General features: G+C 46.6%; 2 protein-coding genes across 2 annotated transcripts; both read right to left on the reverse strand.

Annotated features, from left to right (window-relative positions):
* Nucleotides 1-7,407: 7,407 nt before the first annotated feature.
* Nucleotides 7,408-27,093, reverse strand: LOC134341459 (carcinoembryonic antigen-related cell adhesion molecule 5-like). Its single transcript, XM_063039315.1, has 10 exons — nucleotides 26,967-27,093; nucleotides 19,993-20,268; nucleotides 18,943-19,104; nucleotides 15,775-16,017; nucleotides 11,834-12,082; nucleotides 11,463-11,586; nucleotides 10,987-11,042; nucleotides 10,521-10,585; nucleotides 7,789-7,832; nucleotides 7,408-7,411 (listed from the first exon to the last, which is right to left on the reverse strand). Exons 1-10 carry the CDS (start codon nucleotides 27,091-27,093, stop codon nucleotides 7,408-7,410), a joined length of 1,350 nt encoding a protein of 449 aa, XP_062895385.1.
* An 11,664-nt stretch (nucleotides 27,094-38,757) lies between these two features.
* On the reverse strand, nucleotides 38,758-52,621 carry LOC134341461 (carcinoembryonic antigen-related cell adhesion molecule 1-like). Its single transcript, XM_063039318.1, has 10 exons — nucleotides 52,549-52,621; nucleotides 52,030-52,347; nucleotides 50,929-51,138; nucleotides 46,831-47,106; nucleotides 43,560-43,656; nucleotides 42,451-42,506; nucleotides 41,987-42,051; nucleotides 40,865-40,906; nucleotides 40,168-40,211; nucleotides 38,758-39,794 (listed from the first exon to the last, which is right to left on the reverse strand). Exons 1-10 carry the CDS (start codon nucleotides 52,598-52,600, stop codon nucleotides 39,791-39,793), a joined length of 1,164 nt encoding a protein of 387 aa, XP_062895388.1. The 5' UTR covers nucleotides 52,601-52,621; the 3' UTR covers nucleotides 38,758-39,790.
* Between the last annotated feature and the right edge of the window lie 19,468 nt (nucleotides 52,622-72,089).

The raw sequence follows: 72,089 nt of genomic DNA on the forward strand, positions 1-72,089 counted from the left end.
TCGGCGGTTCACAGAACAGCAACCTGCGCGTCCTAATCATGAGAAGATTTGCTGATGCTGAAACTTAAACAAACACACACAAAACTTTGAATGAACTCAGCAGGCCAGGCAACAGATATGGGAAAGAGCAAATCCTCGGCGTTTCGACTGAGACCCTTCATCAGGAACTCACTCTATCCCTAACCCACAACTCCTAAATCAGACAAATATTGCACTGCTCACTGGTTGGACTGAAGGTAGGAGACAACAAATTGGAAATACATCCACATAGAAACATAATATTGTTATTTTTTTTCCGATCTTTATTCGCAACCAGACCGTTGTCTGCAGTTGGAGCAGTGATCAAGAATTCAGAAGCTGAGGTTTAAGTTTCTTCTCGGCGTGATGGCGTTTGTATCCCTGCTGTCCTGTTTAGACGTTGTGATTTTTCACACCTTGTTAAGAACTATTCTGGAATCTGTGATATTGATTTTTTGCGGGTTCTGTATAGCATAAGCCCGCTCAGTTTTCAAAATATGTTACTTCATGTGTATACATCGATACATATAGAACCACAGAACATTACAGCACAGAAACAGGCCTTTTGGCCCCTTTTGGCTGTGCCGAGCCATTTTTCTGCCTCGTCTTACTGACCTGCACCTGGACCATATCCCTCCTACACCTCTCATCCATGTACCTGTCCAAGTTTTTCTTCGATGTTAAACGTGAGCCCGCATTTACCACTTCATCTGGCAGCTCATTCCACACTCCCACCATTCTCTGTGTGAAGGAGCCCCCCACTAATATAACCATAGAACAATTACAGCACGGAAACAGGCGATCTCGGCCCTTCTAATCCGTGCCGAACTCTTACTCTCACCCAGTCCCACCGACCTGCACTCAGCCCATAACCCTCCATTCCTTTCCTGCCCATATAGCTGTCCAATTCAACTTGAAACGATAACATCCAACCTGCCCCAACCACTTCTGCTGGAAGCTCGTTCCACACAGCCACCGCTCTCTGAGTAAAGAAGTTCCCCCTCGTGTTACCCCTAAACTTTTGCCCCTTAACTCTCAACTCATGTCCTCTTGTTTGAATCTCCTCCACTCTCAATGGAAAAAAACCTATCCACGTCAACTCTATCTATTCTCCTCATAATTTTAAACACCTCTCTCAAGTGCCCCCTCAACCTTCTACGCTCCAAAGAGTAAAGACACAACTTGTTCAACCTTTCTCTGTAACTTAGGAGATGAAACCCAGGTAACATTTTAGTAAATCTTCTCTGTACTCTCTCAATTTTGTTGACATTTTTCCTATAATTCGGTGAACAGAACTGTACACACTAATGTTCCCTTTAAACTTTTTCCCCTCACCCTTAACCCATGTCCTCTGCTTTTTCCCTCCCCTAGCCTCTGTGGAAAAGCCTGCTTACATTCACTCTATCTTTACCCATCATAATTCTATATACCTCTATCAAATTTCCCCTCGTTCTTCTAAGCTCCAGGGAATAAAGTCCTAACCTATTCAACCTTTCTCTGTAACTGAGTTTCTCAAGTCCCGGCAACATCCTTCTAAACCTTCTCTGCACTCTTTCAACCTTATTTAGATCCTTCCTGTAATTTGGTGACCAAAACTGAACACAATACTCCAGATTCGGCCTCACCAGTGCCTTATACAACCTCACCATAACAATCCAGCTCTTATACTCAATACTTCAATTAATAAAGGCCAATGTACCAAAAGCTCACTTTATGACCCTATCTACCTGTGACGCCACTTTTAGGGAATTTTGTATCCGTATCCCCAGATCCCTCTGTTCTACTGCACTCCTCAGTGCCTTACCATTAACCCTGTATGTTCTACCTTGGTTTGTCCTTCCAACGTGCAATACCTCACACTTGTCTGTATTAAACTCCATCTGCCATTTTCCAGCCCATTTTTCCAGCTGGTCCAAGTCCCTCTGCAAGCTTTGAGAACCTTCCTCACTGTCCACTACACCTCCAATCTTTGAATCAGCAGCAAATTTGCTGATCCAATTTACCACATTATCATCCAGATCATTGATATAGATGACAAATAACAATGGACCCAGCACTGATCCCTGTGGCACACCACTAGTCACAGGCCTCCACACAGAGAAGCAATTCTCTACCACCACTCTCTGGCTTCTTCCATTGAAACAATGTCTAATCCAATTTACCACCTCTCCATGTATACCTAGCGACATAACTTTCCTAACTAACCTCCCATGCGGGCCTCGTCAAAGGCCTTACTGAAGTCCATGTAGACTACATGCGCTGCCTTCCCTTCATCCACTTTGCTGGTAGCCTCCTCGAAAAACTCTAATAGATTGACTAAACATGACCCACTACGCACAATGCCATATATTTTGCCTGGGCAGGTTGTGACTCTTTTGAACTCCTCTCAATGGCCACTGGAAGTAGATACTCTCTGGATTTTTTTCAAAGCCTATTCTGTGGCAGGGTGCCCTGGTCCTAGAATCCCCCATCATTGGAAGCACCCTCTCCGCATTCACTCTATCAAGGCCCTTCGCTATTCGATAGGTTTCAATTAGGCCATCGCTCATTTTTTTTTTACCCTGAATTCCATAGAAACAAAGAAACATAGAATACAGGCCCTTTGGCCCATAAAGCCTGAGCCGAACATATTCCTTAACTGAGAACATGCTCAGAGGATGTACGGTGACTCGGATAGGTTAGGTGAGTGGGCAAATTCATGGCAGATGCAATTTAATGTGGATAAATGTGAGGTTATCCACTTTGGTGGCAAAAACAGGAAAACAGATTATTACCTGAATGGTGTCCGATTAGGAAAAGGGGAGGTGCAACGAGACCTGGGTGTCATTATACACCAGTCATTGAAAGTGGGCATGCAGGTACAGCAGGCGGTGAAAAAGGCGAATGGTATGCTGGCATTTATAGCCCGAATGTTTCAACCACCTGCCCCCTAATTTCTGCAAATGCGGTCATGCAGCATAAAGCGAATGGTTAGATGATCGTATATAATACCAGGTCCAGGAAGGTTGTGGAACTCGGCCTGAAAATTGGGATTCACGAGACGAGAAAGTTAGGACCAGCATGGACAATATGAGCCGAATGCACGACCTCCATGTTGTGTGACCCTGTAGTTTAATGGATGATCTGATGCGGTTCTGTGTTTGTTCTCGCACGGGACATTAACCTACGTGTTTTATTGGCTGTAAATCCACTTGTATGGAGAAATATTTACTTATGGGAGAAAACAAATAACCAGACACGGTGTATCGCAGGAATGGTTATGGCCAGAATTCTTCACAGTCAGTTTGCCTGCAATAAAATTTCTTGCCTGGGGAGATGGCGATGCAGAGAATTAAGAGATCAGGTTTAGAGATGAGAAACTTCTGTGCCATCAAAATATGGGAATGTTCACCACACATGTGAGACCGTGAAGGGTGTTGATATCCGAGAGGATGAAAACAGCGGAGACAGACGGTTCGATATATTGATTAAAGTAGAGAGAGCGAGAATGAGAGAGACAGAGGCAGAGAAGAGAGAGAGAGAGAGAGAGACAGAGAGAGAGAGAGAGAGAGAGAGAGAGAGAGAGAGAGACAGAGAGACAGAGGCAGAGAAGAGAGAGAGAGAGAGAGAGAGAGAGAGAGAGAGAGAGAGAGAGAGAGAGAGAGAGAGAGAGAGAGAGAGAGAGAGAAGAGGAAGAGAGAAATACAGGCATTAGGGTAGTTCAAGCCGCTGAATTAGGCTTCGTATTCAGACTCTGCTCCGGGGGTGCTGATCCGGCACTGCATCAGGGCTTGTGTCAGGGTGCAATCGGGGTAGACAGCAGGCATAATAAAGGCCAAAACAGATCACTGGTGGGAGTTGTCTATCGGCCACCGAATACCAAGTTCGCAGTGGCACAAGCAATAAAAAGATAAATATGTGAGCATTGTAAGAATGGAACAGCGGTTATCATTGGGGATTTTCAGTGGGTAAATCAAGTTGGTCGAGGCAGTCTTGAGGAGTACTTCCGAGAATGCATCTGTGAAAGCCTTCTTGAACAGCATTTCTCTGAACCTACAAGGGAATTTACTATCTTACGTGTGGTTCATTACAATGAGACATGACAAATTAGTGATCGTATCGGTAGTGATCCTCTTGGAAAGAGTGATCACAGTATGACTGGGTTTCTCACAGAAATGAAGGGTGCAATAGTTCGATTGAAAACCAGTGAATTATGTCTGAACAATGGAGACGACAATGTGTCATTTTCCCGGTGGAGAAACACGTCAAACCTGCCAAGGAGAGATGTTATGGATCCGATGGGAGGTGAGGACCTCGATACAAAAGCTATCACTAAAGAGGCTGTGCTGAGCAAACTTGCAGACCTGAGGATAGTAAGCCCCTGGTCTTCGGCCAGAGGGTGGTGAGCGTGCGGAATTTGTTGTCACTTGCAGCTGCAGAGGCCGGGACGTTGGGTTTATTTAAGGCAGACATTGATTGGGTTTGGATTGGACATGGCATCAAAGGTTACGGGGAGAAGGTCGGGAAATGGGGCTGCGGAGCAGAGAAAAACAAGGATCAGCCATGACTGAATGGCGGAGCAGACTCGATTGGCCCGATGGACTATTCTGCTCCGATGTCTTATGGACTTACGATCTAATGGTCCTGATTGAATGCATCGCAGGGTACGAAAGAAATGGCAGAGGGTATTTTAGAGATGCCCTGTATTAACACACGCTTTGCACGAAGAAGATCTACAGGCATGTTACAGACGGCTCCGGAATTGATCTCCGTACTCCGGACCGACACGAGCTGTTATAGAATTGAATTGAATTGACTTTATTAATTACATCCTTCGTATACATGAGGAGTAAAAAAAGTTGCGTTGTATCTCCATCTAAATGTACAGAGTGCAATGACAGTAATTTATAATAAATAGTATGTGCGACAGGCTCGGCAATATAAGATAGAAATGCAATAATATCAGCATGAATTAAGCGATCTGGTGGCCTGGTGGAAGAAGCTGTTCTGGAACCTGTTGGTCCTGGCTTTTATGCTGCGGTACCGTTTCCCGGATGGTAGCAGCTGGAACAGTTTGTGGTTGGAGGACTCGGGTCCCCAATGATCCTTCAGGCCCGTTTTACACACCTGTCTCTGTAAATGTTCTGAATAATGGGAAGTTCACATCTACAGATGCGCTGGGCTGTCTGCACCACTCTTCACAGTGTCCTGCGATTGAGGAAGGTACAGTTCCCATACCACGCATTGATGCAGCCAGTCAGGATACTCTCAACTGTGCTCCTGTAGAAAGGCCGTAGGATCTGGGGGGCCCAAACCAAACTTATTCAACTATCTGAGGTGAAAAAGGCGCTGTTGTGAGAGTAAAGAGAGGGGGTTTAGGACACAGCCCTGAGGGGCACCAGTGCCCAGCGTCAGAGGAGCAAAGGTAAGGGAGCCCACTCTTCCCACCTGCCTGCGATCTGACAGGAAGCCCAAGATCGAGCTACACAGGGCAGGGTGAAGGCCGAGGTCTCTGAGCTCCTTATGGAGCCTGGAGTTAATTCTGGTGTTAAATGCTGAACTGTAATCAAAGGTCAGCATTCTCACATAAGCATTCTTCTTTTCCAGCTGCGTTAGGGCGGTGTGTGGAGCGGTGGCTACTGCATCACCTGTCGATCGGTTGTGTCGGAAGGGGAATAGTAGGGCGTCCAGTATGGGTGCCAGCAAGCTGCAGACGTAGTCTTTGACCAGGCTCTCAAAGCATTTGCTTATTACTGATGTGAGGGCGCCAGGGTGCCAGTCGTTCACCCATGTTACCTTGGTCTTTTTCGGTTCCGGAACAATGGCTGATGTTTCGAAGCAGGTGGGCGGTCTTCACTGGTAGAGGAAAGGATTAGAAATATCTGTAAAGCCACCTGCCAGTTGTACTCGCCCGGGGATGCCGTGCGGTCCCGCGGCCTTGCGACTGTCTACTGGTTGGAAACGCCAGCGTACTTTGGCCTCAGAGTTGACCAAACTGCCGGACGTATTATCTGCAGGAACTGTTGATCCCGGGTTCCTGGCTTGGATAGACCCGGGCGGATTTCTGGGGGGCAACATCCTCGATGCACTTCCGGACGAAGCTCGTGACCCCATCTGCGAACTCAACCTCACCAGGAGTCCAACCTCTCTCCCTCGCTTCCGCCCCGCTTCCGAGGTAGCGGCAGTGTAAGAGGTAAGGGTCCCATTGATCGCACAAGCAGAGGTTCCCAGTGTAGAAAAGTCGGAACGTTGTGGGTAACGGCCGTCTTCCCGATGATCACAAGAGTCAGTCTATCATATCTGATGTGACTATCAGTTACGTGAAGAGGAAATGCGAGGTAAATCGCATAATTTAAAATTTAATGTAAATCACACTAATCACTACGCTAACCACACCCCAGATGAATAGATTTGAAAATGTTTTGTCATTTGAAACACAAAATGCAGCACATAGTCAATTGATCAGGTTGCATGAATAGAGAGCGGATGGAGAAGCAATCCGAACAGGGTGATTTTATCAAAGCCCACGGTAAACGTCGATGCACCTCTCGCTTATAATACATCAGAATAACTGAATTGAAGAGGAGCGTGCTCCACGTCAAAAGATTCGCCTTCTGCAATCCCACAAGACATCCTCGGTTTGTCTTCTTCAGTCCCCTCTCGATTGTTGCATTTTGTCAATATTTTAGACGCCTGAAGATACAGTGAAACAGTTGTTTTTTTTTTACATAGTAAGGGGATTAAGGGTTATGGGGAAAAGGTAGGTAGATGGAGCTGAGTTTACTGATAGATCAGCCTTGATCTTATTGAATGGCAGGACAGACTCGATGGGCCAAATGGCCTACTCCTGCTCCTATTTCTTATGTTCTTATGTCATCGCGATATCAATGTTCAATTCACGTTCATGGTCCAGGCCAGGATTTGATAATTCTTTGTTCACCACGATGTGTTATTATTCTTTATAATACTCCTTGATCAGAAATGAAGAATAAATGAACGATGTTGATCTGCTAGTTATTTGCCTGTCGCTAACGCTGAGCATGCATCTCCAAATCCCTGGAACATCACTTGTCCTGCCCGTGCTCATGTTGCCAGCACTCAGCCCGAATGAGCTTCTGCCTGCGCGACAATTAGTGAAGGTGGGACGGGACTACTGTGTGAGGGTGCCAAGTATGCGATGTAGGAGCCTGGGTTGAAGTGAGAGAACTAGGCTTCTATGATACGAATCAGTCAAAATCTTCAGTAATGTCTCCGTCGTCAAGCTGTGAGCGCGCAGGAGAAACCTAACGGAGATATGAATTAAGAATGGCAAAGAAATAGTCAGAGAGGTTTTCAGTAAACATCCTCGATGGTTGTCTTTCTGATGTGTCCGTCCACGTCCCGACCATCCTCTTCCATTCACCAGTGACGTCACCTGCGGAAACAATACACAACTCATGTTGACTCCGCAGGCAACCCGAAGGAGTTGCTGTTGGTGAGGAGAAAGACGAGCGGAGTTTTCTCAATCCGCGTCAAACATCGTGACAAAGCAACCTTGCATACAATTTACATATTTCATATGACCACGGCCCCATGGAAATTGTTATTTTGCATATCAATATAGCGCTTCACATCGCCGCCTGATTCCAGTCCTACACTGTTACATGTATATATATATACATTGCTAATCACAATCTGGCATGTACACGGAAACAATCATAACCCTGGATGTCTCATTGTCTTGAACATTATGGATACGTTTCATTTGCAGGTAACATATTACATCGACAGCCGAATTTTCTGTTCACTTACCTCCTCAGATCGCTGTAAACAGATCGATCGCCCAGATTAAGTTCCTGTTAACGTGAAGAAATCGTCATGATTAGCAAAAAAAAAAAAAAAAAATGTCAAAATCAGGACGTGGTCGAGGAGAACTGGAAGAATATTGGAAAGGACCTGCCCGTATTTAACAAACTGTTCCTCACAGAACCGCGGGACAGCCAAACCATGTTAGAAAGAGGATTTTCAGAGACTTGTAGTTCTTTAATATTGCACGAGGCACGAGACTTTATCAGTCTATAAGACACCAGAGAAGATTTAGGCAATTCCTGACATGGAACACGCTCCTCCATTTTATCCTGCCTGATTTACTGTCACTCCCAACCCCACTCACCCGCCTTCACTCTGTAACATTTGGCCCTATCAACGCTTCATAACAGAGTACACTGGCCTCCACACCCATAAGCGACAATAAATAGCTCAGATAAACCACGCTCTGAGATCACCTGAGATCATTCTGGTTAATTACCTCTGGACCGTCTCCAAAGCCCATCCGTCCTTTCTTAGAAAAGGGCTCCTAAACTGTTTAAAACACTCGGAATGTGGTCTGACAAAGGTCTTTAAAATCCTGAGAATCGCATCGTTTCATTTTCGTGTTCTGTACCTGTCAAAATGAGTGCTAACTCTGCATTTGCCTTCCTTCCTTATCACTGACTCAACCTGAAAGTTAGAATTTCAGCATTCATACACGACAACTGGAAAGTTCTTTTTCACCTCCTAATAATAAATTAAATCACCGACACCTGCAGAACAACATTGGTCATCGGCATGTCCCATTCAATCCAACTCTTTCCCTCCATCCAGTTGTCATAAACTGTGTGTATGCTATTTTTTGCCGTGTAATACCATAGTCTCTGATGCGCAGTGGCCTGCTGTGCATTAGCTTGTCAAAGGCCGTCTAAAAATCCAAGTTCACGACACCGTCTTTGTCGATCGCGCATGCGATTTCCTCCTAGAAACCCGACAGCATTGTCAGGCAATATTTTCGCAGGGGCAAGTATGCCTGCCTTGGACCCGTTTTATCTCGTGCCTCCAACTATTCCGAAACCCCTTCTTTCATCGTGCAATCTAAGGCCATCTTGTCGTTTGAACCCCAGTCTTCATGAAGAGCAGACTGATATTTCCAGTTTTTGAAAACAATTAAGCAATAATTTAAAGCTTGGAATATCAGTGCTATTTCCTCTACTACCTCTTTAGCAGCCCATTTCGTGAACCTGGCGTGGAGATCATCTCCTCCATTTCGTCCAGGTGACCATTCTACATTCTTCCCTTTCAGCTTCCCATGAATCTTCCCCTTGTTATAGTGACTACAATCACCTGCGTGTGCGGACGCTGACATATTAATGGTGTGCTCAAAAGAGCACACTAACACAAAATACTTCATGAGTTTATCCGCCATATCTGTGGCTCCCAATGCTGACTCTTCGACTTATTTTTCGCTGTCGAATGTCTCACTGCAGGGGTCTGTTTCTGACTGTGCGAAGTGAAAGCAATTACTTCAGAAAGGATGGCGCAAATATTCCCCTTACCATGTAAGTGGCGCTTTCATCTTGTGCATTGCTACTTGTGCCCTGCAACACAGAAGGTGGACATTTCTATTGTGACGTTTACCCAAGTGCACAGCAATTGTATTCTGACTCTCTACATATAAACCCTGAGGGTATCAATTTTCACATTCATTGGTGCTCGGAGAGAAACTGCATCGTTCGCTGTTCGACGCACTGCGTGTTTCTGATTCAGCGTGAGAGCAATATGTTCTCCCTGTGACATCAGGAATGCTTCTGAAAGTCATTAAACCATCCGTCAATACTCAGTCACACAGGAGAATGACGGATATGACTTGAGGAGCAATTCGCCTTCAAAACCCATTCCTCTTGAGAGATTTCTCTTGAACGCTCACAGAGATCACTGTTGATCAGAGACAGAAATGTGCAAACCTGACCACGGCTTCACTCTGTGTGTGATCGTGGAGTCTCCGTCTTTACTCACATCGATCGGACATTATAAAGGACTCTTTCATGAACTATATTACACGAAGGGGAAGATTTTTTTTTTTTGTATTGTACATGAATTATAGATTCTGTGGAATTCTGTGGAAATTCTGCAGATGCTGGAAACTCAGAGAAACAAACCCAGAATGCCGAAGGAACTCAGAGTGTCAGGCAGCATTAATCGCATTGAATAATCGCTTTACGTTTTGTGCCGAGACCGCTTCCACGGGGCTGGGAAGGGGGCAGAAAGTCGCCGGAGCAAAATGGAGACGAGGGGAAGGAGAACCAGCTGGGAGCTCAGAGGTGAGGCCCTGATGATTGGGAAAGGGAAAGGCTGCAGAAAAAGTAATCCGATTGCAGAGGCCATCGGAGAAGGGGAAGAAGGAGGGGCACCGGGGGAGTTGATGGACAGGTGAGGAGTAGAGATAAGAGGCCAGGGTGGAAAATTGAAGAAGAGGGAAGTGAACAGAGATACCACTGGTAGAAGGTCGATTTTCATGCAATCTGGATTGGGTCTATTTTGTGTAATATGATGTCTTGTTTTTCCATTAACTGAACATGAGATCCGGGATCGATCATTCAGGAACTTATTAAATGCCCAATCAGTTCCGAAGGGTCTGATGGACGCCACCGATCGCATTATTGATGTTCTTAGCTTCCCTTTGCAAAAAAAAAACAATGACTGAGATCATGGACATAATACAAGCATCCAACCTGTTCATTGCTTGGGAAATTTTCGTAGGTTCGCGGTGCGTTCACGGTCTTTGTATCCGAGGTGCCTGTGGGAACAAAACAGATATGTCACAGCGGTGAAGAGCATCAGGAGCTGTTGTTCAGCAACAACAGACTTCAAAGCAACCACTAAACAGACCGCCATTAATAGCATGAGTTTTCTTCACACCAATCGCCAGAAACATGAAGTGAGGGCCGATATTGATCAATATGAAGAGATATTAAGTTGTATAAACGACCATTCCATCCTCCTGCTGGTATTGTAATCTTGAACAGAAAATTCTAACTTATTTATTTGGAAAACTCAACCGCAAATGTCGGATTATTCATGACCATTCGCTGAGATGAAAACCTCCAGCCTCCGAGCACTATGAGCTCCCGTATTTAAATCAAATGTTCAGATTTCCATGGGCTCAGTAACAGAACAGTTGAAATGGAGTTCACTCACTCTTTCTTCCGGAATTGATGGTCGTCTCATATTGGGATTGTGGTGCATTTTTGATCCTGAACAAACAGAAACAAAGGGCAAAACATGAATTCGGCAGGAAGTTACTTCCCTGCACTGATACACCAAAAGAGCGGCTTCTATAATTCCATTTTGTTCTCTTTAGTTATTCCTTCATACTGTTCCGATTACCGGATGCTCGATTCCAGTGCTACTCGATCTCAGCGACATTGACCATAATGGGTTAAGCAGAGAAAATTGCTTTGGCCTTTTTGACAGATATTCCTTTTCACATAACTATTGCTGAACGCAAACCTGTTTCAGACAAATGTTCAAATATCAGGCAAACAACTTTGCCGTGAAGGCGGAATGCTGATTCTGTCCACAAATGACCCTTCAATCGAGCAAAAAGTCGTTTTTGCATAAATCCTCAAGCAATTATTGAATTAGAAACGAGATATGGAGAGAAATGCGTTTACCCGCCCGTTTTCCTTGCGATGAACCATCCACTGGCTCCTCCGATCAGCCCCACGCCAAGTAAACCAAGTACAATGCCCACGATTGCGCCAGGGGTGAGGGGGATATTGTCACATGCCTTTGGTGCTAGCAAAGAAAACAAATTTTGCATTGCAAAAACACATCTTCTTCAGAAATGAATATTGATCCACGCTGCGGGATATTCTGGCCGCTGGTCTCGAAATTGATTCAGTTTAAATTACGTATAATTTTATTCTGATAAGCCATTTAGAAGGAAGAGTGAAGGTACAGAATGAGGAGATCGTGAGAGGGAAATGGTTTGGATCTTTGATCATCGGGTTTACATGGACGAATGAGAGACACATTCACTCACCTCGTGTTGTAACATGGACAGTGAGGTTACTGTTCCTGTTGGTTACGCCGTTAGTAACCCGACATGTATAACTCCCAACATTAACCGAGCTCATTGACACAAGTGTGAGTTCCTGCCCTGTGTGCAGGAGATCGTTCCTGTTGTACCATGCATATGCACCCCAGGGGACTGACAGAGCAAAGCAAGTTAATGTCAGGTTTGACACAATATTGGATACAACTGGATGCTCCGGTAGGATTCTGACCTTCTCTGGTCCATGTATAAAGTGAAAAAAAATGTTGATCAGAGTAATAACCTTGGTGGATCTGGTATATAGAACATAGAAAATAGAATAGTACAGCACAGTACAGGCCCTTCGGCCCACAATGTTGTGCCGACCCTCAAACCCTGCCTCCCATATAAGCCCCCACCTTAGATTCCTCCATTTACCTGTCTCGTAGTCTCTTAAACTTCACTAGTGTATCTGCCTCCACCACTGACTCAGGCAGTGCATTCCACGCACAACCACTCTCCAAGTAAAACACCTTCCTCTAATATCCCCCTTGAACTTCCTATCCCTTACCTTAAAGCCATGTCCTCTTGTATTGAGCAGTGGTGCCCTAGGGAAGGGGCGCTGGCTATCCGCTCTATCTATTCCTATTATTATCTTGTACACCTCTATCATGTCTCCTCTCATCCTCCTTCTCTCCAAAGAGTAAAGCCCTAGCTCCCTTAATCTCTGATCATAATGCATACTTTCTAAACCAGGCAGAATCCTGGTAAATCTCCTCTGTACCCTTTCCAATGCTCCCAAATCCTTCCTATAGTGAGGTGACCAATTTTGGACACAATACTCCAAGTATGGCCTAACCAGAGTTTTACAGAGCTGCATCATTACATCGCGTCTTTGAAACTCTATCCTTCGACTTATGAAAACTAATACCCCATAAGCTTTCTTAACTACCCTATCCACCTGTGAGGCAACTTGTAGGGATCTGTGGACATGTACCCCGAGATCCCTCTGCTCCTCCACACTACCAAGTATCCTGCCATTTACTTTGTACTCTGCCTTGGAGTTTGTCCTTCCATAGTGTACCACCTCACACTTCTCCGGGTTGAACTCCATCTGCCACTAGTCAGCCCACTTCTGCATCCTATCAATGTCTCTCTGCAATCTTTGACAATCCTCTACACTATCTACAACACCACCAATCTTTCTGTCGTCTGCAAACTTGCCAACCCACCCTTCTACCCCCACTTCCAGGTCGATAATAAAAATCACGAGAAGTACAGGTCCCAGAACAGATCCTTGTGGGACACCACTAGTCACAATCCTCCAATCTGAATGTACTCACTCCACCACCATCCTCTGCCTTCTGCAGGCAAGCCAATTCTGAATCCACCTGGCCAAACTTCCCTGGATCCCATGCCTTTCTGAATAAGCCTACCGTGTAGAACCTTGTCAAATGCCTGACTAAAATCCATGTAGATCAGATCCACTGCACTACCCTCATCTATATGCCTGGTCACCTCTTCAAAGAACTCTATCAGGCTTGTTAGACATGATCTGCCCTTCACAAAGCCATACTGAATGTCCCTGATCAGACCATGATTCTCTAAATGCCCATAGATCCTATCTCTAAGAAACTTTTCCACAGCTTTCCCACCACAGACGTATGACTCACTGGTCTATAATTACCCGGACTACCCCTACTACCTTTTTCGAACAAGGGAACAACATTCGCCTCCCTCCAATCCTCCGGTACCATTCCCGTGGACAACGAGGACATAAAGATCCTCGACAGAGGCTCAGCAATCTCTTCTCTCGCCTCGTGGAGCAGCCTGGGGAATATTCCGTCCGGCTCCGGGGACTTATCTGTCCTAATGTATTTTAACAACTCCAACACCTGTTCTCCCTTAATATCAACGTGCTCCAGAACATCAACCTCACTCGTATTGTCCTCAGTATCATCAAGTTCCCTCTCATTGGTGAATACCGAAGAGAAGTATTCATTGAGAACCTCGCTCACTTCCACAGCCTCCAGGCACATCTTCCCACCTTTATCTCTAATCGGTCCTACCTTCACTCCAGTCATCCTTTTGTTCTTCACATAATTGAAGAATACCTTGGGGTTTTCCTTTATTCTACTCGCCAAGGCCTTCTCATGCCTCCTTCTTGCTCTTCTCAGCCCCTTCTAAAGCTCCTTTCTTGCTTCCCTATATTCCTCAATAGACCCATCTGATCCTTGCTTCCTAAACCTCAAGTATGCTGCCTTCTTCCTCCTGAATAGATTTTCCACCTCACTTGTCACCCATGGTTCCTTCACCCTACCATTCTTTATCTTCCTTACCGGGACAAATTTATCCCTTACATCCCGCAAGAGATCTCTAAACATCAGCCACATGTCCATATACATTTCCCTGCAAAAACATCATTCCAATTCACACCCGCAAGTTCTAGCCTTATAGCCTCATAATTTGCCTTTCCCCAATTAAAAATGTTCTGCCTCTTTGATACTATCCTCTTCCATGATAATTATAGGAAGTTCCAGGGAGCGGTGGTCACTGTCCCCCAGATGCTCACCCACTGAGAGATCTGTGATCTGACCCGGTTTATTACCTCTTACTAGATCTAGTATGGCATTCCCCCAGGTCGGCCTGTCCACATACTGTGACAGGAATCCATCCTGGACACACTGAACAAGTTCTGCCCCATCTATACACTTGGAACTAATCAGGTGCCAATCAATATTAGGGAAGTTAAAGTCACCCATGATAACAACCCTGTTATTTTTGCACCTTTTCCAAAATCTGCCTCCCAATCTGCTCCTCTGTATCTCTGCTGCTACCAGGGGGCCTATAGAATATACCCAGTAGAGTAACTGCTCCCTTCCTGTTCCTAACCTCCACCCATATTGACTCAATGAGGATCCTGCTACATTACCCACCCTTTCTGTAGCTGTAATAGTATCCCTGTCCACTAATGCCACCCCTCCTCCCCTTTTCCCGCCCTCTCTATCCCTTTCAAAGCACTGAAATCCAGGAATATTCAGAATCCATTACCGCCCTGGTGCCAGCCAAGTCTCTGTAATGGCCACTACATCATAATTCCATGTATGTATCCAAGCTCTCAGTTCATCACCTTTGTTCCTGATGCTTCTTGCATTGAGGTACACACATTTCAACCCTTCTACCTTACTGTCTTTACACCGTTTATTCTGCTTCTCTTTCCTCAAAGCCTCTCTGTATGTTAGATCTGGCTTTACTCCATGCACTTCTTTCACTGCTCTATCGCTCTGGGTCCCATCCCCCTCGCAAATTAGTTTAAACCCTCCCGAACCATGCTAGCAAACCCCCCTGCAAGGATATTGCTCCCCGTCGAGTTCAGGTACAACTCATCCAATCTGTACAGGTCCCACCTTCCCCAGAAGAGATCCCAATGATCCAGAAATCTAAAACCCTGCTCCCTGCACCAACTCCTCAGCCGCGCATTCAACTGACATCTCCTCCAATTCTTACCATCTATGTCACGTAGCATTGGCAGCAATCCTGAGAACGTCACCCCTGAGGTCCTTTTCTTCTGCCTAATTCCCGAAACTCACACTTCAGGACCTCATCCCTCTTCCTGCCTATGTCGTTGGTCCCAACATGTATCAGGACTTCCGGTTGCTTTCCCTCTCGTATCAGGATGTCGTGCACCCGGTCAGAGATATCGCGGACCCTGGCACCCGGGAGGCAACAAACCATGCGGGTGTCCTTCTCACGTCCACAAAATCTCCTTTCTGCTCCCCTGACTACAGAGTCTCCAATGACGACAGCTCTCCTCTTCTCCTATTCTGACTTTCTCTGGTCATCTCTACACTGAGAACATGTGTTAATAAATGTAATATCCGATACAAATGAACGCGGTTGATTAACTGTATACTTACAGTAAACTTGAACGTAGGTCTCTCCAGAGCCACTGCTGAAAGAGTTGCTGGCGATGCACTTGTACGTCCCTGCGTCGTTTCTGTTAACACTGATTATAATCAGTTTCGCCTTGTTGGTAGATATAAACATTCTTTCGTTTTCCTGGATGGGTTGGTTATCCTTGAACCATGTCCGCGTCTCAACAGTGCCCGAGGCATCACAACTCAGTGCGATGGTATCAAGGTTTTCCAGGGGAGTGGAATCATAGGCCACCACAGTAACCCCGGTCACCGGCTCTGTAAATACAATTAAATGCAAATAGTTTTACACTTGCTTTTATCGACGACATATACATACTATGTGGATCCAGAACTGGCTTGCCTGCATAAGGCAAAGAGGGTTTGTAGACAGCTCATATTCTGCATGGAGGTCGGTGACCTGTTGTGTGCCTCAGCGATCTGTTACAGGACCCTTACCCTTCATGATGTTTATAAATGACCTGGATGAGGAAGTGGAGGGATGGCTTAGTCAGTTAGCAGATGACACAAAGGTTGGGGGTGTTGTGGATAGTGTAGAGAGCTGTCAGGGGTTACAGAGGGACATTGATAGGATGCAAAACTGGCTTGAAAAGTGGCAGATGTAGTTGAACACAGATAAGTGTGAAATGCTTCCTTTTGGGAGGTCACATATGCTAGCAGAATATAGTATTAATGGTAAGACTCTATGCAGAGTGGAAGATCAGAGGGATCTTGGGGTCATTGTCCATAGGATGATCAAAGCAGTTGCACAGGTTGACTCTGTGGATTGGCCTTCATTAATCGTGGAATTGAATTTAGGAGCCGAGAAGTAATGTTGCAGCTATATTGGATCCTGGTCAGACCCCACTTGGAGTACTGTGCTCAGTTCTGGTCACCTCACTACAGGAAGGATGTGGAAACCATGGAAAGGGTGCAAAGGAGATTTGCAAGGATGTTGCCTGGATTGGGGAGCATGCCTTATGAGAATAGGTTGAGTAAACTCAGCCTTTTCTCCCTGGGGCGACGGGGGATGAGAGCTGACCTGATAGAGTTGTCTAAGATGATGAGAGGCATTGATCGAGTGGATAGTCAGAGGTTGCTTCCAAGGGCTGAAATGGTTGCCGCAAGAGGACACAGATTTGAGGTGCTGGGGAGAACGTGCAGGGGATATGTCAGGGGTAAGTTTTATATTACGCAGAGAGTGGTGTGTGCGTGGAATGGGCTGCTGGCAACGGCGGTGGAGTCTGACACGATTGGGTCTTTTAAGAGACTTTTGGATAGGCAGATGGAGCTTGGAACAATAGAAGGCCATGGGGAAGTCTAGTAATTTCTAAGGTAGGGACATGTTCGGCACAACTTTGTGGGCCGAAGGGCCTGTACTGTGCTGTAGGTTTTCTATGTTTCTATGTTATTTCTATAATATTTGGATGCTGCCAACTCAATTTCGTCGCCATTACTTGCTGCTATCCCGGTGTGTTTCGATATCAGGTAAGAATCTATTTTGAAGTGAACGCCGGCACTGAGTTTAAAGTTTTACTGCTGTTACCTGAGTGAATGGTGAACAACATATTCTCATTTCAGAGGTTCCGCAATTATCGGTGTTCCCTTCAGCGAGAATGTACATTATCTATCAAAGCACACTGAAACAGAATTGTACTTGGCTATCTTTTAATTGCCCCGTGGATCATGTGGAAATAAGCTGCCAGTTGAGGCAAGAAGTAGAATTATATCGTATTTAATACGTGGCTAAGGATCTGGCGGAGGAGGGAGGGCTTGCGAATGTTGACCATGGGTTTTCTTCCAGGGAAGTTGCGACCGGTAGAGAAGGGACGGTTTGCTCTGAACTGGGGAGGGATGGATAATCTTTTGTGAAGGTTTTTTTTTGTTGCTGCACGGTAGGTTCTAAACTGGAGTTGCAGTGCGATGGGAACCAGAATGCCAGAACGATCCGTGGAGGTGTTATGGAGCCAGATATCGGTAAGACGCCGGCTGATCGGGAATGGGGTTTGTGCAATGAGCCAGAATTGACTGGTAGACTCAAGGGAAATAAAATGTAGTAAGTGATCATAATCTGATGGAATTCTTCCTGAACATTGAGAAGGAGAATCTGAAGTCAGATGAACCAGTGTTAAAGTGGGGTAAGAGGAATTAGAGAAGCAAGAGAGAACGGTTAGACTGATTTGATTTAAAAAGAACACTGGCAGGGATGATGGCAGAGAAATATTCTAAAGGGAGGATGGCATAACCGTGGCGATCAGGAGAAGTCAACGCCAACACAAAGGCCAAAAGGACGGTATCTAATCGAACAATCATTAATGGGAAGCTAGATTATTGGGAAGCTTTTTTAAAAAAAACTAATAGATGGCAACTGAAATTTCATTGAGAATTTAAAGATGGAATGCAAAGCCACTCTAGCCAATATATGAAAGAGCATACGCAAAGGTTCCTCAGATACATAGAGTGTAAAACGAGAAGCGAGAGTGGATATCGGGCCGCTGGAAAACTGTAGTGGAGAGGTGGTATTGGCCAACAACGAATTGGTGGACGACCTAAATAAGCATTTTGCATACCGAATGGAATTCAGAAAAATGTGGGGTGAGGTTATGGAGACCTATCGAATTGTGAAAGGCCTTGTTAGAGTGGATGCAGAGAGGATGTTTCTCATGGCGGGAGAGATTAATACCAAAAGGCACACCCTCTAAATAGAGTGGCGTCCTTTAGAACGGAGACGAAAGGGAATTTATTTCGCCTGAGCGTGATGAATCTAGAAATTATGTTTTATAGGAAGCTGTAGATGACATGCCGTTACGTAAGTGTAAGGAGAGGATGATAGATTCTTGATTGGTCAGTGCATGAAGGAATATGCGGGGAAGGCTTGTGATTGGGACTGTGAGGAATATTGGATTAACCACGATGAAATGGCGGAACAGACACCATTGGCTAAATAGCCTAATTCTCCTTCCTATGCCTTATGGTCTTAGGGTATTAACTGCAACAAGTAATTATTTGTAGTTTAATTGACAAGGCAAAACAATTCCGATATGCATCTTTATAAATTCTCATTTTCATTAATATTTACCGTTGTGGATTGATATTGTTAGTCAATATTCTAATCGGGTTTAGGCATTTAGTTCCATTACACCGGCCTGGCTGCACCAACACCGCTATATACGCCCTCATCAAAGGGAGGGACAGACTACCTACCGAACACTTTGATTTCCTTGGTTGAGGCACTATTCCTCATTGTAAACATGTTATAAGCCTCACAGGTGTAGTTTCCCGTCTGGCTCGCAGAGGTGTTGTCGAGGATGAGAAGCTGCCCACTTTGTAGATGGACACCGTTCAGTTGCCAGTTCAATTCAGCGCCTGGGCGCGACGGTGTAAAACATGTTAGCGTTATCCTGCTTCCGGCAACGTGAAGAATGGAGGCTGGTTGGGTGATGATATGTGGACGATCCGGTCCGTCTAAAACAAACGCACAAAACGGATTGCAACAAGTCACCCAGGAAATTTGGCGGGGTTTCTTAGCGAGAGACGAGGAATAGCCCATCACCAGTGAAAGTGCTCCTACACACCGGCGAATAGATTCGTCTGGAAGACACGCGCTGTAGGTAGGATAGGAGAGTCGGGACACACTCTCAGATTATCCCCAAACCCACTTCCCTCTCCAAACTGGAGACAAGGCACGCCAGACATAAGCGTATCCTTTAGTATACCTTCTCTAGGTGTGTGGTTTGCGGAAAAGAATTCAGGAAACATTTCCAAACAAAATATCCAGCGTCTCTCTGCGGTGCTAAAGAAAGGCAGCTTGGAGATTAGATAGAATAACGAATGTGATCAGAGTGGATAAGCATCCCTCCCAAATTTCATGTAGATCACAACTGCCTTTGAACTGTGGTGCTTGGAAACGCTCAACACGCACTGTTCTGTGTGAAGACACATGTAGGACAGAGCAGTTCATCCTGCACATCTCTTTCACCTAAAGTACAGAAGTGAACCGACGATGTGGTAGTTTCATCGCCGACGCAATGTGACTCGTATTTGAGGTTGAAAGTTAAGAATTTAAAGTTTAATTCACCAGCGCCCGGATAGACTCGGATCCGTCTCCCAATCAACTTTCAGTTATTTCGGTGCTTGTCTGTAGTTGTTTATTTCTAGGGTAACATTGACTGATATAATCCCACTCTCCCGGAACCCTGTATCCAGCAGGAATTGTAAAATTATATGTAATTACCGGAGACTCGGGATACTTACAGTAGACATCGAGATACAACGGGTTGCTTGTCAGGGAGTTTATCGAGTTGCTCGCTCTGCAGGTGAAACTTCCGTCTGTCCGCAGCACTCCTGAAACAGCGAGTGTGCTGTTATCGGCACCCAGTTCAAACCTGCCACCAGGAATTATCGGCCTGTTCTCCTTAAGCCACAGGTAAGAGACTGCCGTGCCTCTTGCGAAGCAGGTTAGTGTGACGGTATCATTGTACTCTATCAGTCTGGTGGCATTAGATGTTACGGTGACATCGGAAACAGGTTCTGTTAAAACATAGGCGATTGGTTAGTCCTCAGCTCAGGAATGTAATCTGGAAGCTTATAGATCCCTTTCCGTATCTGAAAATGAAATCAAACATTTATCATTCCATAATAAGTAAACATTAAACAATAATTCCATTTGATGGTCGTAAGGTTTGAGATGAAGACATTGGACCTGAGACACGTCTCTTCATTCTTCATTCTCCGCTCACTCAGAGACGGTATTTTGAAATTCTCTCCCTTCAGGCTTATCCATGGCGTCATAGATCATCTCAGAGGCCCTTCGGCCGATTTCCTTCATGCTGACCAGGATGTCTCCCTGAACGATTCCCATTTGCCTGCGACTGGACCGTGTACAAACTGTTATACCCTTTTACTATCTAAATGATTTCTGAACATTAAACTTGCACGCACCCCCAGCATTCCCTCTGGCAGTTCCTAACACTTACGAAACACAGGTTGCATGAAGATGTCGGTATTTGGGTCCCTTTTAAATTGTACCTCACTCGGTATCAATCTATTTTCTTCACTTTAGACCTATCATGCTGAGACATACGTGAACATCGAGATAAACTGTTCCTTTCGTGCTTTTTAGTCTCCTCTATATGGTCATGCAACGGCCTCCCACTCTGCCAGATTAAGATCTCGGTCGAACAAGTCGTCTAAGGTCAAAACATGCCCATTCTGTCTGCATCCTTATGAATACTTTCTGCACCGTTTGCAGCTTAAAGGAGTTCTTCTCATTCTGTCTAAAGATGAATGATTGGCTTTATGATCATGAAAAGATGATTTTCAGTTCGCTGCCCCCCACCGCTTTATTTTCACCATGGATGTCCAGTCCCTATATACTTCCATCCCCCATCAGGAAGGTCTCAAAGCTCTACGCTTCTTGTTGGATTCCAGACCTAATCAGTTCCCCTCTACCACCACTCTGCTCCGTCTAGCGGAATTAGTCCTTACTCTTAATAATTTCTCCTTTGGCTCCTCCCACTTCCTCCAAACTAAAGGTGTAGCTATGGGCACCCGTATGGGTCCTAGCTATGCCTGCCTTTCTGTTGACTTTGTAGAACAATCGAAGTTCCGTGCCTATTCTGGTATCTGTCCCCCACTTTTCCTTCGCTACATCGACGACTGCATTGGCGCTGCTTCCTGCATGCATGCAGAGCTCATTGACTTTATTAACTTTGCCTCCAACTTTCACCCTGCCCTCATGTTTACCTGGTCCATTTCCGACACCTCCCTCCCCTTTCTAGATCTTTCTGTCTCTGTCTCTGGAGACAGCTTATCCACTGATGTCTACTATAAACCTACTGACTTTCACAGCTATCTAGATTATTCCTCTTCTCACCCTGACTCTTGCAAAAACGCCATCCCCTTCTCGCAATTCCTCCGTCTCCGCCGCATCTGCGATGAGGCTTTTCATTCTAGGACGAGGGAGATGTCTTCCTTTTTTAAAGAAAGGGGCTTCCCTTCCTCCACTATCAACTCTGCTCTTAAACGCATCTCCCCCATTTCACGTACATCTGCTCTCACTCCATCCTCCCACCACCCCACTAGGAATAGGGTTCCCCTGGTCCTCACCTACCACCCCACCAGCCTCCGGGTCCAACATATTATTCTCCGTAACTTCCGCCATCTCCAACGGGATCCCACCACTAAGCACATCTTTCCCTGCCCCGCTCTCTCTGCATTCCGCAGGGATCGCTCCCTACGCGACTTCCTTGCCCATTAGTCCCCCCATCCCTCCCCACTGATCTCCCTCCTGGCACTTATCCGTGTAAGCGGAACAAGTGCTACACATGCCCTTACACTTCCTCCCTTACCACCATTCAGGGCCCCAAACAGTCCTTCCAGGTGAGGCATCACTTCACTTGTGAGTCGACTGGGGTGATATACTGCGTCCGGTGCTCCCGATGTGGCCTTTTATATATTGGTGAGACCCGACGCAGACTGGGAGACCGCTTTGCTGAACATCTACGCTCTGTCCGCCAGAGAAAGCAGGATCTCCCAGTGACCACACATTTTAACTCCACATCCCATTCCCATTCTGACATGTCTATCCACGGCCTCCTCTACTGTAAAGATGAAGCCACACTCAGGTTGGAAGAACAACACCTTATATTCCGTCTGGGTAGCCTCCAACCTGATGGCATGAACATTGACTTCTCTAACTTCCGCTAGGCCCCACCTCCCCCTCGTACCCCAGCTGTTACTCATTTTTATGCACACATTCTTTCTCTCACTCTCCTTTTTCTCCCTCTGTCCCTCTGAATATACCTCTTGCCCATCCTCTGGGTCACCCCCTCCCCTGTCTTTCTTCCCGGATCTCCTGTCCCATGATCCTCTCGTATCCCCTTTTGCCTATCACCTGTCCAGCTCTTGGCTCCATCCCTCCCCCTCCTGTCTTCTCCTATCATTTTGCATCTCCCCCTCCCCCTCCAGCTTTCAAATCCCTTATTCACTCTTCCTTCAGTTAGTCCTGACGAAGGGTCTCGGCCTGAAACGTCGACTGCGCCTCTTCCTATAGATGCTGCCTGGCCTGCTGCGTTCACCAGCAACTTTGATTTGTGTTGGTTGAATAAAATATGAGATGAGCTTTCATCGGAGAGAGAGGGTCCTGGGTCCAGCAGTTCTGAAAGAGGATCTTCGACTTGAAATCTTCACAGTTTCTGCTCCACAGAGGCTGCCTGACCGTCTGAGTGTATTCCGGGATTACCTTTTTATTTGATATTTCCATCAATTCCAGCGCGTGCGTTGTCTTAAAATTCAGTTAATTCTAATACAAGTGTGAACGAAACGAACTCTCAGGTAACCCGTCCTGCTGGGAGATCCCGCTTTTTCAGGCGAACGATGCTTACGTCACCGGTAATGGGGTGTCCCAATTCACCGCGGGTCTCAGCGACATATAGGTGACCACACGGAGAGCACCGAGAACAGTACTCTCTATGACCCCAATTCACTCACAGGTGGGTTGTCGCCTCACCTGGGAAGATCGTTTGGGTCCCTGAATGGAGGCCAGGAAGGAGGTGAAGGGGCAGGTCATGCACTTGTTCCGCTGGCAAGGATAAGTGCCCGGAGGGAGATCAGTGCGGAGGGACAAATGGAGCAGGGAGTCACGCAGGGTGCGATCCATGCGGAAAGCAGATATTGGGGTGGTGTGGTGGGAAAGATCTACTTGGTGGTGGGATCGCGCTGGAGTTTGAGGAGGTTCTGGACAATTCTGTAGTGCAAGCGGAGTCTGGGCTCTCTGTTTTGCCATTTGCCGCTCCAGTTCCACATAAAACTTTCAGACGTCAGGTCCAGATTTCCCAATCAGGCAACGTCTGCCCAGACTGAACAGTATTTCACAACTGTAATCGGTGAATAGTTTCATGTCAGTCACTCTGGATATAAAACTAGAGAACGTTCAAAAATGAGGAAATGACACTAAATCATGGATAATTTCTCTGTCTCTGAAACCCCAGCCTCTACACCACTCCCTCTCTGAAAAGGCAAGCAGTCTATTCACACCCCCCCCGTCTCTATAAACACTATTATCCCGCGCCCCTCCGACTCTGTGACCACTGCTGCCACAAACCCCATCCATGGCTCTGTAACCACCACCCTCCAAGCCAGGACACTGCTCGGCTGTCGATAAACCCTCCTACCGCTACACCCTCTCGTCTGTAAATCCGTCAAGACCCTATATCCATCCATCCGAACCTCCTCTCTCCTTTACGCTTCCCTGCTTCTGAAGCACGCTGCAAGCACGACATATCTCCCACTTTCTGTCCCCTACAACCACCTGTCTGTGTATACACCTCAATTACTGCTCCCATCAGAGTCTCCGTAACCCTCTCCCGTCCCAATAACCTTCCCCATCTCTGTAACGGCTTAAACCGTTAATGAAATATTTAAGATTCCTTGGGAGGTATGGACATTCTGGTGTGAAGATGTATTTTTTAACCATCTTCGTTACTATTTGTGGATGGGATCCAATTGTCAGATTGAATCGGTTGTGTTTGGGAAATTCTGTTCAGATTTTGGGAATCATCTATCCAGGATGCAAATTGAGGGGGATCACTTGGGGGGAATTAAAAAGGAGATGAATACTGCTCGAAAGCTCGGGGTGGTGAGTTGGGGCGGGATTGGAGGTGATGGGGAACCGGGACAGGAGTGTCTGGGGTAGATCCTTGTGAATGGTTGGGGAGGGTCGAGGAGCCGAGTGGTTTCTTGTGTTGCTGACTCCGTGTGTACATCCGGCATCAGATGTTGTGGACACTGTGGGTATAAAACAAGGCTTGGGACAGGGTCTCTGATCTGACAAAACGGGATTAAGCGCGCCGAAGGTTGACATTCGCGAGGTGCTTTTCCATTGTTTTTCTCACAATTCAGGGCTCGTTGAATTGAGCTCCGGAAGTGTTTGTTACACAATACCAGTTTGCTCAGAACCAACTTTAATGATGACAAAGGATGGAGACAATTGCAGCTGCAGAAATCAGATCCACAGCAACCTTACTAACCCTTTATGAAGGCCCAGAGACTCATAGAGAGGGCGGAGAGCCAGACTGAACACTGGACTCTGCGGCTGCGCCACTGCAGAACACATTGGTCTCTGATCTCCTGTCAGTGCTTTGTTTCCGAGTGTCATTTCTTCCTCGAATTGGCTCAAATTACTGTAAGGACACGCCGGTTCAGGGAGTAGCTGTGGAGAGAGACACTGTCTACTTTTCGGGTCCGAGATGAAGGCACCACGACCCAGAACATCAGCTGGTTCTCACACCCAGATATTTGGCAGTGATGTTTAACACACTTTAACACACCGAGCGAAACAACAGCCAGCATATCCATGACCCCACCCACACAGGACATTCTCTCTACCCTCTTCCCCACCCCATTCCTTCGGTAGAAGCCTGAAAACACGTACCACCAGTCACAAGGACAGAGAGGAGACATGTTAGCGAGTTAGTGCTCACGGTTTCATTGTCCATTCAGAAATCCTTCTGTGGAAGGGAAGAAAATGCTCATGAAATTTTGCCTGCGTGTCTCCTGTCTCCATGCCTCTGTAGCTCCTCCCTGATTGTGGTAATTCGAAGATAGGAAAGAGATTAATGTTTGAAAGTTCGGGGATTGAGGGCCATGGCAAAAGGTGACAGAAGATGAGATCTGGAGCTGATTAGCTCTGATCATACCGGAAGTTAGGGCAGGATGGAGTGGACAAGTGGCTTTCGTTTCATCCTGTTTGCTTGTTCTTGTCTTCCAGGACAAGAGTAAGGTGGAAGGAGATTCAACATCTCTTTTGCCCCCAAATTAAACTGTTAGACGCCGCGGCGAGACGTGCGTCGTCTTCACTGTGACTCATACCCTTTTTGAAAGATTCAAATGGCTTTGCACAGTTGATATTTTAAAGTATGTTTTAATGAATGAAGTTTTTTATTTCGCCCCTTTCCCCAGCCACCTTCTGGAACCGTTGCAATGTCTCTGATGCTGGTTTGCCTGCTGGGTCCATTTTAGAGACCCTCTTGATACATGGAGGACAGACTAGATTTTGGTAGTGCTCGCCAGATGGATTTGAACTGTTACAGCTGAAGTCATCATCACTGGCGTTTCAGTTTGACCTGCTCCTCCCGCCCGACATTCTTGTCTTGGCTTCTTGTCCTTTTCTTTTCCAGTCTTAGTGAAGGGCTCTGATCTGCAATATTGTCCTTCCTCATATGCTGTAGGACTTGATGAGTTCCTCGAGCATTGTGTGTTTGTAAGTGCTGTAGAGCGCTGGGCGTGTGTAAACATCTCTCAGGTTATTTAAAGAAATGCGATCGACAATTTACAATGATCGCGGAGGAGTTTAAACTCGCATCTCTCAATGGCTGCAACCCACCCAGGTCCCTGACAGTGTTCAACCTTTCAGAGGCAACTAAATGAAGGAGTTTGTCGCTTCTGCAACATTGGTCACAGTGCACCCATGGGTGGTGCCGATGCCGGACAGTTCCCGAGTACACCCCGAGGTGTGTGTGTGTGTGTGTGTGTGTGTGTGTGTGTCTGTGTGGAATGAACGTGCGTGAAGAAGAGCGGGTTAGAGGAATCTGCAAGGGGATGGGTTGTGAGGTCTGTGGTTGAATTTTCATTACAGTCCCATGGAACAGATTCAACGCTTAAGTCTGGTTCGAGAAGGCTTGGATGTGGTGTGAACGCTACAATTAGTAAAGCCTCAGGTCTTGATGGAAAAATAAACTGTTATTTACTTGGATGTTTAAATCACCCTGTATTTTGTCCGCCATGAACTATCCTGTGGAGTAGAGGGAGAGAAGCATCAGAAAGTGGGTTCTGTTCTGTATTATTTATTGTTTAATTGAACCGTTGAGGAACTATGAGGAAGTCATTCCCACAGTTTCCCTTTTCTCTCTTATCTATTGTTAACAGACAGTGTGGAGTTGGTCACCGCTGCAGAACAAACTGCTGCAGTTGCCGTTCTTCACCAGCGACACCTAGTGGTCGATGTGTGCAACGTTTACAGAATTGCGCCATCTTTACTCACCAGGGTGAATTCGCTCGCCCCTCCTGATCTCTCACTCCCCACCTGGCATCTCCTACTCTCTGAGGCCGAAGGGAAAAAAATGAAAACGAACAGCCCCACCATCCTCTGGTGCTTGCTCTCGGAAATCTGTCCACTGTGCCTTCACACTGATGGGGTCCGAAGCCGGGAACTCCCCACCTGACAGTACTTTGCGAGAAACTTTCCCAATCGAAGTGCGACAGTTTAATGAGGACGCCCACCACTAATTTCTCCGTGAGGGGTCGGGCAACGGAGGGGTGATTAATACCAGCCTTGTCAACAAAGCCCAGACCCATCCCTTAAAAATAATAAGGGACAATAATCACGACGCTTTGCTGAAAATATTCTGGTGTAACTGGTTTTCTTGGCGACGCTTTCTTGCTGAAATATATCCCACAGGAGATCAAAGACTCTCTGTGTGTAATCAACTAGGTGTATAAATCAATTAAGTGTATAAGATGATCAGATGCGTTAATCGCTTGGATAGTCGGAGGCTTTTTCCCATCGCTGAAACGGTTGACACAAGAGGACACAGGTTTAAGGTGCTGTGGAGTAGGTACAGAGGAGAGGCCAGGGGTATTTTTTTTTTCTTTTTCGCAGGGAGTAGTGAGTGCGTGGAATTGGCTGCCGGCAACGGTGCTGGGGGTGGACACGATAGGATCTTTTATGAGACTTATGGATAGGTACATGGAGCTTAGAAAACTAGAGGGCTATGGTTAAGTCTAGTAGTTTCTAAGGTCGGGACATGTTCGGCACAACATGTCTTTGCAATGCAGCGCCTCCTTAAGAATCGATGCTGCCTTCTTGAGGCGTTGCCCTTTGACCCCCTCACTTGTCAACCATGGTTCCTTTATCATCCTCAGGGACAAATTTATCCCTAACACCCTGCAAGCGATCACTAAACATCGACCACATGTCCATAGTATATTTCCCTGCGAATACATAATCCCAATTCACCCGCGCGAGTTCCAGCCTTATCGCCTCATAGTTGGCCGTTGCCCAATTAAACGTTTTCCTCTGCTCTCTGATTCTATTCGTTGCCATGATACTGTTAAAGGTCTGGGCTCGGTGGTTACTGTCCCCCAGATCCTCACCTAGTGAGAGATCTGTGACCTGACCCGGATCGTTAACTGGTACTAGATCTAGTATGGCATTCCCCCTAGTCGGCCTGTCAAAATATTGTGACAGGAATCGGTCCTGGACACACATAACAAACGCTGCCCCGTCAAAACCATTGGAACTAATCAGATGCCATTCAACATTCGGGTAGTTAAAGTCACCCATGATAACATCCCAGTTAGTATTGCACCTTTCCAAAATCTGATTCCCAATCTGCTCCTCGGTATCTCTGCTGCTACCAGGAGACCTATAGAATACTCCCAGGAGAGTAACTGCTCTCTTCCTGTTCCTGACTTCTTCCCATACTGACTCAAAAGAGGATCCTGCTACATTATCCACCCTTTCTGTAGCTGTAATAGTATTCCTGACCAATCATGCCAGCACTGTTCCTCCCCCCGCCCCCATCCCTTTTAAATCACTGAAATCCAGGAGGGTTGAGAATCCATTCTTGTCCTGGAGCCTGGCAAGTATCTCTATTGGCCACTACATCATAATTTCATGTATGTATCCAAGCTCACAGTTCATCACGTTTGTTCCTGATGCTTCTTGTATTGAAGTACACGCACTTGAGCCGTTCCACTTTCCTACCTTTACACCCTTTTTTACTGCTTCTCTTTCCTCAGAGCCTCTTCATATGTGTAAGCGGGTTTCGTCTTTTATGTTGCTGCGACGGCTAATTAAAATGGCTTCCTTGCTATGTTATAATCGGGAATGCTTCTTTGTTATGTTAAACGCTGAGAAAGCTTTGCACTGGCAGCTTGTTTTGGGTTAGGGGGTGATAAGCGGATTTACGAACCAATTGGGATAGCTGTTATAACTTTGGTGCATCTGGAAGATTGTATGTGCGGGGTTTTGAGGGAGAAGGAGGGAGAGAGAGACAGAGGATGGACAAGGTGCTGTGATGTCCGCGAACCGGGTCGGATCCCGAAGAGGGCGTTCGGCGAGGAGGGGAGACGGAGACGGACTCGTGTGGAGCGTCTGGTCGACCACCGTTGTTGGTCCCAGGCGGCCGGTCGAGCTGGCCCGAGGGGACGCAGGGTGAAGGAGAAGGGTCGCGAGCTCCAACTGTTTGTGCACGAAGAGATTGAACTTTGATAAGTGTGGCGCCTTTTATTTTCCTTTTATATTTTATTCTCTATTAATTATATAGTCCAGTAATTTCTATGAACTTTAATGCATTTAATTGTATCTGATGTATTGTCTGTTATTTCGGAGGAGTGGGGTACATCACAAGCATCCACACAAACTAATTACCCAGTCTGGCGGGGCCGAGGGCTGTTTCCCTAGACGACAGCGAGGCGAGCGACCCTGAGGCTGGCCGGGGAGCGCTACATATGTCAGAACTTGCTTTACTCCCATGCACTGCACTTGCTGTTCTCGCATAACCTTTATCCTCCTCCAGCTCAGTATCTGCTCTAACACTCTGCTTCCCTCCCTCTGAACATCTAGTTTAAACCCTGCAGAGAAACACGAGCAAACCTTCCCGCAAGGATGTTAGTCCCCCTCCTATTCTGGGAAGTTACCTGTGGAAAGGGAATTATGAAGCGAGGCTTCGGACAGGATCTGTAATCTGACAAAACAGGACTAAGCACATCAAAGGCTGACATTTCTGAGACGAGATCCACTTCCTTTTTTGGAATGAACCGGTGGGTTGTACTGAGCTCGGGAATTGCTCGTTACACTTGCAGGACGAGTGGAAAGATATTGGTGAATTAGTTTTCATGGATTCATTGTGCAATCTGAAATCATATGGCGGAGGGGAAGCAGCTGTTCATGACTTGCTCACGGCCTGCCTGCTGCCTTCATGCCCCCGCACCTCCCCCAATTGTAGCAATTGGAAGGTAGGGAGGTGATAAATGATTGAATGTTCGGTGATTGGGGGTCAGGCAAAATGAGACAGAAGATGCGATCTGCAGTTGATTCGCTGACTGGTGGGTCAAGCGGCCATTTCATCCTCTTCCTATTTACAGACCGTCGCCAAGTCGTCCTCAGTTAATTACAATTTAATATCGTTTATTCAGATGCTGTGGTTTATCGTTACAAATTAGGCTCTGGTCCTCCATCATGTCGGGTTCACACACAATGGAAGAAAGAAAGAAGCAGTGGTAATCAGGACTGAGGAAGAAGAAGAAGATCGGCGGTGGTGGGGGGAGGGAGAACAAGGTTAATATATGCAGCACCAGAGGTCTCTTCAAGCTGCTGCTCAGGTTGACTCTGTGGTTAAGAAGGCATATGATGTGCTGGCCCTCATCAACCGTGGGATTGAGTTTGAGAGCGGACAGGTAGTGTTGCAGCTATATAGGATCCCGGTCAGACCCCACTTGGAGTACTGTGCTCAGTTGTGGTCGCCTCACCACAGGAGAGATGTGGAAACTATTGAAAGGGTGCAGAGGAGATTTACGAGGATGTTGCCTGGATTGATGAACATGCCTTATGAGAATACACTGAGTGAACTCGGACTTTACTCCTCGGAGTGACAGAGGATGAGGGGTGACCTGATAGGGGTGTACAAGATGGTGAGAGGCATTGATCGTGTGGATAGTCGGAGGACTTTTCCCAGGGATGAAATGGCTAACACGAGAGGGCAGAGTTTTAAGGTGATTGGAAGTTGGTACAGAGCAGATGTCCGGGGTAAATTATGTTTACGATGAGCGTGGTGAGTGCGTGGAATGGACTGTAGGTCGAGGCAGATAAGGTAGAGACCCCTGGACAGGTACCCATGGAGATTAGGAAAATGGGTAATCCTAGTTTGTTTCTAGAATAAGCACATGATCGGCACAGCTTTGTGCGCAGACGGGCCTGTATTGTGCTGTAGGATTTTTCAGTCTCTACAAGATCGGCGGTGCTGGAGGGGGGGAGGGAGAGCTAGATTCGTATCTGTTGCACAAGGAGCCTAAAGAGTGAAAGATCCAGCAAATGATGCGATTAATCATTCAACCACAGCATGTCACCTCCCAGAATTCACAGAGTCTGAGAAATGTAAGGAACGAGGCGATTAAAACCACTTTTGCCCCCAAGTCAAAGTCTGGACTCTGCCGAGAGACGGTAGTCTTCACCGCCACCCATTGCCTTCTTGAAGGATGAAAGAGAGATGACACCGTTTACTTTTCAAAACATTGTCAAGCTGAATGAAGCTTCACCCCATTCCCAGTCTGCCTCCCGGAATCACTGCCGTTGCCAAGTGGCCACATTGTTGGTGACCCTGCTGCTTCACGGGGGTCGGACTGGATTCAGTCACTGCTTGGCAGATGAGTTTGATCAACAACCCGGTCAGCACTGAAGTCCCCATCACTGGCCTTACAGTTTGATCCACTGGCCCTCCTCTCGCTTTCTTGTTCCAGCTTCTTGGCTCCTTCCATAGAAACCATGGAAACCATAGAAAAACTACAGCACAGAAACAGGCCTTTTGGCCCTTCTTGGCTGTACCGAACCATTTTCTGCCTAGTCCCACTGACCTGCACCCGGACAATATCCCTCCATACACCTCCCATCCATGTATCTGTCCAATTTATTCTTAAATGTTAAAAAAAAAGAACACGCATTTACCACCTCGCCTGGCAGCTCATTCCATACTCCCACCACTCTCTGTGTGAAGGAGCCCCTCCCCATGTTCCGTTTAAACTTTTCCCCCCTCACCCTTAAACCATGCCCTCTGTTTTATTTTCTCCCCTTGCCTCAGAGGAGAAAGCCTGCTTGCATTCACTCTATCTATACCCATCATAATTTTATATACCTCTTCCTTTCCACTCCTGGTGAAGGGTCTCGACCTACAACGTCGATCTTCTACAGGTGTTGTTGAACCTACCCAGCTCCTCCAGTATTGAGTGTTTGCTCCCCCTGCGATGCCCTGGAAACTTGTTGGGGGGTGGGATGTGTGGCTCGTAGTTTATTTATTTTTTTACAGTCCCTTGGAACTGACTTAATGCTTGAGAGTGGGTGAGGAAGGGTTTGGCGAGGTGTGAGTACTATACGTACTACAGCCTTCAGTCCTGAAGTGGGAGAAAAAAACAAACTATAACTAACATCGATCTGTAAAACTGTTTGTATGTTTTTCAGCATGAACTGGCCTGTGGGGTGAGAGGATCGATGGAGGGGGAACTGAGTTGTTTTTGACAGCATTTCTGTTTGGATTGAACTGCTGAAGAAATATGGGAAGTGATTACCGCAGTTCCCCATTTCTCTCTTATCTATTGCTAGCAGACAGTGTAGCGTTAGACACTACAACAGAACTAACGGATACAATGACAACATTAAAGTTCCCTGCCTCCACCACCGGTACTTAACAGCCGATGTGTGCACAGTCTATAGAATGCAGTGCAGTTACTCACCAGGACTATTATACGTGAACCTACGACCACCACTCCCACCACTACACCCACCGCCGCACCCCACCTCCCACCTCCTCCCTCGCACCCTCTCTATCGCTCTCGCCGTGAGGGCGAATGGCAGCAATAAGATGCACGAATAGCGCCACCCGCTTGTCCCGCCACTCGGAAATCTGCCTGTCCTGTCTACATCACAGTGCGGGTCCGATTCCCGGAACCCGCTACCTGACAGCACTTTGAACCACCTTCCCCAGACAGGGTCTGACAGTTCAAGGAGGGAACGCACCAGTAACACCTCAGTGAGGGGTTTTGGTAAGGGAGGAGTGATAAATTCCAGTCTTGCCAACAGCACCCAGATTCATCCCTTAAAATATTAATGAACAATCCCCACAACGCTCCGGTGAAAATATTCCCCTGGGAATTGTTTTCCATACAACCATTTTACCATATAGCAATTACAGCACGGGAAAGGGCCATCTCGGGCCTTCTAGTTCGTGCCGAACTCTTATTCTCACCTAGTCCTACCGACCTGCACTCAGCCCATAACCCTCCATTCCTTTCCTGTCCATATAGCTGTCCATTTTTACTTTAAATGACAATATCGAAACTGCCTCTACCTCTTTACTGGAAGCTCGTTCACACAACTACCACTCGCTGAGTAAAGAAGTTCCCCCACGTGTTACCCCTAAATTTTGCCCTGTAAAACTCAATTCATGTCCTCTTGTTTGAATCTCCCCTACTCTCAGTGGAAAAAGCCTATCCACGTCAACTCTATCTATCCACATCATAATTTTAAATACCTCTATCAAGTCCCCCCTCAACCTTCTACGCTCCAAAGAATAAAGACCCAACTTGCTCAATGTTTCTCAGTAAATTAGGTGCTGAAATCCAGGTAACATCTAGTAAATCATCTCTGTACTCTCTCTATTTTATTGACATCTTTCCTGCATTTCGGTGACCAGAACCGTACACAGTACTCCAAATGTTGCCTTTCCAATGCCTTGTACAATTTTAACATTACATTCCTGGTGACCATATCTCGCTGAGGTATGTCTCAGTGGAGAGACTATGTTCTTTCTGTAATCTATCAACACACATTGATATTGGACAAGTCAACCAACCTCCCTTACCACCCGATCCCGAGAAGCTCAATCCTTCCTGCTGAATCTGTCTGCTCCTTTTTTTTAAAATGCTCTCCCAGGTACATCTATAGATTTTTTTCTACAATCATTGGTGACGTACCACGTACTCTGATAGTTTAAGGAGAGAGCCCACCAGAAACACCTCAGTGAGGGTTTTGGTAAGCGAGCGGTGATAAATTCCAGCCTTGCCAACAACACACAGATTCATCCCTTAAAATATTAAGGAACAATCCCAACCACTCTTTCCTAACACCCGGTTAAATATCTCAATTGCTATGTTTTTATTTTCTCTCATCCTCTGTAGTTGCATTAATGTGCTTGACACAGATTAGATACTCTGAGATGCTGACAGCCAACATCATGAAGCTGATCACGTTTGCATTGCTGACCCATCATTAAGGGCTGGTTCTCCGGACTGACCTTCCTGAAACACACAATTTATTACTTGATTTCACTGACATTGAGTGCAAGGACAAGATTGCAACATCATTCAACCAGCCGAACCGTCTCACACCTTTATACCTCTGGTCATCGTGGGACGTTCTGCCAACCAAAGTTGTGTGATTAGTGAATACATAGATGTGGTTTGATCTGTCCAGCCTTAGAGTCTCGATTGCAGGGAGAGTAGAGCAGCCGGCTAGGTACACAGACTGTTGGTGTACCTGCATTGATTGTCACTGAAGTGGAGACAGCATTTTCTATCCGGACTGACCGGGCTCTGCTCCTGAGGAAATCCAGGCTCCAGATACAGAGGAGGTTGATGAAGGACCAGGGTTTGAAGCAAGTTGCATCACAGTGAGGGGAATTCTGAACTGAAAGATACAAACAGCTGCCTCACGCAGGCAGTGAATCGATGACCAGAGGGAGACACAATTAAATTCCCTCCACTGAGGAACTATTGTGGTGTTAGGGAATTCCAGTGGGGCCCTTGCCCTTGCATTGGCGAGACTTAATTTGGATCACTTCACCACAGGTTTTGTCAGGTCTTATGGACCACAAGAGTTTGTATTGAAAAATAAAAGTTCCTCATGTGTCTCTTTTAAATTTCACCCATCCGCCCTGATAGATATACCCTCCGATATTTGATTTTTTTACCAGGTGTCATGATGCTGATTGTCTATCTTATCTGTGCATCTCATAATATTACAAAGCTCCCTTACACAGATTCCCCAAAATGCTCATGACATAGACCTCTAACATAAAGCGCGGGGTCCGTGGTCATGAGTTTGGTATCGCCTGCGGGATGTCGCGTCTGCCTCCAGCGTCACGGAGAAAGCAACACAGGTTTGTCTGACCACTCACCAACGCACATGGGTCGTCTACTCCAGACAGCACCTTGGTGAACGCCTTCTATAACATTTCCAGTTCCTTCACAGGTTGTCAATAACGCGGCGACCATAATCGCTCAAAATATTCCAAGTGTGACTTCACTAAACTCTTACACGGTTATAGACCTCGCTCACTTCCACAGCCTCCAGGCACATCTTCCCACCTTTATCTCTAATCGGTCCTACCTTCACTCCTGTAATCCTTTTTTTCTTCACATAATTGAAGAATGCCTTGGGGTTTTCCTTTACCCTACTTGCCAAGGCCTTCTCATGCCCCCTTCCTGCTCTTCTCAGCCCCTTCTTAAGCTCCTTTCTTGCTTCCCTATATTCCTCAATAGACCCATCTGCTCCTTGCTTCCTAAACCTCATGTATGCTGCCTTCTTCCACCTGACTAGATTTTCCACTTCACTTGTCACTCATGGTTCCTTCACCCTACCATTCTTTATCCAGTTCCCAGCCTTCTCCCCGTTACCTTGTAATGCCATGTCAAATCAAGTACCTATCAATCTCTGCCTTACATACACCCAATGAGCTGGTCTCCACAGCTACATGTGGCAACAAGTTCCACAAATTCACCAGCCTTTGGCTGAAGAAATTCCTCCGCATCTCGGTTTTGAAAGGGCGCTCATCTATCCGGAGGCTGTGACCTCCTGGCCCAGACTTGACCACCATGGGAAATATCCTTTCCGCATCTACTCTGTCTGCGCCTTTGAACATGCGAAACGTTTCAAAGAGATCTCCCCTCATCCTTCTGAATTCCAGCGAGTACAGGCCCAGGGGTTCTTCGTAAGATAACCCTTTCATTCCCGGAATCATCACCGTGAACGTACTCTGTACCCTCTCCAATGCCAGCATCTTTTGAAAAAGGAGGGGATGGAGGGAGAGGGCAGATTACTCGGAGGTATTGAAAGTCTGGAAGAAGAATAATGGAATGGTCGGGGAGGGGTGAGTTGGCAGGGGAAGGAGGGTGATAGGGAATTGGGAGTGAAGTGTTTAGACATATTGTACTGAATGGTTGGGCATGTTAGAGGACCGGAGAATTGTTTAATGTTGTTGTTCCCCTGTGCTCATCAGACAACAAGTGGTGCGGAGGGTATAAGGATAAAACAAAGTTTGAGACAGGATCTCTAATCTGACAACATAGGACTAAGCTCGTCAAAGGCTGACATTCGTGAGATGTTCTTTTTTTTCTCCTGTTTTTCTTAGAATTGAGCTCGGGAAGTATGTGTTACACAACGCCAGTTTGTTCGGAACCAACTTTGTTTACAACAAAGGAAGCAGCCGATTGCAATCTGCAGAAACTAGATCGACAGAAAGTTAACTCTTTATAAACAGTAACAGAGAGACAGAGAAGGTGGGGAGCGTGATTGAACACGGGTCACCGCGGGTGCGTCAGAACAGACCACGTCCATCTCAGATCTCTTATCGCCTCTTTTTTTTTCGAGTGTCATCTTCTTCTTATAAGTACGCCTTCTAATCCTGAGGGTGTGTCTTCTGGTCTTAGATTCCACTACCATAAGAAACAGCCTCTCCACATCCACTCTCTCTGTGTCAACTGGTCCTAGCTTCCCCCACTATAGGAAACATCCTCTGCACATCCACTCTCTCTGTGTCAACTGGTCCTGGATTCCCCCACTATGGAAAACATCTTCTCCACATCCACTCTCTCAAGGCCGTTCACCATTCGACAGGTTTTATTGAGGTCACCCCTCATTCTTCTGAACTCTCTGTATACAGGCCCAGAGCCATTGAAAGCTCTTCATCGGACAATCCATTCTATCCTGGAATGACTTCCACACAGCTGCTTTGAACTCTTCATCAGTTTCAGCTCATCGTTTGTCAGACAAACGGCTCAGACCTGCTTACAATGCCGCAATTGAGTTGTCACCAGAGCATTGTCGTCTTGAAATGAATTCCAACACCTCATTTACCTTCGTAATCAGAGATTGATCCAGCAAGTCAACCTTTAGCGAACCCTGCACAGGGATCCTCAAGTCCCTTTGTACCCCAGTTTTTGTCTTGTTTTTTTTTTGTTTCATTTAGAAAATGGTCAACCTTCCATTTCATCCCCCAAAGCGCCTTTTCAACACTTCCGAAAGTACATTAAATGTGCCTTTTTTACCCAATCTCCCAATCTGTCTGAGTCCTTCTTTAGCCTCTCTAATTTGATGTCTCTTCATCTCTCTTCAAATCGTCTGCAAACCTTACAACAAAGCCATCACTACCACCATCCCACTCACTGACATCTGACGGAAAGGAGCCTTTCCCAACACAGACCCTATGAAACACCACTCGTCACCGTTTGCCAGTCCGAAAAGGTGTCCTTTATTCCCACCCTTCGTCTCCTTCCCGGGCTACGTGTTCCCGTTCTGGGAAACTGCCAAGCGGCCTGCATTATTTCCGGATTTCCTGGAGCTGCTTCGGCGACGTGTGCTTTCGGGGTGAGGCTCTGGGTGTGACCCGATTCCTCGCCGATTTTGCCGACTGAAGCATCTGGAGAGACTGAACGTCGAGACAGCAGGCGCTGTGCGAGCTACCGGAGGCCTCTCTCTCTCTCGATGATGGCAGAGAGTCCACTGGTCCCGGAGTCAGGGCAGCTCGAATAGACTCAGGTTATCAAATCATTTTGATGTAACTGACTGGAATTCAAAGCGATCTGCGTGGGATTCAGGGGTACGCGCAAGAAGAAAATTATATTCAGGTGGAGAGCGGCAAGGTGAATTGTTGAATTCCAACAGTGAGTGAAGACAACACAGTCAACTTGAATACTATGGGTTATTGACTGCAGGAGTCCATACTGATATAATTTGATTCATGTTATCCAAATGAAAGAAAAAAAAATACCGGAAGCACAACGTGGGGGGCGGGTGGTAAATACGAGAGGGATTGGTGACCAGGTGAGAGAAGGAAAAGTGAAATCCAGATTTGTATGAAATACTGAGAGTGGTCGGTGCCTTGAACGCACTGTCAGGGGAAGCAGAGAATCGCAGCTTTAGTGTCATTTGGGCACTTACGCGGGGAATGGAGGGGTGCTGATCTCATATTGGCACATGTATTGTTCTAATCTCACAAGATGCTTTTCGTTGGCCGAACTGCCAGTTCCTATTCACGTCTGTTCCCCCTAACCCCCCGCCACCCCCAGTCACCTTGAGCTGTACGAACCAAAGAGCAAAGAAAGAAGTTTGAATCCATAATACCCAACAAAAAATCACGTAATTGCGTTACAGTGAAACATAGACACCAGGGAGACTGGTGGAAGAACCAGGGGATGTGAACGGGTTATGGGGTAAATCAGGGTTTTTCAAACAGGAAGTGACGTCATAATCTCGGGGTACGGGAACATTGGTGACGGGGGCTGAAACAGTGACTCGGATTGATAATCATTTACTGAGCTAATTCACGCAGAAATCAGGAGGCAACTCAGGGTTTCAGCAAAGGTTTCTATTTTATTACATTTATTATTCAGCCATAAAGCGCGGAATAGACTTTCAGCAACCGACGACAAACCCCATTAACAGAGGAGATTTTCGAGGGCGATGCCTGGGTTGGAGAGCATGGCCTATGAGAATAGGTTGCGTGACCTCGGCCTTTTCTCCTTGGAGCGACGGAGGATGAGAGGTGACTGAGAGAGGTGTACAAGACTATGGCGGTGATTGATCGTGCGGATTGCTAGAGGTTTTTCCCCAGGGCTGAAATGACCAACGCCAGAGCGCGTAGCTTTATGGAATTTGGGGGTAGGTACAAGGGGAAAGTCAGGGGTAAGATTTTCACACAGAGAGTGCAGGGTGCGTGCAATGCACTCCCAGCGAAGGCGGATGCAATGGATCTTTGAAGTGCAAACTCAAAATAATCTGCAGCTGCTGGGGTCAAAGCAACACTCACAGCACGCTGGAGGAATTCAGTAGGTCGGGCAGTATCCGTCGAAAAGTTTGGTCGACGTTTCGAGCCGGAAAGTCCTGACGAAGGGTTCCGGCCAGAAACGTCGACTAATCTTTTCCACGGATGCTGCCCGACCTGCTGAGTTCCTCCAGCGTGTTGTGGGGATCTTTTAAGTGTCTCTGTGATCTGCGCATGGAGCTTAGAAACATACAGGGCGATGTGGCAAGGTAATTCAAGGCAGTTTCCAGAGTAGGTGACAAGGTCGGCACAACATTGTAGGCCGAAGAGCCTGTAATTTGCTGTAGATGTCTATGTTCTGTGTTCCATGTTCTGACACTAACTTAACCACGGGACCCTTTACAATGACCAATTAACCTTCCCGGACTCTGGATAGGGAGATCTACAGATTTATTACACGTGACGCCGGACTTCATCTCCGAACTCGCAATGCTAACAGCACCAGAGTAGAATAGCTTTAATCGAAGCTAAGAGCACAGAGACTATGTTATTTGCTGCTTTGCTTAGAAACACTAAAGCTCATTAGGTATTTTCTAATCCCTGGAAAAGCACTTCTGCCTTCCATTCTCGTATCCCCACCGCTCTGTCCAAATGGGTTTGTGGCTCTGAGACACTAACGGAAGCTGAATACGAGGAGACTGACACAGTATTCAGTGCGCGAATACGTATCCCTTGCTCACAGCCAGCTCCGTGACGCTGAGGGTGAAATTAATGGAATTATTCCCACTTGGCCGCTTGTGCCGCTGAACCGGCCTCACGCCAAGTGAATAACGGAGCGACGCTGAGGGTTGAGAGCGACACGCTACGATATTTCATGTTTCTGAGCGTACCAAGTGGTCAGAAACCTATCGGCCCATGATGTGGGTCAGGACGGTATAGAGATTGTATCACACAGCAACGTTGAGAGGGTATATGTTGGTGGCAGTGTGGAGGTGACAATTATGGGATGTAAAGTCTGGGTTGAGCTGAGCGAACTAAGCTGCTATGGTACAAACGAGTCACAACCGTCAGCGATGTCTTCGTCGTGAGGATGTTAACCGCAGAAGCTATCTAGCGGAGACATGGAGAACAATTATAAAGAAATAACGAAAGACATTGTGAACGATGGCTTTTTCCTCGATGGTTGTCCTTCCTCTGTGTCAATTCACCTGCCAACCATCCTCTTCCGTTCCCCAGTGACGTCATCTGAGGAAACAACACACCATTTACGTTGACTACGTCAGCAACGCGGAAGTGATGCTGCTGGTGAGTTTTAATTACGAGGTGACGATTTTAGACTCTGTGCCAAACATCATGACAATGCAACTTTGCATACAACTTGTATAATTCATATCGCCACGGGACCAGGGAATTTGTTTCTTTCAATATCAATATAACGCTGTATGATACCGCCTAACTCGCATCTTGCCCTGTTAAGTGTCTCGATACTGCTAATCACAGTGTAATATATACATGGGCACAAACACGGCACTGCATAACTCACAGACCTGAAATTAGTAGATACGTTTCCTTTACAAGCGACACTGTGTATCGCCAGCCCAATATTCCATTCACATACCTCTTCAGATCACTGTAAACAGATCGGTCCTCCAGCACAAGTCCCTGTCAATGTAACGTAATCAGCATGATTAGCAGAATTTTTTTGAATCAAAAGCAACTTGTGACAGAAGGGAACAGCTGGAATATTGAAGATGACTTGCGTTTATTTAATAAATTATGTCTGAAAGTAACACGGAATAGTCAGACCATGATGAAAAGAGGATCAGAGACAGACAGTCATGATCCCCAAGCGAAAGGGAGCATAATCCCTTGTCATTCCCTTCCTTCCTTCAAAAGATCAGAGTGATATTTGCAACTTTCCAGTCCTTAGAAACAATTCCATAGCAATCTGTAGCTTGGAATATCAGTAATTATCCCTGTACTACCCCTTCAGCGGCCCATTTCAGAATGGTGTGGTGCAGTGAATCTCGTCCATTTAGTCCAGGTGATTCATCTACCTTCAGCCCTTCCAGCTTGCCTTGCATCTTCTCCTTATTAACCACTCCCGTGTCCTGACACTGTCACACTGATAGTTTGCTCCACAGCAAAGATTGACGCATAATACTTCATGAGCTGATCCGCCATGTCCTTGTCCCCAACTGTTGCCTCTTCGACTTCATTTTCGCTATGGAATGTCTCACCTCAGCGTCTGTCTCTTACTGTGTAAAGTGGAAACAATTACTTCAAGAAGCCATTGACGCAAATATAGTCCTTACCATGTAAGTGGAATTTCCATCATCTGCATTGTCCCTTGTGCCCTGGAACGAGAACATGAAGATTTCTATTGAAGCGTTTAACCAACTGCACAACAATTGTATTCTGACTCTGCACATAAAAAAGAGAGTATCAATTTTCACATTCACTGCTGATTGCAGCATATTGCATCATTCGCCGTTCGACAGACTGCGCGTTTCGGATTCAGTGTCAGGGAAGTACATATTTTCTCTGACAGCAGGAAGGCTTCTGAACAGAATTGGATCAGTTGTAAGCATTCAGCAATAAGGGTAGCGTGATGAATGTTATTTGACGAGGAACTCGCCTTCAGAACCAAACATCTTGAGAGATTATTCCTGATCAGAATTTGCACGTCACAGAGAGGGGATATGGACTTGTGTCCTCAGGATGCTGACCGTATTTGCTATTTCTCTAAACGTTCACATAGATCATCGCTAATCACAGTCCGGCAGGTGCAGAGCTAACCACCGCTTCCCCTTGTGTCTTTCCCGCTTTGACCGGACATTTAAAGAGGATCCTTCATGAAATACATTCCAGTCAGAGTAAGATCTGTTTTTGCATTGTACAACAATTATGTATTCTGCAGAAACAGCAAATAACTCGGGTGAAGAAGTTCTGCAGGGTGCTGGAAATCCGGAACAACGCACACAAAATGCCGGAGGAACCCAAATTTCGGGTAGTATCAATAGAAATTAATAAACATTCGACGTTTTGAGCCGAGAGCCTTCTGCTGGACTGGAAAAGAAGCAGAAAGGCGCCAGAATGAAAAATATTGTGTAGGGGAGAGGAAGGTTGTCTATGTGGAAGGTGATAGGTGGGACTGGAGAGTGGGGAAGGTAAAGCGCTGGAGAAAAAGGAATCCGATTACAGAGGAGACTGGACCATGGTAGAAATGGAAGACGAGACGCGCCAGGGGAAGTTGATGGGCATATGAAGAGAAGAGAAATGAGTCCAGAAAGTAGAATACAAAAAGAGGGAAGTGAAGATAAATATCCAATCAGTGCCCAAGGGTTCGGTGGACGCTACCGACCGGATTACATACGTTCTTATCCTCCCTTTGCAAAACAATGGCTTACACCATGAACATAATACAAACGACCAACCTGCTCGTTCCTTAGGAAATTTTGATAGTCTTGCGATGCGTTTGCAGTGTGGGTATCCAAGGTGCCTGTAGTAACAAAACAGATATCTCATAACGGTGAACAGCAGTAGGGACCGTTGTTAATACTGCAGACGTCAATCCGGGACCCAAACAAAATGCCAGCGACAACGTGAGTTTCGTCCACTCCAGTTGTCAGAAACACGTAATCCCTTGTACAGAGGACCAGCAACTGAGGGCCGATATTGATCAATATGCAGGGAAATTCAGTTCACTAAACTACTATTCCATATCTCCCCTGATTTTGTAATGCTCAGGTCAAAAATTCAACATTCAACTGGGATACCCGACCACAGGCCGGGATGAAACAACCTCCAGCGTCCGTGCGCTGCGAGCTTCCACATTTCAATGCAATGTTTAGGTTCCCATGGGCTCAGTAATAGCACAGTGGAAACGGGGTTCACTCACTCGTTCTTCCGGATTTGATGCTCGTGTCGTGTTTTAATTCTGGTGGATCTTTGATCCTGAATAAAGAGAAACAGAGGTCAAAGCATGAATTCGGCAGGATGTCACTTTCCTGCACTGACACACCAAATGAGAACGGCTCCTATAATTCCACTTGATATACTCTCGTTATTCCTTGATATTGTTCCTGTTATTAAATACCCGATTCCAGCCCTACTTGATCTCAACAACAGAGACCATAATGGGTTAAGGAGAAAAAATGTTTTGGCCCTTAATAAACAGTCCAACTCGCGGATTGACCAAGTGCTCCATTGTGACTGAAGTTGATTGTTATCGACTGGGTAATATTCAGTCATAGATCCGTTACCGCACGGGAAGGACATCATTGCTTGGTGGGGATCTCCATCAATGCACCGTTCTTTTTCAGTTTCTGGTCTTAGCATATATATCGTCAGCATCTGACTCGCCGTCAGGAGATCTGCAAGCAAAGCGTTCCATGTTCCAACAGCAAGCTGCTGGAAAACAAACCATTCACCCTGACTTGTAATGTCTTCCTCTTTCATCTTGTGTCCATGACTGTTAATCCTGGACTCACTGATGCTTCAAACTCGCATACAAACTCTAATCTTTATGTGCTTCTGTAAACACTCCTCTCAAAATGCCTTCCAGGAAACAGCGGACACCCAAACGCACAATCTATTCCTGAACCCAGTATCTGCTTTTGTATATTTCTTCTGGACCATTTCTGAATCTTTTGCTAACAGTGACGTGAGATGAAAAATAAACTTTCCACACAGCCTGTAGCTCTGTTCCTGCTATGTACGCATTCCTTACTCCAATAATTGTTGCCTCGATAACAAATCCCAGAACTCTTAGTGCCGTCTGAAGCACTTCCTCATCCGGCATCCCCCGCTCCCAGAAGGGTCTGTTCATGTCCCCCCACAAATAATGCCTGACTCGCCAGCTTTCCCCAGATCCAGTTTGTGTAACTTGCTTCATTCAGCGGCTGCAAGGCATATTCGCGTTTCAGCTTCCAATCACCCATTCAGGCAAAACAATTCTACCGCGCCAATTAAAAAGTAAAGGCGATATTCTGAGAAAAATGCACTTACCCGCCAGTTTTCCTCGCGATCAGCCATCCACTGACTCCGGCGATGAGGCCCACGACAAGGAAGCCAATCACAATGCGCACAATTGCTGCAGTTTTTGCTGATGACACACAAGGCAAAAACTCATTTATCTCCTCATTTCTCCCCCTCAGTGTCGCAAAAACAAAGGAGCTGGTTGTGGACTACAGGGGGAATGGAGATGGGCTAACCCCTACTGACATCAACGGATGTGGGGTTGAGAGGGTGAACAGCTTTAAGTTCCTCGGCATAAACATCACCGAGGATCTCACGTGGTCTGTACACACCGGCTGTGTTGTGAAAAAGGCACGACAGCGCCTCTTTCACCTCAGATGGTTGAGGAAGTTTGGTGTGGACCCGCAAATCCTAGGAACTTTCTACAGTGGCACAATTGAGAGCATCCTGACTGGCTGCATCAGTGCCTGGTATGGGAACTGTACTCCCCTCAATCGCAGGACTCTGCGGAGAGTGGTGTGGACAGCCCAGCATATCTGTAGATGTGATATTCCCATGATTCAGGGCATTTACAAAAGGTAGGTGTGATTAGGAAAAGGGGAGGTGCAACGAGACCTGGGCGTCATTGTCCACAAGTCATTGAAAGTGGGCATGCGGGTACAGCAGGCGGTGAAGAAGGCGAATGGTATGCTGGCATTTATAGCGAGAGGATTGGAGTACAGAAGCAGGGAGGTACTACTGCAGTTGTACAAGGCCTTGGTGAGACCACACCTGGAGTATCATGTGCAGTTTTGGTCTCCTAATCTGAGGAAAGACATCCTTGCCATAGAGGGAGTACAAAGAAGGTTCACCAGATTGATTCCTGGGATGGCAGGACTTTCATATGAAGAAAGACTGTATGAACTAGGCTTGTACTCGTTGGAATTTAGAAGATTGAGGGGGGATCTGATTGAAACGTATAAGATCCTAAAGGGATTGGACAGGCTAGATGCAGGAAGATTGTTCCGGATGTTGGGGAAGTCCAGAACGAGGGGTCACAGTTTGAGGATAGAGGGGAAGCCTTTTAGGACCGAGATGAGGAGAAACTTCTTCTCACAGAGAGTGGTGAATCTGTGGAATTCTCTGCCACAGGAAACAGTTGAGGCCAGTTCATTGGCTATATTTAAGAGGCAGTTAGATATGGCTCTTGTGGCTACGGGGATCAGCGGGTATGGAGGGAAGGCTGGGGCGGGGTTCTGAGTTGGATGATTAGCCATGATCATACTGAATGACAGTGCAGGCTCGAAGGGCCGAATGGCCTACTCCAGAGCCTATTTTCTATGATTCTATGTTTCTATATATATATTATTAGTGCTACACCACTCACCTCCTGACCAACGCATTATCCTCCGCAACTTCCGCCCCCTTCAACAGGACCCCACCACTAAGCACATCTTTCCCTGTCCACCCCTCTCCGGCCTCTGCAGGGATCGGCCTCTCCGCGACTCCCTGGTCCATACATCCGGCCCCACGGATCTCCCACCCGGCACTTATCCCTGTAAGCATAAGTGCTACACCTGTCCCTGCACATCCTCTCTTGCCACCATTCAGGGCCTCAAACAGTCCTTGCAGGTGAGGGAACACTTCACTTCGGAGCCTGTTGGGGTCACCTATTGCATCCGGTACTCCCGGTGCGGCCTCCTCTAACATCGGGGAGACCCGACGCAGATTGGGGGATCGCGTCGTCGAGCACCTCCGCTACGTCCGCCAAAACAGACATATCTCCCAGTTACCACCCACCTCAACTCTGCTTCCCACTCCCTTTCGGATATGTCCATACATGGCCTCTTCTACTGCCATGATGAGGCCAAACTCAGGCTGGAGGAGCAACACCTCATATACCGTCTAGGTAGTCTCCAGCCCCTTGGTATGAACATTGAATTCTCCAATATACGGTAATTCCCCCCTCCCTTCCCCGATCTCTATGTCACTCTGCCCCCTCTCCCAGCTTCCTACTACCTCCCTCATGGTCCGGCCTCCTTCTACTACCCATTGAGTTTTCCCCTATTGTTTCTTCACCTTCCCTGCCTATCACCTCTCTGCCTCCCCTCCCCTACCCCTCTATCTTTCCCCTTACTGGTTTTTCACCTGGAACCTACCAGCCTTCTCCTTCCCACCCTCCCCACACCTTCTTTATAGGGCCTCTGCCTCATCCCCCTGCATTCCTGATGAAGGGTTCCGGCCCGAAACGTCGACTGATCGTTTCCCCGGATGCTGCCCGACCTGCTGAATTCCTCCAGCGTGTTGTGAGTGTTTCAGGCAGAGTTTGATAGGTCCTCAAATACACACGGCATCAAAGACTACGGGGAGTAGGCCAAGAAATGGGGTTGAGGAGCGGGGAAAAGGATCAGCCATGACTGAATGGGGAAGCGGACTCGATGGGCGAAATGGCCCATTTTCCGCTCCAATGAGGTATGCTGTTATTGTCTGGAACAGGTGCCATCTGTTACCACGGGATTCATCTGTCACAATTCAATTCTGAATCTACCTGGCCACGTTTCTGTCCACTCCTTGACTCCTGCCTTTCAGAAAGCGTGGGCAACCTTGTCAAATACCTCACTGAAATCCATATACACCACTGCTCGGCCTTTATTGATAGGTCTTACCACCTCCGACACTGTCCTGTCACTAACGGTTTTCTGAAAACAGGAGTAAAACTCACCCGTTCTGGGTGGACATGGTGCATATTAAATAGCTGGTGCCTTGTGATTGAGGAGGTTATTTTAGATTTAGTATCCAATATTCAACGCTCCTGGCATCGTTAAGGAAACGTTATTCATATGATTTCATTTTTATTTTGCCAAGCGATTTATAAACAGGAGTGAAGGTACGGAGTGAGCAGTGAGGAGTTCGTCAAAGGGAAATGCTTTGATCTTTGACAATCGTGTTTTTGTATACACCTGTGAGAGATACATTTACTCACCTTGTGCGGTAAACTGGAGAGTAAGATTAAAGCGCCTTTTGGTTACGCCGCTAAAAATAACCTGACATCTATTATCACCAACGTCAACCGAGCTGACTGACGCAAGGTTGAGTTCCTGCCCTGTCCGCAGGCGCTTGTTCCCCCGTTGTACCATGCATATATACCCCAGGGGACTGACAGAGCAAATCAAATTAATGTCAGGTTTGACACAATATTGGAAACAAGTGGACGTTCAGGCAGAATTTTGTCCTTCTCTGGCCCAACTATAAAATGTGAATACCTGCCGGGTATAGTAATATCCGATAGAAAATGAACGCCGTTGATTAACTGAGTACTTACAGTAAACTTGCACGTAGGTCTCTCCAGAGCCACTGCTGAAAGAGTTGCTGGCGATGCACTTGTACGTCCCTGCGTCGTTTCTGTAAACACTGATTATAATCAGTTTCGCCTTGTCGGGAGATGTAAATATTCTGCTGTTTTCCCGGATGGTTTGGTTATCCTTGAACCATGTCCGTGTCTGAACAGTGCCCGACGCGACACAACTCAGTGCAATGGTATCAAGGTGTTCCAGGGGAGCGGAATCACTGGTCACCACAGTAACCCCAGTTACTGGCTCTGTAATTACAATTAAAATGCAAATGGTTTTACGCTTGGATTTAATTACATGTTCACAATATTTGTGTGTCGCCAGCTCAATCTCGTCGCCATTCCTATCTCTTATACCCAATTGTTTCGATATAGGGTCAGATCGCAGACTGAATGAAACTCCGGCAGAGTTTAAAATTTTACTGCTGTTCTTTAGGGGGACTAAGTAAGTTGGCTCGAGCTTAATTGTCCCCTGGAACAAATGGGAATAAACTGGTCTCCCCGCATACTGTGACCTTACACATCTTATTAGATTTACAACATTAGTCCTATAATATTGTAATCACGGTAGGCAACACTGAATCACGGCGGAAAGATTTTAGCCCATGAGCTTAATGTCGAAGGATACATATTGTATCGAAAGGACAAGCAGGAAGACAAGCGCGTCGGCATTGCTATGTTGGTAAAAATGACGTTAAATTATTAGAAAGCGGTAAAAGTGCGTCGAAATGTATTGAACCGATTGCAGAGAGCTGTGGAACAGCAAGGGTAAAAAGTCCCTGATGGGAGTTGCACAGAGACCGCCAAACAGAATAATGATGTCGCCCAAAAGTAAAACGTATGATAGAAAATTCATATGAAAAGGGAAATATTACGTTAAGTCATGGGGGATTTCAATATGAAGATAGTTTGGGAAAATCAAGTTAGTGCTGGATTCCAGCCGGGCGATCTTGTAGCGTCCCTGCGAGCTGGTGTTTCAGGGCAGCTCGTGGTTGAGCCCAGCAGAGGATCATCTCTTCTGGATCTTGTGTTGAGCAATGATCCAGGTTTGAATACAGACCTTAAGGGAGAATACAACAAACAACCTCTGGAAAGTGTTTATAATATGATCGAATTCACCCTGAAATTTGTTAATAAGAAGGTGAAGTCTGATGTATCAGTATTACAATGGGGTAAATTGAATTACAGACCCATGAGAGGGGTGTTGGCCAGAATTGTTTGGAAAAGAGTCGATTATAAAAGATGAGGTCTCAGGGAAATTAGAGGCACATGATAAAATAGGCTGCAGTCAGCAAACTTCCCTCAGAGGGAAATCTTGCCTGACGAATCAGTTGGAATCTTTTGAAGAAATAACCGGCAGGATCGACAACGGATAACCGGGTGATGTTGAGTTCTGGAATTTTCCGAAGGACATGACAAGGTGCCATACATGAGACTGCGTTACAAGCTACGACTTAATGGTATTATTGGAAAGATTTAGCATGGATAAAGTAGTGGCCGATTGGAGAAAGCCAAAGAGTGAGCGTTTTCTGGCTGTCTGACAGCGACTAGTGGTGTTCCAGGGTGGTCTGTGTTGGGGCTTATTATTTTCCTGTTAGAGGTCAATGATTTGGACAATGGAATTTATTGAACTCTTGTAAAGTTTGCAGGCGACATGAATACACGATGAGGGCCATGTAGCTTTGAGGAATTAGAGAGGCCACATAAGGACTTAGACATCTTAGGAGAATGGGCAAAGAAATGGCAGATGGAAAACAGTATTGTTATAGTCATAGTCGTAGTCATTGTTTATTGATCCCGAGGAAATTGATTTTCGTTACAGATGCCCCAACCAAGAATAGAGTATAAATATATCAATATAAAACCATAAATAGTTAAATAGTAATATGTAAATTATTCCAGGAAATAAGTCCAGGACCAGCCTATTGGCTCAGGGTGTCTGACCCTCCAAGGGAGGAGTTGTAAAGTTTGATGGCCACAGGCAGGAATGACTTCCTATGACGCTCTGTGCTGCATCTCGGTGGAATGAGTCTCTGGCTGAATGTACTCCTGTGCCAAACCAGTACATTATGTAGTGGATGGGAGACATTGTCCAAGATGGCATGCAACTTGGACAGCATCCTCTTTTCAGACACCACCGTCAGAGAGTCCAGTTCCATCCCCACAACATCACTGGCCTTACGAATGAGTTTGTTTATTCTGTTGGTGTCTGCTACCCTCAGCCTGCTGTCCCAGCACACAACGGCAAACATGACAGCACTGGCCACCACAGACTCGTAGAACATCCTCAGCATCGTCCGACAGATGTTGAAGGAACTCAGTCTGCTCAGGAAATAGAGACGGCTCTGACCCTTCTTGTAGACCGCCTCAGTGTTCTTTGACCAGTCCGGTTTATTGTCAATTCGTATCCCCAGGTATTTGTAAATCTCCACTATGTCCACACTGACCCCCTGTATGGAAACAGGGGTCACCAGTGCTGGTTAGCGAACCGTCATGAACTTTTGTTTTAAAAATGAGAGTTACATACTCCCTTAGTGGAGAGAAAATACATTATATTGAAGTGCATTTGGACTTGGGAGTCCCTGTGCAATTTGCAGGAAAGGTTAATTTTAATATTGATTTTGTGGTGAGGAAGGCAAATGCAATGTTAGCATTCATTTCAAGTGGACGAGTTGTAGGGGGATGGGAAACAGACTGTCAGAACGGTTTGCGGAGATGCTGTGGGGCCATATTCGTTATGAGCTCGGCTGCTCCGGATTGGGTGTTTTGCAATGAGCCAGAATTGAATTCAATATGATCGAATGCATCCCGATATTTGAGAAGGATAAACAGAAGTCAGATGAAGCAGTTTTATAGTGGAGTAAAAGGAACTAGAAAAGCACTTGATTAAAAAAGAACACTGGCTGGGAAGACGGCAGAGGATGAAGAAATATTCTGAACGAAGGATGACATCACTGTGGCGAACAAGAGAAGTGAAAGCCATCATAAAGTCCAAAAGGAGGGTTTGCAATGGAACAATCATTAATGGGAAGTTAGATAATTGCGAAGTTTAAAAATAATAACAAATATCAAATAAAAAAAAAGTCATTAAGAAGGTAAACATGAATGCGAAGGCACTCTAGCCAATAATATTAATGACAAGAGGCAAAGTGCCTTCACGTGTAAAAAGAGAAGAGGGAGTGGATATCGGGCCGTTTAAAACGAGAGTGAATAGATAGTAATGGGGAACAACGAATTCGTGGAAGAACTGAATTAGTATTTTGCATCAAGTCTCAGTGTGGAATACACTGGTGATATGTTGGACGTTCCAGGTATCAGGGGTCGTGCAATGTGGATATTTATTTCAAGGATACTAGAATATAAAAGCAAGGATGCAATGCTGAAACTGTATAAAGCACTGGTGAGGCATCACTTGGAGTATTATGATCTATTTTAGGCACCTTGTCGGAGAAAGAATGTGATGAAACTGGGGGAGTTTCAAAGGAGGTTCACTAAAGTGATTCAAGAATTGAACGGCTTTTCACGAGAAGAGGGTTTCATCGTTCTGGGCCTCTACCCACTGGAATTCAGAAAAATGTGGGTGACCTCATGGAAACCTATCGAATGGTGAAAGGGCTTGTTAGAGCGGAGGTGGAAACGATGTTTCTCATGGCGGGAGAGTTTCATACCAGAAGGCACAACCTCTGAACACAGCGATACCTTTAAGAAAGGAGAGAAAAGGAAATTTATTTGGATAGAGCATAGTGAATCTGGGAATTATGTTCCATCGGCAACTGTAGATGCCATGTCATTTCGTAAGTGGAAACAGCGGATGATAGATTCCAGATTGGTCAGGGCCTGCAGGAATATTCGGAAACGACTGTGATTGGGAATGTGGGGAATGTTAGATTAGCCCCATTATGAAATGGCGGAACGAACTCCATTGACCAGATGGCCCAATTCTCCTTCCTTTGCCTTACGGCATTATGGTTTTAACTGCAGCAAGTAAACATTTGCAATTTAATCCGCAAATCAAAACAATTCCGCTTTTCATCTTAATCAATACTCTTATTCATCAATATACAGAGTTACCTAGCAGGGAAGAGACATGATCATTGTTCTCCCAGGACGAGGCCATCCCATTGAACTTCAGCTGTGGTGAGGCCAGCGATGTCCCAAAATGAGGGAAACTCGACTGCAAGATTTGTGGTAGTTGGGGACTGGATTCGCGCTCTTCGTGCAGCTGTATAGGACACCGGTCAGACCACACTTGGAGTACTGTGCTCAGTCCTGGTCGTCTCACTACAGAAAGGGTTTGGAAGACATAGAGAGGGTGCAGAGGAAATTTACAAGGATGTTGCCGGCATTGGGGAGCATGCCTTATGAGAATAGGTTGAGTGAACTCGGCCTTTTCTCCTTGGAGCGATGGACGATCAGAGGTGACCTGATAGAGGTGTGTAAGATGATGAGGGGCATTGATCGTGTGGATAGTCAGAGGCTTTTCTCAGGGCTGAAATGATTGCCACAAGAACACACGGGTTTAAGGTGCTGGGGAGCAGGTTGAGAGGAGATATCAGGGGTAATTTTTTTTTTTACGCAGGAAGTGGTGAGTGCGTGGAATGGGCTGCCGGAAACGGCGGTGGAGGCGGATACGATACGGTCTTTTAAGAGACTTTTGGAGAGCTACAAGAGCTTAGAAAAACAGAGGGCTGTGGCTAAGCCTTGTCATTTCTAAGGTAAGGACATGCTGAGCACAACCTTGTGGGCCGAAGGGCCTGTCCTGTGCTGCAGGTTTTCTAAGTGTCTATATCTCTATACTTTCATAGACATGTGGGCGACACTGGGGAGGGGAACATCGTTAAAATTTCAGCTGGATGATTTTGGAGCTAATCTTTTCCAGCTGACTTGAGAAACAGTCCGTTTTCAGAAATAGAGTAAAATACAGCAAAATGATTACTCGATGGACTCAAAGACCGAGCTGACATACGGCACAGACAAGTGTGAGCAACCCGCAAACAGAAACGGCGATACACAGCCACGCACAACAGTGAGAACTGAGCAGTCCGAAAGTAGGTCTGGCAGAGTTCACTGGAGTCTAGGTTCTGCGATACCGTAAGGGTTATATTGTATTCTTTCACCACAGGAACATACTGCAAGTTACAGTTCGAGATCGCATGACTCTGTCTTACTTACCAATGACACGCAGAGTGATGGTCGCTGAGGTTTGGGCGCCACGAGTTGGAACCATGTTCACACGGTAGTCCCCGCTGTCCAGGACGTTCACCGACTTCAGCAGAAGCGACCTGTTGTGCGGAAATAACTGAGCCCGCGGTGCGTACGCCTTCTGTACAGTCACGTACTGATGGATCCACTGGGCGACGATTTTCCAATTGAAAGTCCAGCTTCCACTGCTGACGTTAGACGACGGCCGCACTGAAAAAAGCGCTTCACCCCCAACGGTGACATTTATCTGGCTGTGCTCAACGGTAATAGTAAAGTTCTGGAACTCACCTGAGAAAGAGAAAATCATATGAGGGAAAAGCGACCGACGTAGATAGTCGTGAGACCTGCACTTAACTTAATCTGTACAGATATCAGGGACCTGTTCTTAGCTCAGTAAGGTCGATCATTATAATCTCATCCTCATTCACCTAACTACCCGTCGTTCTGTTGATTATATGATCACCAGTGGTTAGAGAAACTGATCCTTACCCGCTGTTATGCAGAGACACAGAAGGAGCGCTGCGAAGGGCAGTCCCGACATCCCGACAGAGAGCAGCGCCGATCTCTGTTACACTCGGAGACTGAGCCGCACTTCCGGGTTTGCGCGTCAGATAATTGGATGCTGACGTCACAAGCGGCAGCGCTGATTGGATCAGAGAATCTGGACTCTGCTCAGATCTGAATCAAACCTTGTGTGTTGTTCTACAAATATCTGCTGCTGTGTTGAATCCGATAATGATCTCAAAGAGAGTTTCTCTCACCCACCGACATGAAGGAAAAGAGAGAGTAAAGTAAATGTCATCCACGCGATCCAGAGAGAGCGGCGCCTGTCTCTGTTACATTCGGAGAGTGAGCCTCATTTCCTGGTCTCCATGACAGATCCCGAGATCCCGTTATCTGAAAAGCCGGAGCTGATCGGAGCGCAGAGCGAGAAGGCGGAGAATGAACAAACTAAAAACGCTGAAGAAACAGGAGGCTATTCGGCCCTCAATACTCTGGTGTCGTCCTCTACCAGCTCACGCACAAAACTACTTCCCTCCGAGATAGGTAGAAGGCTGAGTTTTGCCGCCGTAATAATCTTGCACACACAATCACTCTGAGCACCGGTGCCCCACGAGGCTGTGTACTCAGACCCCTGCTGTACTCACTGTACCATGTTTGTGTAACAATATATAAGTTTGATAATGACACAACAGTCGTAGGCCGTATCTCGGATAATGATGAGTTTCAGTACAGAGAGGAAATTAAGAACCTGGTGACATGGTGCGAAGACAATAACCTATCCCTCAACGTCAGCAAGACGAAGTAATTTGTTGTTGACTTCAGAAGGAGTAGCGGACCGCACGATCCAATTTACATCGGTGGTGCGCAAGTGGAACAGGTCAAAAGCTTTAAGTTCCTCGGGGTCAATATCATAAATGACCTGACTTGGTCCAACCAAGCAGAGTTCACTGCCAAGGAGGCCCACCAGCGCCTTTACTTCCTGAGAAAACTAAAGAAATCTGGCCTGTCCCCTAAAACCCTCACTAATTTTTATAGATTCACCGTGGAAAGCATTCTCCTAGGGTGCATCACAAACTGGTATGGAAGTTGTCCTGTCCAAGACCGGAAGAAGCTGCAGAAGATCGTGAACACGGCCCGGCACATCACATAAACCAATCTTCCGTCCGTGGACTCACTTTACACCGCACGCTGTCGGAGCAGTGCTGCCAGGATAATCAAGGTCACGACCCGCCCGGCCAACACACTTTCCGTCCCTCTCCCCTCCGGGAGAAGGCTCAGGAGCTTGAAGACTCGTACGGTCATATTTGGGATCAGCCTCTTTCCAACTGTGATAAGACTGCTGAACGGATCCTGACCCGGATCTGGGCCGTACCCTCCAAATATCCAGACCTGTCTCTCGGCTTTTTTTTTCACTACCTTACTTCCCTTTCCTATTTTCTATTTATGATTTATATTTTTTTTTAATATTTGCTAATTTTAACTATTTTTAATATGGTTAATATTTAATATTTGTACTCCAGGAGTGTGAAGCGCAGAACCAAATATGATGATTGTTCGTTCTAGTACCAATTGTTTGGCGACAATGAAGTATAAAGACAGCAGGACCAAGGATGTGGTTTTGAACTTCGCGAAGGAGAACTCGGGAGAACACACGCTTGGCCTCATTGAAGGGTCGGCCGTGGTAAGGGTGAGTGTCTTTAAGCTCCTTCTGAGAGAATCTCTGCTTGGCCTCACATGGTCATACATTCACAAAGAAAGGCAAGTCAGCGGCTGTATTCCATTAGGTGATAAATACACAGAAACAGAGAAGGCCAACAGCACAATAAAGGCCCTTCGGCCCACAAAGCTTGAAGAGGTTTGGTATTGGCATGTCACCAAAGACGGGGAAATGTACGTACCTGGAAGGTGGAGAGTATTCTGACAGTTTTTTTTTTAACTGTCTGGTGTGCAGTCTGCAATGCACAGGATCGACAAAGATCGCAGAGGGTCGTTGTCACGAACAGGCGATCCTGTAAAAAGTATCAGCAGCAAAAGAACACACGTGGAGTCTGGTCTTGCTGTTAACAAAACACTATTTTATTAGTAACTACGTCATATAGTCACTTAAACCAGCTAAATCAAGAGTTAATGGTGTTATGCATATATAGGTGTACACATATAAATCCCCAAGCTTCTTCAGATCAAGGGTGGTAGGTTACACAGTGTTACGATCGTTTGGTAAGGAAAGTCAGATCAGTCCACGGGATTGAAAAGAGAGAAAGAGAGAGGGAGAGAGAGAGAGAGAGAGAGAGAGAGAGAGAGAGAGAGAGAGAGAGAGAGAGAGAGAGAGAGAGAGAGATTTGTAATCCAAGTAAACAAGTTTCCTCGATCTTCCTCAGTCTCCTCTGAATCTTCCAAGTTAGCTTAACTTGACCAACGAAAGAGCGCCATCTTGAAGTGATAATCTACCAACCCAGGCAAGGGTTAGACACACCGGTAGATTCCACAGGATCGCCCCATCACGCACCTATCGTCACGGATCGATTCCTCTTATTCGATCCTCAGCCCCACCCTTCTGGGCACTTAAACGTTCAGTGGGGTCTGCGTGTCACACGGAAGAGACAGTTACGCTGTTTAAATACCGGTGTGTTGAACACCAGCTGTCCATCATGTAGCTCCTCATCTCTCTCTCACTCTGCAGCAAACTGCTTGCGCTGTACGTCTCTCTCCCTCTCTTAAAGGCACAGTCCATAATGAATAAAACGTAAGATTATCTCACAGCTGTGTACAACAATCACCTTTGCTACAGTGCCAACCTCACCATAATCGAGCAAATCTTCAATAGGTGGTTTCCTCAAGAATATCGGATTCATAATTGAGGGCGATCACCGTCAGGTATATGCTCTTGATTCATTACAACCATTCGGGACATACACATTTCCTATTAGAACAACCCGGAATATGTTTTCTTCCCATTAGTGCCATCAGCAAAATGCTCTCTTTTCATTACTACCATCCGGAATATGCTCTCGTCTCATTAATACCATCCGGAATATGCTCTCGTGTCATTAATACGATTCGGGAAATGCTCTTGTCTCATTACTACGATCCGGGATATGCTCTTGTCTCATTACTGTCATCCACGACATGCTCTCCAGTCCTTACCATCATTAGGAAGTATGTACAAGACCCTGAAAACCCAGGCTCAAAGATTTATCTGTATCTTCTCTAATCTGATTTCTGAACGGTCCATGAGCCCCTGGAAACGACCTCACAATTTTTTTTAATTACAGAGTTCATTTACATTTTATTAATGTATTTATTTATTCGTTCATTAGCTTGTTTACTTACCTAAATACTTTGTACATTGTATGCATATATTACTAATCTATGTACTGAGGGCACGTTGCGCCACCTGGCGTTTATGACAGCAATGATGGTAATTCTTCTCTGAATTGGCCACCAGATGTTGAAGGATTCCATGTTGTTGGAACGGCCATTGCTGGAGTGGTGAACTGTTAGAGTGGTCCGGCTTTTGTGAAACCGGCTTTAGGCGGGAACACGCTTGGACAAACACAGCCGCATGATCGAAGTAAGGAATGAAGTTTCAAGTCAGTGGATGTTTTGTGTTTTTATTCCATGGCTAGTTCGCTGAGAATAGATGAGGAGTCAGTGTCATGTCCCTGTGTGAGATTTAGGGAAATTGAGATACAACCTCTATCCCGCATAAATTCATCTGCACAACGTGCATCGGATGCAGCTCCTGAGGGAGCATGTTATGGAACGGGAGCTGCCGTTCCGTGAGCTTCGATTCACACGGGATAATGAGGAGGTGATAGGTAAAAGCTACAGGGAGGGAGTCACCCCGAGATGAAGGGGGCAGTATCATGTGTGACCGGCAGGAGAGGGGAAGGAGATAAACAGCCGGAGCAGTTCTCCCTAGGGGCCGTACCCCGCAATGATAGGTATACCGCTTTAGATGCATTATTTTAAGAATATGAGAACACTCAGTCCTCTTTTATTGTCATTTAGAAATTCATACATGCGTTAAGCAATGATGCAATGTTTCTCCGGAGTGATATCACAGAAAACAGGACAAATCAAAGACTAACACTGACAGAACCACATAATTATAACATATAGTTACTGCAGTGCAAAGCAATACCATAATTTGATGAAGAACAAACCATTGGCACGGTAAAAGAAAGTCTCAAATTCCCAGAGTCGATCGACTCCCGAGTCCCCGATATCGGTGGTAAAAGGGAGAAACTCCCTGCCATAAACCTCCAGGCACCATCAACTTGCCGATGCCCTGGACGCAGCCGACCACAGCCAACACTGAGTCCATCCGTCCGAAAAGTTCGAGCCTCCAACCCGCCCCTCCGATCCAGCCTCCCGAGCGCCATCCTCTGCCGAAGCCTTCGACCTAACCCCGGCCGCTGAAACAAGCAAAGCCGAGGATTTCGAGGCCTTATTCTCCTGAGATTTCGGTTACAACACCGTAGCAGCGGCAGCGAAGCGGGCATTTCACAAGTTTTTTCCAGATGTTCTTCCGTACTCTCAAGTCCGTCTCCATCAAATCAGAATTGTGTGCGGTACCCTACTTGACAGAGAGTAGCTATTAATCACCGGAGAGGTCGGGCGCTCTACCGTCGCGCCGCCATCCTCTCCTCTACCTTTTGGTGGGTTGCCGGGAGTGGAAATTACCTTTTTGCAACAACTGCCGTTGTTCCCAGTGATACACTAAACACAATCTAATTTTCCGAAATAGTGAATAAGTGGCATTTGCTCTGTTAATGCTGATATTGGGGAGGATCGTTTTGGGCAATGTAGAGAACGCGGTTATATTGGCTGGAAACTTCAGCATACTCTGAAGACAAGCATCATGGTGTTTTTATAACAAATCAGTAAAACTGGAGAGATTGGAGAGGGTGAGGTAAAGATCTGGAAGAGATAAATTGCTGAAATGGGCGAATATAATGGGAGAGGAAATAATACCATGGAAGAAAGGGAAGGGAGAGGAGATCCAGATGGAGACGATGGGCAGATAAGGAGATAAAGTGAGAAAAGGAAAAGGGAACGGGGAATGTTATAGGAGAGAGGAGCAGAGAAGTGACCAAGTAAAGTTACTCTTTAAACATATTTATACATTCAGAAAGGGCACAGTGTCGAAATTGACAGGCCGCCCTTTAGAACAAAAGAAAGGGGAGTATTTATTTGTTTCAGCCTGAGAGTAGTAAATCTGTGGAATGCTCTGCCACAGTCTGCGGTGGAGGCCAAGGCCTGCTTATATTTAAAGCGGAAGTTGATCTTTCCTGACCGGCCAGGGCATCGAAGGATATGGTGTGAAGGCAGCTGTATGGGCTGGAGTGGAATCCGGGATCGGCCATGATGGACTGGCGGAGCAGACCCCATGGGCGGGATGGTCCGATTCTGACGTCACGTCTTCTGGTCTTCTGGAGCCAGAGCTGGAACATACAGAGTCCTTCATATCCCTCCCGTCCATGCGTATTGATTAGTTATTATTATTCTCTCTTTCTTTCTGTATTTCCACAGTTTATTCTCTTTTGCAAACTGGTTGAACACCGAGTTGGAGCGGAGTTTCACTGGTTCTGCTGCGGTTATTATTCAGTAGATTTACTGAGAATGCCGAAGAGAAATGGACCCCAGTGTTGTATCTGGTGACATAAATGTGCTTTGATAGGAGCAACTGGAGCAAAGAAAAACAGCCACCGTGAGATGTTGTAGAAATCACCCCAGAATCATGGAGTGAGGCAGAAATCAGGGCATGAGAGTGAAGATGTCGCAGACTCCCCCTGGGTCGACTGAAAAAGGCGCCCATGTGAGTTCGCATCCGAGAGATGAGTGGATCACTACAGACAAGTGAGTGAAGCATCCTTTCAGCAGGCACCTCCAGAAACACGGCCCTCCCTCCTTCGTTAACAAACCAATGGACTCAGCGGTGAGAAAGCCGCCTTTAGACAGCTCCGTACGTCCTGCGTCGATGTGACTTGGGACCTACCAGACCGGGAAAGTCCGAATGTTTCAACCACCTGCGCCACAATTTGTGAGAATACGGTTTAGATGCTGCCCACTTGCGACTACCCGTCGACAAGGAATAACACTGCATACAATGATAAGAAAGTAAAGTTTATGAATCGTCAACACAAAATACTCTGCAGATGCTGGGTCAAAGCAACACTCACAGCATGCTAGAGGAACTCAGCTGCTCGGGCAGCATCCGTGGAAACGATCGGTCAACTTTTCGGGCCCGAACCCTTCCTCAGGACTGACGTATGCAGTGTACCATCTGTTATTCACGAAAGAGACTGGGGAAGGGTTCCGGGCCGAAACGTTGACTGATCGTTTCCACGGATGCTGCGCGACCTGCTGAGTTCCTCCAGCGTGTTGCGAGTGTCAAATTTATGAATGCCGACTTAACGAATCAGTTATTCAGGAAGGGAAAAAAAAAGATACACATAAAATAAAAGTGGCATTATTATTAAAACAGTCAAACGTGCAGAACGCTGTTGCTCAGGTCATCCAAAAGGTGGCGCTGTCCCTGTACTCACGGCGCCGAAAGAACTTTCCACCGCTGATTAAACTTTGCGTTAACTCGACGCGAATATACGTAATGACCAACGCGCGCAGTGAACGTCGCGCGTTGGGGTGCTTGCGTCGCTCTGGAATTCGGGAACGTCACGCATGCGCACATACCCGCCCGTGCAAGGCTTCATGGTCATGGTAGTCTTTCTAGGGTAAACAAGTTTAAAGCGAGCGTCTTTTTTTTTCGGAAAAGCGAAATGTGTCCACCATAATTTCGGAGGTCTGTAAAGCTTTAAGGAAATCGTTACAGCCAAAGAGTTCCATCCCTGCCCTTCAGTCGCCCAATGGGAAGCCACTGCAGCGTAGGAGGAAATGCGATGCTACCAGGCGGACCAATCGCAGTCTTGCCGCGACCTGTGTTACATTGTGGGAGCGATGCGCGTCAGGCTACGGCGTAGGGTTCGCGTCGATGCCATACCTAGAGCGTCGATTGACGCGGAGTATAAATCAGCATTTAGACTTCAAAGAATCAAGCATTCCGGTTGAATCGAGTCCTACCGCTGGTTCTCTCGGCCTTACCGTCTCTTCATCACCCGCCGAAGAAGCTATCATTCCCGTCCAGCATTCTCTACAACTGTCCACCATCCTGATTGACTGAGCAGACATTCCTGAGAGAGTGACCTGCAGGAATGAAGAGACAAAGAGCAAACGCTGAGAAGGACAACCCCGCCATCCCGAGAGAGCAGCGCCTGTGTCTGTTACACTCAGAGACTGAGCCGCACTTCCTGGTCTCCGCGCCGGATCACTGCAGCCCGTCATCTGAAAAGGCGGAGCTGAATGGGTCGCCGAGCGAGCACGAGTCGAGGGGAATGAACGAACCTAAAACGTGGAAGAAGGATAAGGCCGCTCCGTCCACGCTCCTCTTATTTCATCTCTACCAGCTCACGTGTCATTTTTCGGAATACTACTTACCTGCCAGACAGATAGACTGGTTGAGTGAAGCCGCACAGCAAGACAGCGAGACGAAGGAATGTGTTGTGTTCTTCACGAAGGAGAATTCAAGCGAACAGACACACGTCCTCCCGGAAGTTGTGATCAGCTTTAAGCTTCTTGGCGGGAGCTTCTGAGAGGATCTCTGCTTGGCCTCACATATTTATAATTTCACAAAGAAAGGCAAATCAGCGGTTGTATGTTATGAGGAGTGTGAAGAGATTTGACGTGTCACAAAAGACATAGTTCCTGGTGCGATTTCCCTGTCTGGTCCATGTCCCAGCCCAAGTCTGCGTTCTTGTCCCTGCTCCTTGTCTGTATCCTGTCACGTCCCTACTCTACTCAAGTCCTGTTCCTTGTACTTCAGTGTCTGTGTCTTGCATTTCAGTCCGCTGCCAGTGCCCCCATTGTGACCATTAGGAGTTTGAAGAGCTTTGTCATGTCACAGTAGACGGGAACATGTCTACAGACGCAGGGTGGGGAATAATCTGACTGGTTTCACAAGTGACTGCTAGACGGCATCGTCAGAGATTACAGAGGGTCGTGGATACAATCACATCCGTCAGCGGCACTAGTCTCAACATCGCGGAGTCAAAGCGCGCTGCTGTACAAACACAGGCCTTTCGGCCCAGCTACTACGTGACAGACCATTTATCTGTACAGTTCCATCGACCTAGGCCTGCAACATATATATGTTCGTATATGTATATGTATACATATATACATATATGCCCTTCATATCACAGTCACCCATGCTTATTTATGAATTATTATTGTTATTTCTTTCATTTCCATTTGCACGGTGAGCTCTCTTTTGTGCACTGGTTGAACACACAGTTTTTGCGGCGTTTCACTGACTCTGTTCCGGTGATTATCCCATAGATTTATTGAGAGTGCCGCAGGAAAATGTATCTCAATGATTTATCCTTTGACATAAAATTACTTTGATAAAGGAGATGGAGCAAGTGAAGCTGAGTGACGTCATCCCCTCCTGACTCGTCACCACCTTTGACGCGACCTACGTCAGTGGTGACGTCAGCAAACGTCAACACGGCATTGGAGCCGCGCGAAGCCGTACAGTCATCAGTGGAAAGTCAGTAGAGCAGGGAAGAGGGTTTAATTTAAATGTGGGAAAGGGAAGCAGCCAGGATGAGATGTTACAGAGATCACCTGAGCATCCTGGAGTGGGTGTGGAGATCAGGATATGCGAGTAAAGATGTCGCACGCCTCCATTGGGACGACTGAGAGAGCTCACATGTGAGTGTTTACATTGAGAGATGAGTAGATCACTGAAGATCTAGTGTGCGCCGTGGGCTTTCCACTTTGCACAGTTTCCGTAGAGGTGAGGTCAGTAAATCCGGATTCACACTTTTTCAGGTAGAACTGTCCACTCACAGGCAAATGAGTAAAACTCCCTTTTACCGGGGTGCTCCAGAAACACGGCTCGTTAACAGGCCAATGGAGTCAGCGGTGAGAAAACCACTTTTCTCCAACTCCGTACGTCTACGGTCGGTATGAGTTGAGCCCCACCAGACCCGGAGAGCCGGGATGTCTCAACCAATTGCGCCCCAATCTGAGCGGCAACTGGGTCCACTTGCAATTATGCGTCGGCAAGATATAACAGATTATACAATGCAGACAATGATAAGAAAGGCATATTTATGGAATTCAACTTAACCAAAGAGCTATTAAAGAAAGAGAAAACAAGATAAAAATAAGAGCAACACAGCTTTCAGTGATTAGGTCGCCTACATGTCTCTTCGTTGGATGCCTTTCTGTTCTACCATTCTGCCAGAGTTTTCCTACTAATTGTAGGGTAAGTACCAGGCTCTGGGTCAACACGTACCGTCTTGCCTAGAGGTACAAAGTGATTCACTGGAGATTTTGATAGAATCTGTCCCATCTTCTGGCAAAACCAGAAAACTGTGAAATCTTCACTGCAGTCCATAATAAACCACGATTCTTGCAAGAATTGATAGATTCTGGCACTGCACCGGGCGGCGGGAATATTACACATGTTATTCCGTGATCTAAGAAGGGTGGGAGGCAGCAGAAAGGACACTACAGAGCTGTTAGTCTGACATTAGTGGTTGGGAAGTTGTTAGAATCGATTGTTCGGGATGAGATTACGGAGTGCCTGGAGGCACAGGACAAGATAGGCCAAAGCCAGCATGGATTCCTGAAGGAAAATCCTGCCTGCGAAACCACCTGCAATTCTTTGAGGAAATTACAAGCAGCAGATGCAGTAGACGTGGTATACTTCGATTTTCAGAAGGCCTTTGACAAGGTGCCGCACAGTAGGCTGCTGAGCAAGGTAAGAGCCCATGAAATTACAGGAAAGTTACGAGCATGGGCGGAGCATTGGCTGATCGCAGAAAACAGAGAGTGGGAGTAAAGGGATCCTCTTCTGGCTGGCTGCCGGTTACCAGTGGAGTCCCACAGGGGTCGTTGTTGGTACCGTTGCTTTTTACGACGTATGTTAATGACTTTGACGACAATATTAATTGATTTGTGGCTAGATTTGACGATGATACAAAGATGGTTGGATGGGTGGGTATTATTGAGGAAACACAGAGCCTGTAGAGAGACTCAGATAGTTTAGGGGAATGAGCAAAGAAGTGTCAAATGAAATAAAATGTTGGAAAGTGTACGGTCACGCACTTTGGTGGAGGGAGAAAAAATGGACAGATTATTATTTAGATGTGGGTAAAATTCAAAGTGTAGAAGTGTAAAGGGACTGGCTGAGTGGGTTGTAAAGAAGGGAATGCTGACCTTCATTTCTAGAGGTACAGAATATAAAAACAGGTATGTGGAGTCTCTATACGGCACTCGCGAGACCACGCTTGCAGTATTATGTGCAGTTTTGGGCTCCTTATTTTAGAAAGGATATACTGACTCTGGAAAGATTTCAGATAAGATTCACAAGAATGATGCCAGAAATGAAAGGGTTACCGTATGAGGAACGTATGGGCTGTATTCCCTGGAGTTCAAGAGAATGAGGGGGGAAACCCATGGAAACAATCCGAATATTAAAAGGCCTAACCAGATTAGACATGGCAAAGTTATTTCCCATGTTAGGGGATTCTAGAGCAACAGGGTAAGACTTTACGTTTGAGGGACCTCCATTCAGAACTGATAAGCATAGAAATTACTTTCGTCAGAGGGTGTTATCACTGTGGAAATTGTTGCCACGAGCGGCTGTGGAGGCCAACTCATTGAGTGTCTTTAAGGCAGAGATAGATTGGCTCTTGATTAGTCCAGGTATCAAGGGTAGGGAGATAATGTGCGCATGCGCTGGTCGGGCATGCAGCCGGTTACAGTTGCCCTGTAATTTCTTATTTTTAAACTTTTTAACTTAGTGATTTGTTGTTTCTTTTTTTCTCTCACGGTAACACGTTGAAGCTGTACCCTCTCTAACATACTGGTGCAGAGAGTGTTACTTGCTTTTTTTAGCGCTGGAATTACTTCCGGGGTTGGTTCCAACATAAACTTCTCAACGCTACCGTCCGTTTCTGCTCTATTTCCACACAGGCAGCTCAAAACGGATTGTCGCCAATCAATTCAAGCAATCCCTCGACCAATTTGCTCAAATCACGGACACAGGCCCCAGATTTGTCACGTACCCCGTGATGGGAATAAAGAACCAGCAGAGATGGGAAACATTTTGGAGTCCAGTATTGCTATGAACTACTAGTATTTATTTGTAACTACGTAATACAGTATTATAAATGTAGATATATCAAACAGGTTAGCAACGATTATATATAGGTAAGTAAATCAGTAAGTGTGGAAATATACGTGAAAAATACAAGCTTCTTTAAGTTTAGGGATACAAAGGTACAGTCTTACGATTGTAAGTAAAGTTCAGATCAGTTCGTGGTATCGAGTTGAGTGGTGATGGAGAGAGAGAGAGAGAGAGAGAGAGAGAGAGAGAGAGAGAGAGAGAGAGAGAGAGAGAGAGAGAGAGAGAGAGAGAGAGAGAGAGAGAGGGAGAAAGAGAGAGAGAGAGAGAGACAGAGAGAGAGAGAGATTTGAATCTTCAGATATGCTGATGCCTTCGATCTTCCCGTTGTCCTCCGGGCACTGGATCTGGTCATTCTGAAATGGACAAAACGGATTACAATAAATTATACAGGAAATACAGCAGAGTTTCTTTGCAGGAGAGGAAGAACAGCTGAGCACCAGAGAAAGTGCTCCCAGACACCGGCAAATGCATTCGTCTGGAAGCCTCCCGCGGTAAATAGGAGAGTGGGGACACAGTGTCAGATAATCCACGTCTTATGAAACTATGAATTTCAGAGCTACCTCAAATCCCCAAAGCCGTCTCCTCCTCCAAAGTGGATACAGTGCACGTCAGTCAGAAGCATATCGTTTCGTAACTTCTCTATGTGTGCGGTTTGTGGGAAGTAATTCAGGGAACGTTTCCAAGCAGAATACCCAGCGTATCTCTGCGGGGCTAAAGTAAGGCAGCTTGGACTGTAGATGCAATAACTAAACTAATCAGGGTTCGGGCCTAATGTCACGTGGGTGTACGCCACACTGTCACGTCACTGACCTCCTGTGCAATTATAGGGAGACTCCCATTCACAGCGTGTATGGTAGAGCCCGTTTTCAGTTCCAATACTCTAGATTTAGTCTCTATCGGTGAGGACCCGTCGCTGTAACACGACTGCACATTGTGATTTCCATCCCAGTCTAAAAGCTGTAGCTTCCCGCATCCACATGTGCACTGAAGCAATGTATTCTCGACTATTCGTAGCTATGGACGTTGGTCGGAAGGGTAGCGGGGCTGATAAGGGCTGCGGGCGTTTTTTCGCTCTGAACCTCCCATGAGGTTTTCCGGAGAACAGAATTCTTATCAAAGTCCTGAAACGGCCTTACACGGCGCAGTCGATTCAATGGTCCATTTGTCTAAAAAAAATATCATTGCCCTCATTGCACCGATTTCGGATCAGAATGCATTGCTTTGAAATAAAATTAAACCAGAATTAGAATTTTGAAGAAATAATTTTGATTTCAGTGAGTAGATTTGAAGTGATACTCAGAGCTCACTACAGTCCAAGAGGCGGACGTGATATCAATTCCCCATAACCGGTCACTGTGAATGATATCACAGGTCCTTTTTTTGTGCTTCGGGCATATTCACGCCACCCAAGTTTAATCTGCATCACACTTGCCTTTGAACTGTGGGGCTTGGAGATGTTCAAAGCGCATTGTTTTGTGTGAAGACCCATGTCGGCAGATCAGGTTATCCCGCACATTACTTTTAACTGAAGTGCAGATGAGAACCGACATTGTGGTCATTTAATCGCACCGTATTGCGAGCCAGGCATGAGGTATGAAGTTCAAATTTTCAATTTTAGTTCCCCAGCATTCCGAGATAGACTCGGATCCGTCTCCCAATCGACTGTTCAGTATTTCCTATGGCGTAAGTTCGTAGCGGTTTATGCCCATGGTACCGTTCACTAAACTAATCACACGGATCCGGAACGCCCTAACGATCAGGATCTGTAATATTATGTGTAATTACCGGAGACTCGGAACACTTACAGTAGACATCGAGACAAACCTCATCGCTTGTCATTTAGTTAATCGGGTGAAACTTCTGTCTGTCCGACGCACTCCAGAAACAGTGAGTGTGCTGTTGTCGGCACTCAATTGAAACCTGCCACCTGGAATTATCGTCCTGCTCTCCTCAAGCCACAGGTAAGAGACTGCCGTCCCTGTTGCTAATCAGGTTAGTGAGACGGTGTCACTGTAGTCTCTCAGTCTGGTGGTATTACATGTTACAGTGACATTGGAAACAGGTTCTGATATTGGTTAGTGCACGTCTCAAGAACAGAATCTGGAGGTTTATGGATTCCGTTCCGAATCCGAAAATGAAATCATACATTTATTATTCCATAATAAGTAAACATTAAGAGATTATTAAATTTGATGGACATAAGGTTTGAGATGGACGTTACGGGGTTCAGGGAATAATTGCAGAAGGTTGGAGGTTGGGTAATTGTGCTCCATTGATCAGGACCAGTAGGAAGCGCAACCTCGGATACCCCAGGCGGGTGTGCATGCTTCAGTTGCAGGAAAATTACTTATGGGACTTCTAAACGACAATGTCTACCGTCATTCTGAATGTCAAGGCCTGATTATGAATAGCCAATGTGGTATTCTGCGTGTGAAGACATAGAAGGGATAGAGGTGCGGGGAAGGGGAGGAGGCGTGGCATTACTGGTCAGGTATACTGTTACAGCTATAGAGACTGTGGGTAATGTAGCAGGATCCCCTTTTGAGTCAGTATGGGTGGAAACCAGGAACAGGAAGGGAGCAGGTACTCTATTGGTGGTATTCTATAGGCCCCCTGGTAGCAGCAGAGATACAGAGGAGCAGATTGGGAGGCAGATTTTGGAAAGGTGAAAAAAATAAGAGGGGTGTTATCATGCGTGACTTTAACTTCCCTAATATTGATTGGCACCTGATTAGTTCCACGGGTTTAGATGGGGAAGAGTTTGTTAAGTGTGTCCAGGATGGATTCCTGTCACATTATGTGGACAGGCCGACCAGGGGGGATGACATACTAGATCTGGTACTACGTAATTAACCGGCTCAGGTCACAGATCTCTCAGTGTTTGAGCTTCTGGGGGACAGTGACCACCGCTCCCTGGCTTTAGCATTATCATGGAAAAGGATAGAATCAGAGAGGACAGGATTTTTTTTTAAATTCGGGAAGGGCAAGTTATGAAGCTATAAGACTAGAACGAGGGGGTGAATTGGGATGTTGTTTTACAGAGAAATGTATTATGGACATGTGGTCGATATTTAGAGATCTCCTGCAGGATGTTAGGGAGAATTTTGTCCCGGTGAGGAAGATAAAGAATGGTAGGGTGAAGGAACCATGGCTGACAAGTGAGGTGGAGAATCTAGTCATGTGGAAGAAGGCAGCATACATGAGGTTTAGGAAGAAAGGTTCAGATGGGTCTATTGAGGAATACAGGGAAGCAAGAAAGGAGCTTAAGAAGGGGCTGAGAAGAGCAAGAAGGGGGAATGAGAAGGCCTTGATGAGTCGGGTCTAGGAAATCCCCAAGGCATTCTTCAATTCTGTGACGAAAAAAAGGATGTAGGAGTCCTTCTAAAGGTGGGAAGAAGTACCTGGAGATTGTGCGAGGTCCTCCATGAATACTTCTTTTCGGTATTCATCAATGAGAGGGAGCTTGATGATGGTGAGGATAATATGAGTGAGGTTGATGTTCTGGAGCATGTTGATATTAATGGATAGGAGGTGTTGGAGTTGTTAAAATACATTAGGACGGGTAAGTCCCCGGGGCCTGCCGGAATTTTCCCCAGGTTGCTCCACGAGACGAGGGAAGAGATTGTTCAGCCTCTGACTAGTATCTTTATGTCCTCGGTCTCCACAGGATTGGTACCAGAGTATTGGAGGGAGGCGAATGTTGTCCCCAGGTTCAATAAAGTTAGAAGGGATAGTCCGGGTAATTATAGACCAGTGAGCCTTATTTCTGTGGTGGGAAAGCTGTTGGAAAAGATTCTTAGAGATAGGATCTATGACCATTTGGAGAATCATGATCTGATCAGTGACAGTCACCGTGGCTTTGTGAGGGGTAGATCGTGTCTAACAGGCCTGATAGAGTTCTTTCAGGAGGTGACCAGGCATATGCATGAGAGTAGTGCAGTGGATGTGATCTACATTGATTTTGGTAACGCATTTGACAAGGTTCCACACGGTAGGCTTACTCAGAAATTCAGAATGCATGGGTTCCAGGGAAGTTTGGCCAGGTGGATTCAGAATTGGCTTGCCTGCAGAAGGCAGAGGGTGTTGGTGGAGAGCGTACGTTCAGATTGGACGATTGTGACTAGTGGTGTCCCACAAGGATCTGTTCTGGGATCTCTACTTTTCGTGATTTTTATTAACGACCTTGATGTGGGATAGAAGGGTGGGTTGGCAAGTTTGCAGACAACACAAAGGTTGGTGGTGTTGTAGATAGTGTAGAGGATTGTCGAAGATTGCAGAGAGACATTGATAGGATGCAGAAGTGTGCTGAGAAGTGGCAGATGGAGTTCACCTCGGAGAAGTGTGAGGTGGAAACATTTGGAAGATCAAACTCAAAAGCAGAGTACAGAGTAAATTGCAGGATACTTGGTAGTGTGGAGGAGCAGAGGGATCGGGGGGCACATGTCCACAGATCCTTCAAAGTTGCCTCACATGTGGATAGGGTAGCTAAGAAAGATTATGGGGTGTTAGCCTTCTATAGGAAGGATGTGGAAGCATTGGAAAGGGTACAGAGGAGATTTACCAGGATGCTGCATGGTTTAGAGAGTATGCATTATGATCAGAGATTAAGGGAGCTAGGGCTTTACTCTTTGGAGAGAAGGAGGATGAGAGGAGACATGATAGAGGTGTACAAGATAATAAGAAGAATAGATAGAGTGGATAGCCAGCGCCTCTTCCCCAGGGCACCACTGCTCAATACAAGAGGACATGGCTTTAAGGTAAGGGGTGGGAAGTTCAAGGGGGATATTAGAGGAAGGTTTTTTACTCAGAGTGGTTGGTGCGTGGAATGCACTGCCTGAGTCAGTGGTGGAGGCAGATACACTAGTGAAGTTTAAGAGCCTACTAGACAGGTAAAAGATGAAAGAAATCTGCAGATGATCTGGAGCATTGAGGACTGGTGATCTTGGAATGTACAGGATATCTCTGAACGACTTACGGAAGGCTATCAAAAGATCAGTTGACACCCTCTGCCGTTTGCTTTTCTCAACAGTGGATTTGCAACGGCCGCAATCTCACTCGCTGTGCACTGGGCCTCGGATCAACTGACCAATATTGAAACTAATAGCAGGCTGTGTTGTTGTTGTTTTTTTTTGACTGAGATCACCATTCAGCACACGTATTGTCCTCGGTTATCTTCGATAAGCTCCGAGCCCCGGGTGTCTATGCCTCCCTCTGCAACTGGATCCTTGACCTGCTGACCGGGAGACGACAGTCTCTGCGGATCGGTAGAGCATCGCCTCCTCTCTGACAATCCACACTAGCTCACCTCAAAGATGGTTTCTTAGCCCACTGATGTACGCTCTCTCCACTCACGACTATGTGACTACGCTCGGATCATATTCCATCCATAACATTGCCGGTGACGCAACTATTGTCGACAGAATTTTAGGCGGTGACGAGAGGGCTGACCGGAGCGTGATAGATCAGCTTGCTGACTGGTGCCGTAACCATTACCTTGTACTCAGCTTTACCGAGGCCAAGGAGTAGATTTAGATGTTGAAAAGGATAATCGAGGGCACACACAGCAGTCTTCGTCGGGAGAATGGAAATAGAAAGGATCAACATCCACTTTTCAAAATGATCCCCCCCCCCCCTCCCAACTATTGAGTGCGTTGTCGGAGGAAAACAGCATCCATCATCAAATATCCTCACCACCCAGGACATGCTCTTATCGCGATGTTGCCATAAGGTTACCATCCATCAGCCCTCTGGTCAATCAACCCCCTCTCCCTGTCCCCGTCATCCCCTCCCTCCCCTACACCCCTCCTATCTCCAACACACCCTCCCTCCCCGTCTCCATCACCCCTCCCTCTCCTACATCCCTCCCTGTCTCCATCAACGCCTGCGTCCCTGTCTCCGTCACCCCCGCCCTCCCCTACATCCCTCCCCGTTTGCGTCACCCCCTCCCTCCCTTACACCCCTCCCCATCTCCGTCACCCCCTCCCTTCCCGTCTCCATTACCCCCTCCCTCGCCTACACCCCTCCCCGTCTCCGTCACCCCCTCCCTCCCCTACACACCTCCCTATCTCCATCACACCCTCCCTCCCCGTCTCCATCACCCATTCCCTCCCCTACATCCCTCCCTGTCTCCATCAACGCCTCTGTCCCTGTCTCCGTCACCCCCGCCCTCCCCTACATGCCTCCCCGTTTGCGTCACCCCCTCCCTCCCTTACACCCCTCCCCATCTCCGTCACCCCCTCCCTTCCCGTCTCCATCACCCCCTCCCTCGCCTACACCCCTCCCCGTCTCCGTCACCCCCTCCCTCCCCTACACACCTCCCTATCTCCATCACACCCTCCCTCCCCGTCTCCATCACCCATTCCCTCCCCTACATCCCTCCCTGCCTCCATCACCCCGTCCCTCCCCGTCTCCGTCACCCCCTCCCTCCTCTACACCCCTCCCTGTCTCTATCACCCCCTCTCTCCCCGTCTCCGCCTCACTTACCAATAACACGCAGAGTGATGGTCGCTGAGGATTGGGGGCCACTCGCTGGAATCATATTCACACGGTATTCCCCACTGTCCGACACCTTCACCGACTTCAGCAGAAGCGACCCGCTGGAGGTGAATAACTCAGCCCGCGATGTGTAGTCATTGTCAAATCGCACGGTTTCACCGATCCACAGGGCGACTATGTCCCCTTTAATACTCCACCTTCCGCTGCTGACTTTGCCCGACGGCCGCACTGAAAAGAGCGCATTTCTCCCGACGGGGACATCTATCTGGCTGTGCTCAACGGTAATGGTAAACTGATGAGACCCACCTGAGGAAGAGAAAATAGTTTAACGAAAAGCGACAGACGCGGATAAAATCGAGTACTGCACTTAACTCGATTTCTACAAACACCGGGGGTCTTTACACAGCTCGGTAACGTCCACCCTTATAACCTGAACTTCATGCTTCCAACCACCCGCCACTCTGATGATTATCCGACCACTGACAGTCCGAGAGAGTGATTCTCACCCGCCGTTATGCAGAGACACAGAAGGAGCGCTGCGAAGGGCAGTCCCGACATCCCGACAGAGAGCAGCGCCGATCTCTGTTACACTCGGAGACTGAGCCGCACTTCCGGGTTTGCGCGTCAGATAATTGGATGCTGACGTCACAAGCGGCAGCGCTGATTGGATCAGAGAATCTGGACTCTGCTCAGATCTGAATCAAACCTTGTGTGTTGTTCTACAAATATCTGCTGCTGTGTTGAATCCGATAATGATCTCAAAGTGAGTTTCTATCACCCACCGACATGAACAGAAAGTGAGAGAGTAAAGGGAACGTCATCCACGCCATCCGGAGAGAGCAGCGCCTGTCTCTGTTACACTGGGAGAGGGAGACACATTTCTTGGCCACCATTGCAAATTCCGAGAGTCCTTATCTGAAAAGCCGGAGCTGACTGGATCGCTCAGCGAGAAGGCGGAGACTGAACGAACATAAAACGCTGCTGAAACGGGGGGCTATTCGGCCCTTAATAATATTCTGTCCTCCCCTATCAGCTCACGTAGCATTTTTCGCAAAACTATTTTCCTGCGAGATTGATAGACTGGTCGGGTGTTGCCGTTGCATTAATGTTTGCACACAAAGACAGCAAGATCAAAGAATTGGTTGTAACTTCACGGAGGAGAAGTGGGTAGAACGCACACCAGTCCTCATTGAAGGGTCGGCGGAGGTAAGGGTGATCTTAGAGGACCTCTGTTTGGCCTCACATATTTATACATTCACAAAGAAAGGCACGCAAGCGATTATATTCTATTACGTCCTTGATGGATTTAGTATTGGTCCATAATAATTATGTCCATCACCGCCCCGTATATGGTGTTGCTTCATTACTAGAATTCAGGATGTGCACCCTCCCATTAGTTCCATCGTGAGTATGCTCTTTTCCCATTACTACCCTTCGGAGTATGCGCTCCTTTCAGTAATACGAAGCGGGATATCCTCTTGTCTTATTACGACTGGAACAAATAAAGTTGTATATACTGAAATTAGAGACTGCGGATAAATACAGGGAGAGGCAGCATCAGGCTGACGAGGCAGAGAGGGTGAGGCTGTATGAGGCTAGGGAAAGAGGAAAACAGAGAGAGTTTGAGACGGAGAAATTCAAGTACTTCAAACAGATTGACTGTTTGAATGTTAAGTTCAAAAGTGAAACAGAAACTAGGATGTGTATACACTTCTGTAATGTGCGACATGATAATCACATGTGTATTGCTTTATATTCTGTGATATACATA

The sequence above is a fragment of the Mobula hypostoma genome, unplaced genomic scaffold (assembly GCF_963921235.1).
Source record: "Mobula hypostoma unplaced genomic scaffold, sMobHyp1.1 scaffold_61, whole genome shotgun sequence".
Lineage (NCBI taxonomy): Eukaryota > Metazoa > Chordata > Chondrichthyes > Myliobatiformes > Myliobatidae > Mobula > Mobula hypostoma.

Bases quoted from the DNA above. Each gene is read 5' to 3' on its own strand.
- LOC134341459 (XM_063039315.1), bottom strand. From the start codon at position 27,093: ATGGGTCTGGGCTTTGTTGACAAGGCTGGTATTAATCACCCCTCCGTT. The intron at 20,269-26,966 runs GTACTGTCAGGT...ATGTTTTAACAG, and splicing joins TTGGGAAAGTTTCTCGCAAA to AACCTGTTTCCGATGTCACC. The intron at 11,043-11,462 runs GTAAACGCATTT...CTGTTTGTTCAG, and splicing joins ATCGCAAGGAAAACGGGCGG to GATCAAAAATGCACCACAAT.
- LOC134341461 (XM_063039318.1), bottom strand. From the start codon at position 52,600: ATGTCGGGACTGCCCTTCGCAGCGCTCCTTCTGTGTCTCTGCATAACA. The intron at 43,657-46,830 runs GTAAGTACTCAG...GTGTGTCATCAG, and splicing joins GACCTACGTGCAAGTTTACT to CAAAAACTGCAGCAATTGTG. The intron at 42,507-43,559 runs GTAAGTGCATTT...CTCTTTATTCAG, and splicing joins ATCGCGAGGAAAACTGGCGG to GATCAAAGATCCACCAGAAT.